At 36.7% G+C, this 72,089-nt stretch overlaps 1 pseudogene; it reads left to right on the forward strand.

Moving 5' to 3' along the window:
- Positions 1-36,517: 36,517 nt before the first annotated feature.
- Positions 36,518-43,138, forward strand: LOC138095009 (growth hormone-regulated TBC protein 1 pseudogene; annotated as a pseudogene).
- Positions 43,139-72,089: the final 28,951 nt, after the last annotated feature.

The raw sequence follows: 72,089 nt of genomic DNA on the forward strand, positions 1-72,089 counted from the left end.
GGTCAGGTGGTCTGGTATTCCCATCTCTCTCAGAATTTTCCCCAATTTATTGTGATCCACACAGTCAAAGGCTTTGGCATAGTCAATAAAGCAGAAATAGATGTTTTTCTGGAACTCGCTTGCTTTTTCCGTGATCCAGTGGATGTTGGCAATTTGATCTCTGGTTCCTCTGCCTTTTCTAAAACCAGCTTGAGCATCTGGAAGTTCACAGTTCACGTATTGCTGAAGCCTGGCTTGGGGAATTTTGAGCATTACTTTACTAGCATGTGAGATGAGTGCAATTGTGCAGTAGTTTGAGCATTCTTTCTCATTGCCTTTCTTTGGTATTGGAATGAAAACTGACCTTTTCCAGTCCTGTGGCCACTGCTGAGTTTTCCACATTTGCTGGCATATTGAGTGCAGCACTTTCACAGCATCATCATTCAGGATTTGATACAGCTCAACTGGAATTCCATCTCCTCCACTAGCTTTGTTCATAGTGATACTTTCTAAGGCCCACTTGATTTCACATTGCAGGCTGTCTGGCTCTAGATGAGTGATCACACCATCGTGATTACCTGGGTGGTAAAGATCTTTTTTGTATAGTTCTTCTGTGTATTCTTGCCACCTCTTCTTAATATCTTTAATGTATGGTTATTTTATCACTATCATGCTCTAAATCATTATTTACCAACATCTGAGACATAGGTAAAACAGTAGATATATTTATAATTTCAAATTTTGAAAATAAAATAACTTAGAGTCACTAGGTTATCTAATAGATTCAGTAATGTTGCTGCATATTTTCAGTTTTACACTGAGTAAAAGGTCTGCAGATAGGGGGGAAGACAGAATTTATTGCTTTTGTGACTCACTATCTAGATTTTCTTTAGTATTGTCATATGAAAATATTGAAATGTTAGATGTTTATCTTTCATTATTTTAGGAATGCTTGGCCGAAATTCCAATAGTGACATTGACTTATCGAAAAGACAAAAGTGTTATTTTAAGATTATTGTATATTGAAGATTTTTAGCTGATTCAGTTTCTTACAGCACTTCAAGAATGAAAGATGTGATAAAATAAGCTATATCAACTCAGGAAAAATGGAAAAAATATGGAAATGAAGATCTAAAGTGTCTTTTAATGACAAGATAAAATAGCAGAGGAAGATAGCTGTATTTATGAAGTAAATGTGAATCAAGGGAAAAGAGGTTAAATGTGTTGATTAGGAAAGAGAAAATAAAGAGGAAAAAATAGAAAAAAATTCAAGATAATTTTTCATGTTTTAAAGTTTTATAGCTACATATTAATTTTACTGACATATTTTCTATAGGCTTCCTTGTCTGAAAGAAAAGAAAGACTACTTAGAAAAGTAATCTTTTTTAAGCACTGTGGTACTTCCCAGTATTTAAAATTTTTTAAATTAAAAAATTTTTAAATTTTTGTTTGCTGCTGCTGCTGCTGCTGCTGCTAAGTCACATCAGTCATGTCTGACTCTGTACGACCCCATAGATGACAGCCCACTAGTTTTCCCCGTCCCTGGGATTCTCCAGGCAAGCAACTGGAGTGGGTTGCCATTTCCTTCTCCAATGAATTAAAGTGAAAAGTGAAAGTGAAGTCACTCAGTTGTGTCCTACTCTGAGCGACCGCATATACTGCAGCCTACCAGGCTCCTCTGTCCATGGGATTTTCCAGGCAAGAGTACTGGAGTGGGGTGCCATTGCCTTCTCCAAATTTTTGTTTAAAATATCATAAATACACTTAAAATCATCAGGATACTTATACAAAATATTATTAATAGTGACTGCTTATCTCTTTATATCCTTTGACAGTAGAATTTTGAGTATTTTCCATTTCTTTGAATGTATATATACACACACACGCACATATATAATTCTTCAAAATGAGCACATTTAATTTTTTATTCATGTTTCAAAGCATAAAATCAAAATTTTAAGCAGGAAACATTTTTTTCGTTCATTCCCTGAGCAAATGAAATTTTTTGAAAGTCAGAAGGGGCAAGTTTTAGTTTCAAGTTCCTGACTGTCCCTTTAAACAACAGAATATAGACTCATCAAGATATGTATTATTTTGAGGCAACTGATATATAATTATTTGCCTCAACTTCATAATTATGGGAAAAAGATCAGAAAATTTGAATAAAGATAGCTTTGTTGCTGCCAAAACAGACTCTCACTGAAGGAGGACATAGATTTTCAGCAGAAAGATGGTGGTGCTCATTTGTTTTCTGTAACTGTCAAAATCTAGTATGACCTTGATATCCTTTAGTCCAGGAACTAAATTTTCATATTCACTACCACCAGCACAGCAAAATAAAAATAAGAAATGAAGAGACTATGTGTGTATATATATATATATACATGCCATATGTATATGTGTGTGTGTATAGAGAGAGAGAAAGAGGATATGGGTAGTCGTCTTGGACTGCTGTAGCAAAATATCATAGATCAGTAACTTAAACAACAGCAATGTATTTTCTTAGAGTTCCAAAGGCTGAAAATTGAGATCAGGGATGCTGGAATGGTAGGATGCGATCTGCTTCCCCAGCTTAGAGATACTGTCATCTTGATATGTACTCAAATGAAAGTGTAAGAGAGCAAGTAAATGCTAGTGTCTCTTTTTATAAGTGCACCAACTCCATCATGAGGGTCCCATCCTCATGACCTCAACTAAGTCAATTACTTCCCAAGGCCCATTTCCCAAATAGCATTACTTGGTGATTGGGGCATCAATATAATGAATTTGGGAAAGACACAAATCCATTTTACATTACCACCAACAGTGTTCAAGTGTTCCAATTTCTCTACATCTTCAACAACACTTGTGATCTTTTGTTTTTTGATAACCATCATAACAGATATGAGATGATATGCATGTTGTGATGCAGCAATCCCACTCTGGGTGTGTATCCAAAATAATTAAAATCAGGATTTTGAAGAGATAACTGCCAGTTTCATTGCTGTATTATCCACAGTAGCCAAGATATGGAAACAACTCAAGTGTTTTCAAGAGATGAAAACAGAAAATGTGTTAAATACATAAAATAGAATACTATTCAGCCTTTTAGAAAAAAGGAAATATTGCCATTTGACACAGCAAGAATAGAGGGCATCATGTGAAATAAAATAAGTAAACACAGAAGGACAGATACTGAATTACTGTATCTATACAAGGCATCAAAATAGTCAAATTCATAGAAGAAGAGAATATAGTATTGGTTGCCATGGATTGAGGAATGGGAGAAATGGGCAGTAGTTGTTCAACAGGTGTAACATTTCAGTTATACTAAATGAATGAATTCTAGAAATCGGCTGTGAAATATACAGCCTTTAGTTAACAATATGGTATCGAGCACTTCAAAATTTGTTAAGAGGTAGATCTCATGTTGAGTGTCCTGACAGCACACCCACAAAATAAACATAAGGAAACTTTGGACAGTGTTGAAGTGAAGTGAAGTCGCTCAGTCGTGTCTGACTCTTTGCGACCCCATGGGCTGTAGCCTACCAGGCTCCTCTGTCCATGGGATTTTCCAGGCAATGGTCCTGGAGTGGACTGCCATTTCCTTCTCCAGGGGATCTTCCCAACCCAGGGATCGAACCCGGGTCTCCTGCATTGTAGACAGACACTTTACCATCTGAGCCACCAGGAAAATCCTTGGACAGTGTTGGATACGATCATTACCTTGATTGTGCTGATCATGTCCAAACTCATTAAACTGTACACAATAAATGTGTGCTGTTCTTTGTATATCAATTATACCACAATACAGCTATTAAAAAAAGCCAAGAAAAATCTTAAACTGTTGATGTATAATGTCTTGTGGATAGGAATAAAAAATGGCTGATGAGTGGATTGCATGATGTATAAAAATGCCATTCCTAGATCCATTCTCTTGGCACCTGGATTCTGCATTCTTCAGAAGGTCATTCTAGCATTCTGAAAGGCCAGATACTAATGGCTATCCCAGGTGGCTGGAATACAGAGTAAAACCAGTAAAATGCATGCTAATCAGCCCATTCTTTTGCCTCTTACTGTAAACTCAGTTATTCTCATGAACAAGATTTTAATGCTGTAGTGTTCCACCTCAAGCTGGTGACAACTTACAATGCAGAACCAACTGCAAAGCAGACTAAATTGTCACCTTCCATAGTTAACACATAGCAAACTCCCTAGGAGACCATGGCAGTAAGTTGAGAGTGAGCGGCAGTGTACCAGGCATAGGTGCTCTGGGAGCACGATCCACTAGCATGAGCAACTTACTTGTACTTTGGGGACAAGCTTGAAGCCATTCTTCAATATGACTTTTCACTTGATGGTACAGGAATGCAGCTCCTGTAGCAGGAATGTATGTGATGGTACAGTCACATACATTTGTGACTTCGTGAATTAGATAATACCCACTGGGCATATGCTCAGTTGTGTACAGTGGTCTTTAGATTTTCCTAGTGCTAAAAGAGGATTTTCTCCAAACCCTAAGGATCCACTCTCTAATTCTCTTTGAGGACTCACAATAGACTGAAGGTACTTCCTCATTTGCTACAGAAAGTTTGAGTATTATTAGTTCTGCCAAGTCATATGTGACAAAGATGCATTCACTAAAACTTGGGCCAGCTCTTAGAGTCTTTCTTAGGACTGGACCCCGAGTTCAAAACCTTGTAGCCTTCAAAAACTAATTTGCAAAATACAGCACACTTAATTTGTCATATACTTCTCAAGTTAAAAGAGGACAAATGAGTCATGTGCCACTTGCCTAGTCCTAGGGAGTATAACAGAAACCATCCTTGTCTTTTGCTTTAGAGTAACTCTAATTTGACTCAGGCCAGGAAACACCAATAATCGTAACTGAGGTATAAAATTGAAATTTGATAGGTTTTATCTCCTTTTAGGGCTTCCTTGGTGGCTCAGAGATAAAGAGTCCACCTGAAATGCAGAAGCTGCAGGAATTGCAGGTTCAAACTCTAGGTCAGGAAAATCCCCTGGAGGAAGGCATGTCAACCCACTCCAGTATTCTTGCCTGGAGAATCCCATGGAGAAAGGAGCCTGGCAGACTATAGTCCCTAGGCTGCAAAGAGTCAGACAGAACTGAAGCAACTTAGCACACACACATATTCCTCTTTAACAAGCATTTTTTTTTTCTTGCCAAATGTTATAGGATATAAACTGCGTCTATCCTGTCAATGTGTAGACATTAATGTGGTGGGCCAGCGTAATATCTTTTGAGATGCTGGGTTAATCTAGATTTCATAAACTAAATTATGAGAGAGAATTATAAAAAGAAAAGAGACAATAGAGTGTTAGTGCTGTCATTACATGTTGAAAGCCAATTGCTGCTCATGTTTTCTACTTATTGATAGAAAGCAAAATCTTTTGGCAGTTTGATAGCTGCATGATAGGTGCCAGGGGCAAAGTTAATTGCTCCTATAAAGAGACTACATCTGGAACAATTGGAGTCATCATCAGATTTTATGTGGTTATCTCCCATTCTTGCAATGTTTCATCTTCAAAAGCCAAACAGACATGTTAAATGGAGTTGTGCTAAGAATCTCTGAAATTCCCCAAGGAATACAGCACTGCTTTTATTGTTCTCTTTTGACAGGGAGGAGTGGGAAGAAGATGAAAGAGTTAGTGCTCAGTCATGTCCCCCGCTTTGTAAAACCATGGACTAGCCTGCCAGGCTCTTCTGTCCATGGAATTTTCCAGGCAAGAATACTGGAATGGGTAGCCATTCACTTCTCCAGAGGAGTTTCCCTGACCCAGAGGTCAAACTCGGGTCTCCTGCATTGCAGGCAGATTCTTTACCATCTGAGCCACCAGAGAAGCCCAGGGAGGGGAAGGTTTCAGGGCAAATCTTTAGTACAGAATCTACTGTGAAAAAGACTCAGTCCAAAGCTCTATTACATAACTATAAGCCCCACCTCTGATAGAGCACAGGGGTATTACAAATCTGCATAGGTTAACATTGTTTTGGAGCCAGTGAACAGTTACACGTGTTTAAGTTGTGCCAATAAATGCCTGGTGTCTCATATTCATTTAGTGGGAGCTAACTGTAAGACTAGTTTAGTCAAACAACTGAACAAGGTGCTTGAAGTACTACTCCTGTCACTCAGACTGGCACATTACAATTAGAATAGTATGCAAGTTTAGCCATATTAAGTTGCCCTAATCTAACATTTTATTTCTTTTCTGTCACATTTAGAATGCAGCTCCAACTAAATTTGTCAGATTTTTGCCAATAATAAATGGTGAAAGAATGTAATATGTGGCATATAGTATATTTATCTTGATCTTACTTCTGGTTATTCCCTGGGCTTCCCTGGTGGCTGAGACAATAAAGAATCTGCCTGAAATATAGACCTGGGTTTGATCCCTGGTTTGGGAAGATCCCCTGGAGAAGGGAATGGCTACCCACTCCAGTATTCATCCCTGGAGAATTCCATGGACAGAGGAGCCTGGCAGGCTCCAGTCCAGTCCATCGGGTTGCAAAGGGTCAGACATGACTGAGTGACTAACAGTGTCACTTCAGTTTCTGGGACATAATGCTCTCAGAATCAGTTTATCTGGCTAGAGGCTATGAGGTAGTAAGAGTAGTTAGTGAGAAAAACTGGTGTGTCATTGCAAAGCAAAAAGCTCAGGTGAATGACTAAGGCTCCCTACCACAGCATGCACACCCATTAGCAGGAGAAGAACAAGGGCTAGGGATTCACACAACTTGTATCCAGATAACTTCACATAAAGGATTCCATTCCAGTTCTCCAGCTCCACTATTTCCCAGTCAGTGTTCCAGTCTTCACATAAGAGACCAACAATTTATTTATAAAGTCCATAACTGGATAAAATCATGTATCTGACCTGTGTTTTTATTACCCTAACACTACTAAGTACAGAAAAAAAAAATATATATATATATCTTAAATTATGAATAGAAAGCTCAGAGCTTGCAGGTGTCTTTCTTAAAGATTTGTAGGGTCAGAGGCAACTAGCCCACCTCCCAGTTCTTATCATCCTCATCTTCACCATAACACTCTATTGAGCAGGGACTCTTCACTGAAGCCATGTCTCCCTTACTACTTTTTCTGTCACTGCTTTCCATAGACTGTACATCGGTCATCCTCCAGTTATAACCACCAGACCAACTCATATCCAAGCAGGCCAAATAAAACGAATCAAAACAAACAACGACAACAAAAATATTCTCATCCTTGAATATCTGTTTTTGCACCCTCTGCTGTTATCAGCCAAGTCAAGTACAGGAAACAGAAGCCATTTTTAAACAGGTCGTTTTAAACAGTTTCTGTCACAAATCATAAACACTGAAGAACAGGTTCTTAGATAACAATAAGGAATAACTCCCATTCTCTTACTACCTACCACTGAGAACTGGAGCCATGACATCAAGCATACACACCTGAAAAATGAAGGTCAAGGGATGCAAACCAGTATCAAGAAGCTACCACTTAGTGATGCTGCAGGTATCTCTTAACACAACAGAAGCTGATGAAGAGAACTAAGTGGTGGCTACAGGAAACCTTCAAATGTGTACAACCTTGTTTTGCCATCACAAAAGATAAACATATCCAGGATATTGGCCTCCACTTCATTTTTATCTTCCAAATTTAAGCACATTTTTGGGTTTTTCTTAAATCCAGACCCAAAGATACAAGAGACCACAAGAAATAAAACTGTAGCTTTCCAACTTCTCTAAGAAGGAAGTGAGAAATGGAAATTGAGAAAGACAATCCACAATATCTAGAAAATCAAGAATACAAGCATCGTAATAATAGAATCTTTAAAATTAAACTGCATTTAAACAGTAATTTAATATTGGAGTTTTAAAAAATAATTGAGTAAGCTTTCTACAATAATGACTTAGAGATTTAGTTTTACATGTATTTATTTTGTACTGGAGGACACTGTAGTATAATTAATAAAGTCAGCAGATTTTAGAAGTAGATTTCACAGTTAGGCTTCTATCATACGATTCTGTGTCATTTCCTCTGCATCATTCATTTACATTTTATTCTTCATGACTGTCTTTCAGCTCAGAGAATTATACATAGATAGGTAGGCTATTTTCTGTGAAATCTCAAAATGAAAAAAATATTAATTGCAATTAATAGAGTAAAATCTGCTTTCATAATGGTAATATGTTTTGATTCTTCATCTCAAATGACACTTGTGTTATCAAGTTCAACTGTTAATTCATGGGTACGCTTTTGTTGCCTCATCCAGTATGTATTATACTTCACCTTAGGAACGTTATTCTCTTTTGCTCTATTATTCATGTTTTCAATCAGAACACAGAATACTTACTGAAGAGTAAGGTGAGATGGAATTGGGTTATACACCCACATCCACACCTTACCCTTCAGGAGCATCTCAGTCAAGTGTTTCAACTATTTTCTTTTAAGTCCTGCTTCTGGATCTGCTAAAAATGATGGCAGAGCTGTTGTCAGCAGTATATGAGAGGGATAAGGCTTGCAATTTGCTCAGTACATTGTCTGTCTTGATATGAATGCTTAATCTCGAAGATGTTTACAATTAGTGACTGTTAATTGAAATACTGCTTTTCAAATTCCATAGTTTCATTTTCATTAAGTGGATACCCACTTATCTCCTTAAAAATCACCTGAGCAGGAAATATTTTAAGTTATTTGTGACTTTAAATATTTAGCAAAGATGTCTGGCCTATTAATACATAATATATACTATGAATTATGTGAGATAATGAGCAAATAATATCAGAGAGGATTTCTCTGATCATAATTTCTAAGGAAGACCTCTCCCTTCAAATCATAAAACTGTTCAATTAATTTCAAAGTGGTTATAAACATCTCAAAATATACTTTTATTCATTTGTATTTCTCTTTCTATAAAATATAAATTTCCTGAGATAAAAGTCCAAGTCTAGTGTTTTATTGTATTATAACATAACATAATACAATGTAATATGATAGTTCATACTAGATATATCTGGTCATAGTATAGGGTCTTATACCAGTCTTGACTTCCTGGGATGAATCCCAGTTGGTCATGGTATATAATCATCGTTGTTGTTATTGCTGTTGTAGTTGCTAAGTCTTGTGCAACTCTTTTTGCAATCGCATGTACTGTAGTCTGCCAGGTTTCTCTGTCCATGGGATTTCCCAAGCAGGAAGACTTGAGTTGGTTGTTATTTCTTCTCCAGGGGATCTTCCCCACCCAAGGATCAAATGCATATCTTCTGCATTGGGAGGTGGATTCTTTATCACTGAGCTACCAGGGAAGCCCGCAATAATTTTTACATGTTGCTAAATCTGGCTTTTCAAGAACTTGCATCTTTTGTTCATGATAGGTATTAGTCTTTAATTTTCTTAACACGGCTTTATCTAGTTTTGTTATCAGGGTAATATTCAGTTCAGTTCAGTTCAGTCGCTCAGTTGTGTCTGACTCTGTGACCCCATGAATCACAGCACGCCAGGCCTCCCTGTCCATCACCATCTCCCGGAGTTCACTCAGATTCACGTCCATCGAATCGGTGATGCCATCCAGCCATCTCATCCTCTGTCGTCCCCTTCTCCTACTGTCCCCAATCTCTCCCAGCATCAGAGTCTTTTCCAAGGAGTCAACTCTTCACATGAGGTGGCCAGAGTACTGGAGTTTCAGCTTTAGCATAATTCCTTCCAAAGAAATCCCAGGGCTGATCTCCTTCAGAATAGACTGGTTGGATCTCCTTGCATCCAAGGGAGTCTCAAGAGTATTCTCCAACATCACAGTTCAAAAGGATCAATTCTTTGGTGCTCAGCCTTCTTCACAGTTCAACTCTCACATCCATACATGACCACTGGAAAAAACATAGCCTTGACTAGATGGACCTTTGCTGGCAAAGTAATGTCTCTGCTTTCCAACATGCTATCTAGGTTGGTCATAACTTTTCTTCCAAGGAATAAGCATCTTTTAATTTCATGGCTGCAATCACCATCTGCAGTGATTTTGGAGCACAGAAAAATAAAGTCTGACACTGTTTTTACTGTTTCCCCATCTATTTCCCATGAGGTGATCAAGAGGCTTTTTAGTTCCTCTTCACTGTCTGCCATAAGTGTGGTGTCATCTGCATATCTGAGGTGATTAATATTTCTCCCAGCAATCTTGATTCCAGCTTGTGCTTCATCCAGCCCCGAGTTTCTCATGATGTACTCTGCATATAAGTTAAATAAGCAGGGTTACAATAAGCCTTGACATACTCCTTTTCCTATTTTGAACCAGTCTGTTGTTCCACGTCCAGTTCTAACTATTACTTCCTGACCTGCATATAGGTTCTCAAGAGGCAGGTCAGGTGCTCTGGTATTCCCATCTCTCTCAGAATTTTCCACAGTTTATTGTGATCCACACAGTCAAAGGCTTTAGCATAGTCAATAAAGCAGAAATAGATGTTTTTCTGGAACTCTCTGGCTTTTTTGATGATCCAGCAGATGTTGCCTCATAAAATCAGTTATATTGTGTTCCTCTTTTATTTTCTGAAAGATTTTGTGAAAAATAGGTGGTCTTCTATTTCTCTTCAATTCAGTTTTGGTATTTTACTTTTTTTCCAGAAGCTTTTGCTTGTCATCTAAATTGACTATTTTATTGACATGAAGTTTTTAATGTAATATTTCCTTTTTTTAAAATATTTTCACAAGTTTTAGTGAGTCTTCTCCCATTTTTATCCTCAATTTTGTAAATCTGTATTTTATCTTTCATTTTCTTGATCATTTTAGGTAATGTTTGTCAATTTTGTTGATATTTTCAAATAAACAACTTTTGCTTTCACTGATTTCACTCTTATATTTCTGTTATGTATTTTATTGATCACAAGGAGCTTAAAATGCTGAGAAACTAAAAATGTGAATGTACTAAAAACATAATTTAACCACTACAATGTGCAAATACACCAGTTCTTATAAGGCAAAAATTTAAGAGCACATAAACTTAAATACTTTAACATAGGGAAAGAATAAAATACTAAATCACTCTGTGTGTACCTGTATGAATGTGTATATTTTTTATTTTATAATTTAGTAATTATATACTATAATATTTATTTTAAATTATACCATGAGATAAAGAGAGGTAAAAAATGATTATACTCCTTTTATAAAGGTAGGTATGTGTCCTATTAAGTTAGGTTCTTTTTACATGAAAAGCATTGTAGTATAGTCATTACCACCATGGCTGCTAAAACTTGTTATCTATGGTACTTTGTTCAATGTGCTAGAATATTTGCAAAAATGACCATGATAATGCCCTCTCCTTAAATGCACACTTCTTTAGGAAGATCCTCTAGAGAAGGAAATGGCAACCCACTCCAGTTCTCTTGCCTGGAAAATCCCATGGACAGAGGAGCATGGTAGGCTACAGTCCATGGGGTCGAAAAGAGTTGGACACCACTGAGTGAAAATCCCATGGATGGAGGAGCCTGGTAGGCTGCAGTCCATGGGGTCACTAAGTCGTACATGATGGAGCGACTTCACTTTCACTTTTCACTTTCATGCATTGGAGAAGGAAATGGCAACCCACTCCAGTGTTCTTCCCTGGAGAATCCCGGGGACCGGGGAGCCTGGTGGGCTGCCATCTATGGGCTGCCGCACAGGGTCGGACACGACTGAAGCGACTTAGCAGCAGCAGCAGCAGCAGAGTGACTTCACTTTCACTTTTATAATGTAGGTTTACCACATCTATAATGAAGTATAATCTATTTTCCCATTCCTTATATCTGGATTTGTGTTTTGATTTGCTTTGAACAACAGGATATAGAATATGTTTTATTGCTCAAATTGTAGAACCTAAGTTTTAGGAAGAATTGTGGTTCATATTCCCATTGTGTTGAACAATTCCTATGAGAGAATCCATGTAAAACAAACAAGCAAACAAACAAAAAACTAGGTCTAGCCCCCTAGGGGTGGGTGTCTTGCAGAGGAGAACAAAGGACTGCAGCTGATAGCCAGAATCAACTGACAATTATATACAAAACCATTTGAGACCATGCTGCCCAGCAGAGCCACCAGGTGTTCAAAGTTGCAAGAGTGATCCCAGGTGAAACTGATCAAAGAACTGCCTAGTTGAGCCCAGACTAATGTACTGACCCACAGAATCATAGGCAAATAAACAGCTGTCCTTCTAAATTTTGGGTGGTCTGTTATGCAGCAACAGATAACTGAAAAGAGCAGATTTCTTAAATTCTCTGAGGTTTCCTTATCTGTACTACTGGAGATATAACAGTATCTACCTCATAACTTTTCTTGGGTCAATAATTGAAAAATGCTTCTGTTGGTACCTGGCCCATAGCAAGTGTTCTTTATGTTATTGTCAAATACATACATGTGGCAGAAAACATATTGGAAAAATGTAGGCTCTTCATAGCAAAGACTGAATGCATCTGAAACAAGAGATCACTGGACACAGAAATTAAAAGCTTCCATGGCCCAGTTTCCCATCTCTGCTTCTTGGATTTGTATTCTCTCAACATCTGCTTCCACATAGGTAGAAATACAGTTGCCAGCATGATTTGCATGAACAGAAATCTTAGCTATATAAAGGAAGTGTTTCTTCAGTATGCTCTTCACCTGACATTTTAAGGTACTACAGAAAAGCATTTCAGATATCAGCTTTCAAGAACGACTAACAGTATGTGTGTAATGCATTAATCTTACTACTTAAAATGCAACATTAAATGTTATGTAATTAATATAGTGATATCACTATTATATACAAAGTTTTGTATTGAGTACAGTCAAAGATAGTTTAGTTCAATGTATGATCATGAAATTCATAGTATTGGAATCAGAGAATTTAAAAGTTAATTATATAGATGTAAAATATCACTGTATAATATTATAGGAAGAAAATGATAATGAAATAATATATTTGGATTGGTGACTTATAGAAAATTGGTTAAATTATTGAAATCTAAAGAATATCTATCATCCATTGATATAGTGGGAAAACATACACATATAAAAGGGGAAATTGCAGAGAATATTTTATTTTGTTACTACAAAATTTAGATAAGCCAAGAACACAGTTTTAGTTCAAAGGTGTAGAACAAAGATTTGTGCATGACTATACAGGCATCGGAGAAGGTGATGGCACCCCACTCCAGTACTCTTGCCTGGAAAATCCCATGGATGGAGGAGCCTGCTGGGCTGCAGTCCATGGGTCGCTAAGAGTTGGACACGACTGAGCGACTTCCCTTTCAATTTTCACTTTCATGCATTGGAAAAGGAAATGGCGACCCACTCCAGTGTTCTTGCCTGGAGAATCCCAGGGACGGAGGAACCTGGTGGGCTGTCTTCCATGGGGTCTCGCAGAGTCGGACACGATGACGCAACTTAGCAGCAGCAGCAGCATATAGGCATAGAAATAATTTTCTATTTTCCTATTTTTAATGTTTTAACTCTTTCTGCTATTACATTATATTGATAAAACTATGTAAGAAAATCTTAAACAGTTCATAAATGAATATGCTCAAATGGCCAAAAAGCATATAAAAAATACTCAACATCATTTGTTAGCAAGAAAGAAAAATTAAAACCACAATAGTGTAACAGTACACATACACTAGAATAGTAATTCAAAACAACTGAGTGCAACTGAGACTCATAAATTGCCAACAGAAGCATAAACTATTTTATGAAAATATAGCTTGACATTTTCTTAAAACTATGACTTATGAATTTCACTTCTAGTTATTATCTAAGAGAAATAAACAAGAATGCTAAACACCTTAAATACGAATTGTCATAGTAGCTTTATTTGTAAGAGGGAAAGCCTGGAAATAACCAACACTAGGTATCCATCAACAGAAGAATGGATAAACTGTAGGATATTAGTAAAATTGAGTACTACTCAGCAACAAAAAGGAACAAACTGTTGATATATGCAACAATAAAAATGCATCCAAAAAATCACTGAAAACCATTTTGGTGAGAAATAGAAGTGGAATACAAAAGAGAACAGACTACCCAGTCCCACTATTAGGAAGCTCTAGAGCAGGCAATAAATCTATGATGATATAAATAATATCTGGAAGCAGAAGGTATAGCAGACCGACTGGAAGGGACAGAAGGGAACAATCTTGAAAAAGTATATGTTACAAGGCTATATGCATTTTTCACACCTTACTGATCTGTAGAGTTTTCTGTGCATTTTATCATATTTATATCACATTAAAATAAATTACCGGAAAAAAAACCAAGACAACAGCATAGTAACCTATGAAAATAAACACATAGTCTTTAAACTGAAATTAATCCTTCGAGACCTCATTGGACATTTTCACAGTGACAAAACTAGCATGATTGTAAACATGAATAGTGATGCATTGCTTCCTCATTGCTATTAGGTGACATGACTCTTGGGTGGGAAGATAAGAGAGTAGACATTTTCCATGCGTCTGTTTCTATTTCTACAAATAAATCAACTCAGACACTATTTCATTAGAATTATGCTTTTCTAGTCTCAGAATGTTCAGGCAATTAAGTATTGAAAGTATAAATAATGATTTATCTGAACCATAATAATGACCAAATTATCTAGACAAAGTGCGAGGTGATTTTTCTGTTTACAAGTTTGTTTGTAATGTTGTAAGATTGTATACTCATCAGTTTTCTCACTTAATATGTCTCTCACTTGGCATAATTGGTAAATCATTTATCGTACCTTTCTTGTCATTTGTCTTATCAGTATGCTTCATTGGTTTTCAACTTTATATCATAGTTGTATTAACCCATTAAGTGTTAAACTTCTAAATATCTCCTAGCACTGATCAATTGGTATAGATAGTGAAAGTGTTAGTCACTTGGTCGTGTCCGTCTCTTAGCGACCACATGGATTGTAGCTTGCCAGGGACCTCTGTCCATAGGCTTACCCAGGCAAGAATGCTTGAGTGGGTGTCCATTCCCTTCTCCAGGGGATCTTCCCAACCCAGGGATCGAATCCAGGTCTCCTGCATTGCAGGCGGATTCTTTACTGTCTGAGTTACCAGGGTTAAAAATAGTGAGATATTCAGTAATTATTAAATTTATTAGTTTAAACATAATTGGCTGGTTTGTAAACATATAACTGTGTGACAATCTGATAACTGAGAGATGTGATTAGCATATTTTACATAGAGTGTTTGAAACGTTGAGATAAGTTAGTTGTGTTTTGCTTATGATGCTTGGGAGCCAATAACAGCCTGCATTATACGGCAGATAAACTTACAGATGAGGTGAAAGTGTACTGTATTTTAAGCAGTCCTTTAAACCCACTACTAGACCACAAACTGAAATGGCATCAGTGAGCAATTCCGTGAAGTAAAATGATCTGAAGTCCATGATAGCAAATGTAACAGAGTCCTGTTATTAATAAAATCTTAACCAAGGCATGGGGAGATGAGGTAAACTCCAGAAAATTTGTTCTTGTAGGTGTTTGATCTACCGTTTTGCAAAGAACATGATTCAAAGTGAGCATATTTAAAGTTCTAAGAGAGTCTATAAGATATTATTTTTGTCTTTTAAAACATACAGTTATATAAGTTTTCTTTGTCATTGTTATTTTTACTTCTGTCTATAAGTAGAGTGCTTGTAGGGAGTGCCATCCATACACAGTAAGGGGAAAAAAAAAAAAAAACCTCTTACTTTTGTCTACTTGCTCAAGTTATGCTTATGGGCAGTTGCTGTTTATTTAACGTGTTTCCAGTATGTACCTAGAATTTTGATGACGGATGAATTAAATACAAAACAAAAGAAAGCAAGAAACTATATTTATATACAAACACCAAACTATATTTATATACACTCAAACACACATACGCACACACAAACTAACGCAAATGCACATCGATATGCATATCTGCAGATATGTAATCAGTTTGTCTGCTGACGAGGGACTTAGTTTTCCTCTGCATAAAAAAAATATATTCACTTACTTAATGATTACTGAGGAGCAGTGGAGAAAATTAATTATAAACTGCCAAGATGTCTTCTTAGAGGGCAAGAACAAAGACTTTATAACCTTTGTCCTGAAATGTATATTTCTTTAAACATGTGAGTATGAGCCATCCTGCTCAGTAATGAGTACCCTGATAGAAAAATCATGGACTGTAGCCCATCAGACTCCTCTGTCCATGGCGATTCTTGTGGCAAGAATACTGGAGTGGGTTGACATGTGCTCCTCCATGGGATCTTCCTGACCTAGGGATCGTACTTGGGTCTCCTTCATTGGTAGTCAGGTTACTTACCACTAGTGCCACCTTGGGAAGCCCAATTTAAAAAAAAAATCACAATATAAAAATTAATGAAATCCATGGACTTGATCCTGCAGAAACAGACTAAGAGTTGTGACTATGAATCAACATCTATAATATGGCCAACACTGGCATCTAGCATGGTTCAAGCTGCCTGTGTGAGTTTAAACCTAATTAGAACTAGGTTGAAATGTCAGGCCAAAGTTTATATGAAACATTCTCACCTATTCATACCACTTTATGACAGGTAAGGTGACTTTTTTTTTCCTTTCTGTTATACTTTGACAGAGAGGTGGTGATCATTTACAGTAGTTGCTTGTGACTAAGAGAAGAGACTGCTGCAGCCTCATTGTCTGGATGAAAAAAAGTGTGTAAGGTGAGAGGTAGCAATGGACACCCATGAAGCATTTCTTGAGACCTCTGCTTAGCTGTCTCCAAGACAGGTGACACAGCAGAACTGGTGGTTGTGAAATACTCCAGGCTCAAAACTTAGGAACAATCTTGACTGATTTGTTGAATAGGAGTCAGAATAGTTATCTCCTTGAATTGTCATGTGAAGAGTTGACTCACTGGAAAAGACTCTGATGCTGGGAGGGGTTGGGGACAGGAGGAGGAGGGGATGACAGAGGATGAGGTGGCTGGATGGCATCACCGACTCAATGGACGTTAATGAGTGGACTCCGGGAGTTGCTGATGGACAAGGAGGCCTGGCGTGCTGTGATTCATGGGGTCGCGCAGAGTCGGACACGACTGAGCGACTGAGCTGAACTGAACTGAACTGAATTGTCATAGGAAGCAGAAAGCCAGGCAGGAGGGAGAATAGGATAAGTGAGACTGAAAACCATCTGCTAACATAGTTTGGAGCTCAAACTGAAGGAGTAGAATACAGTCACTACTGATAAAATTAATAAAAAGTTCCTACAGTGTATATTCAATTCAAGAAACCTATCTTCTCCAAAAGATAGCTAGGAAGACTCTACTTTTTTCTGTAGTTCAAAAAATCTGTTTATTACACAGCCCTGTAAACTTCGATACACTTGACAACAATAACCTAATAAAAGGAAACTGCCTTTCTGGGACAAAATAACCACTGGAGTAAAGACTGGTAATAATACTCACCACCAAGTGCAGTTGAAATTCACAGGCATTTTTGTCCTCTACAACTAAGAATAATATAGAAGGAGTTAAAAAATGATTTTAAAGTTAACCTCAAAGTCACTGGAAATGAATAAGCTGTTACACTTAATTAGGCAAAAATCCCTGCCATAAAATGCCTATCTTCTTTTAGGTACATGATATGTGTGCTAATTAATAATCAAAGTACAGCCTGAAGGAAGTTTGGTACAGTAATTTGTTCAAGTAAAAGTAGAATTTGAGATGTGCTGTCAGTTCTAATTGAGTTATTGCAAAATACCCAGGATGAAGATTTTTCGAAAATAGCAGTTCAAATTTAAAAGAAATCTTTTAACAAGAAAGTAAAACTGACTTGAGAATTGCTCGATAAAATATATACTAGAATTTTGTTTTTCTAGCGTACTGTGATCAATGAGAAAATTTTATTTTTATTTTATTATTATTTTTCAGGAAAGTCATCATGAATGAATGACAGAAAATAGGCTTGTGTAGGCTGAAGAGCCACAGCAGCAGTAAGTTGGAGTCCTTTCAGCACAGAGCATTGTCTGAGATGCTGTCAATGGTTACCTTTGTATAGATGATTTAGCTGAATAATGTTACTTTGTGCTCAGGATTGTCCTGAGTGATGTAATGAGGAATTTCAGAAGAGAATATATGTTATCCATTCAAGAAAATTATATTCTTCATAAGAAAAATCATCTTCACATATAAACTATTTGCTAATAATGGAAAAAGCACAGTATGTGTCCATACTGATGGTTAGAATGTTTAGAGTAAGTTAGTTTTTGGTGGTCTCATAGTCAATTAGGGAATATATTAATGAGGCCTGAAAAGATGGAAATTATTCAAATACCAGAAGAATGGGGGTATATATGAATTAGTGGATGAAAACATTGACTGTAAAGAAGAAAATGATGGTATGGCAGAAATGAACACAATATTGTAATTATCCTTCAATTAAAAATAAATTAAGAAGAAAAAATGAAGAAAATGAGTAAAGTATATGAGGTAGCTCTCTTCACTTGATGAGCCCTTTTAATTGGGGAAAATGAGAAATAATTTTGAAAGGATAGTTTGAAATTCTTTAAAACCCAATCTCATCAACTTCTAATGGGGGAGCTTCTGAAAAAGTGATGTGCATAAAATAGCAATAATTTTATTTCCAAACTTCCTTGATATTACTTTAATAAAGCTAAATTATAAATAAACATAGTCTCCAATATGGACATTAGTGAACCTCATCTCCTGGCATTCATACTGCTCTATAATTCTCTTCCAGATCAAATAGGGTCAACCTGTGTAATTGAAGAAGGAAATGGCAACCCACTCCAGTGTTCTTGCCTGGAGAATCCCAGCGATGGCAGAGCCTGGTGGGCTGCCGTCTATGGGGTTGCACAGTCAGACAGGACTGAAGCGACTTAGCAGCAGCACCAACCTGTGTAATCAACAGAATATTGCAAGAGTCATGGTATGTGATTCTGAGACCAAGTAATCAAAGCCCTTATGCCACCTTGTGCTTTAAGGAATCATTCACTATAAGGATATTATGAAGACACTCAACAGCCCTGTGCAGAGGTTCATGTGACGTGGAACTCTTACCGTGTGCTACTAAGCTATATCTGAAAACTATCTTGAAAGTAGGTTCTCTAGCTTTGTGAAGCCCTCAATTGACTGCAGTCCCAGCTGACATCTAGATTGTCATCACCTAAGGTGATAGAATCACCCAGCTAAGTTAACCCCCAAATACTTGACCCTCAGAAATGGTGAGATTATAATTGTTGTTTAAGATGCTTAATTTTGGGATACTTTGTTATGCAGCAATAGGTAACAAATGAAAAAAAAAAAGTCATCTGAAATTTCAATGGCAAATGAATGCAAAAGGAAACAAGGAAGTGCCAACCCTCTATATCTAGTCTACTAAATATTCTAAATACTCTGATAGTTGTTGAATTTTGTTCTCATTACAATTTTTAGTCTAAGAGCTAATGAATTTAGGCAATTACACACATTTCCCTTGTGTAGATTCAGTAAAGAGATTAAACAAAGAGTTATTAAGAAAAGCTATCTAATGTCAAAATTAGAGACCCAGTGATCCAATACAAATATAGTCAGCATATTCCCAGAGCACCTGAGCCACTCCTTTATGCTATCTTGGCTATCTTGGCTAAGTTAAGCTAACTGGATGGTTTAAACAACCCTAATATTCCAATAGCTTAATTGTCACATTTGAAGAAATAGGAAATGAACATTCCTTATTCTGAGACAGAATAATGTGATGCTTGAGCAGGTGGTAAAATTCTGAGGGGATGAAAATATGCTTAACTCGGAAACTATTTTACTTATTAAAATTTCTCTTCACTGACATTTATTGTCATTTCCTCAGAATAACTGCATTGCTGACAAGTTTTAAATAGCATGGAATCTATTAGAGGTTTTGAAATTCTGAAGAGAAAATTAAAACATTGCAAGTTTTACAGAGAGTTTTCATGTTTTACTTCAAAGTCTTACTCATTTAATCAACCTGATTCTTACTTGTGAAGGAGGAGAGCTGCTTTCAATTTTACATTAATTTTTATTATGTGCTTTCACAGAGAAAGATGATAAGAGAAGTAAAGTAATCTCCTTCCAAATATGAAGGGAAAGGCCATTCTTCTTGGCTTTCTGAGAAAAACTCAAATTTATCCAGGAAAGATTATGAGTGCTATCAGCCACACTTTTTCTACTTCACAGCTTCTCACATTCCATATCAAAATAGGCTTAGTTATTATTTTTAAGTGGGTTCAGTTATATTCATTTGTTTTTATCTTTCCTATAAGAGAAACTAGAGTCATCTAATATTTTAGAATCCACAGTATGCTTTCAAGTGTAAGAATTAAAATTAGTGGCTAGAAATTATTCCTATTCCATCCTTGCTAACCAGCAGTTTCCCCCAAGAACTTCTAAGTTAAGTGCTTGGTTGCATAAAACCATATAAATTTAATGTTCAGTGCTCAAGTAGAAATTAACAGGTTTAGAGCTTATAAGTAGTTAGAGTCATGAGAAAGAAAAGATCTCTATACATTTAATTTTTTTTTTTTTTGGTGTATGTGTAGGATCTTTGTTCCCCAACCAAGAATCAAACCCATACCCCATATATTGAAAGCAGAGTCTTAACCATGGACAGCCAGGGAAGTCTCTGTTTAAATGAGATGTCCTTATGAGTCAATGAACTAGTATATACATATTCCATTTAGAATTTGGTATATACTTCAGTTTTTAAGCTTATCTTTGTATATGTGGGTAAATGCGCATAAAATAAGGCAGACTTTGTGATACAAGTGTCTGAATAGCTTTAATGGAGAATTTAGGAATATAAACAAAATTAAATTAAGTGTATTCAGATTTTCTCTGAATACGTTGGATTATGTATGCTTCAATGGACTAGGCTAAGAGAAAAAAGGTAGATCTCATATTCATGTACTAAAGAATAATAGAAAAATTGTTATTGAATCAAGTAATTTCCCTGCTGACATAAAACAAGCAGAGAAGACCTTTGAAAAGAACATGTAAAATTTACTGGAAAACAACAAGTTAATCAGAGGTGAAAATATTATGTAAATCAAATAACTATTATAAATCTTAAAGTACTACAAACTCTTTGCATTCTTGATCAATATATCTTTACTTTTAGTAAAGCATTCACGTAATTATAGTGTAATATAATTCTATCCTTACAGCAATTAGAAAATGTGTTTAAGTTTCTTATAGTTGGTTTTGTGTATTGTATATATGTGTTTGTATTCTTCAATAAGAAATCAAGAAACCGGCATCAATAGAAATGAAATATAGGCTTATCTGAGCTCTCTAAAATGAACATAAGTGTCAGCTCTCTGGCTATGGTTTCACAGAGAGATGAAATGCATGAGGGAGCAATTAAATCATATATTTGAAAGACAAAGGCTAGTTAATTGCTTTATTGGTTACATGTATAAGAAATGATAGGATAAAATGCTGCATCTCTTATTTAAATTGATCAGTTTACAGAATATGTAGAAGATAATATTTTTATATTTTAATGCTTTCATGTAGAGGATGAGAGTACTAAATTTTCTACAGTGGAAACAAAATCAGTCATTATTGAAAGGAAGTCTCATTCCACATAATTAATTTTAATCACAAGGGGAGACAGAGAGGATACAGAATGCTGTCATTAAATAAATGACAATACTGTAGTAGGTTCCAAACTCAAAGATGTCTTCAATATTCTGAACCATCATTCAATTACATGATACACTAGCAATATTAAAAAGTAACAATCATTCTTGCATTTATTTTGTCTCAGAACCAAGTTCTATTTGAGAAAAAGAAAGTTGATAACTAGAATTTGGGCTGAGAGTTCAGAATAATTGCTATTTATTACAATGCAGTTGACATAAAGTGGCAAATTATTAGACACTTTGTATCTACTTTACTTTTAGAAACTAAAAAGGTTACCACCTACAATGCTGTTCAAATTTTTGTATTTGATATCTACTCATTATAAAGCAAATACATGTTTTAAGGTTATTTCAGTTCTAAAGAGGTGAAAGACAAGCTGCTGATGAATTAGATAAAGTACAATTTCTTTTCATAAGCAATTTTTACTTAGAAATACTCTTTAATTTCTAGCTCATTTTGCAGGAAGGAAATAAGGCAAAGAAAACCAATAAAAATTGTAACTCACAGATTCACAATATGTTTATATTTTGGTTAGAAGAATGAAGCAGATTCTATGATGATACAAATGTTCTTACAATTATAATTCAATAATGGCAAGTTTATTTGAAGAAAATTATTTTTAGGTTATGTTGTTTCATGAATAATTCAAGAATACTCACTGCTTCATCAAACCTAATTTGAGAGTTACATCAGGAAAAGAATTATGTAAATGATATAAGGAAGGCACAGATTGTTCAGTGATAGAGAATCCACATACTAACGCAGGAGGTGCAGGAGATGCAGGTTCGATCCTTGGGTTGGGAATATCCCCTGGAGTAGGAAATGGCAACCCACTCCAGTATTCTTCCCTGGAGAATTCCATGGACAGAGGAGCCTAGAGGGCTACAGTTCACGGGGTCACCAAGAACTGGACACGACTGAGCAACTGAACACAAACAAATGATATAACCCCTGATTTATAATTATACACTGAGATATTTAGCAAAAAAAAAAATGACACAATTGTAGAATATTTAATTTAGAAGGCATCATAATACAAAATATCTGCTCTAATTCATGACCCAATAAAGGGGTGTTGTAGTTTATTCACCAAGAGTGTCCATCCAACTTTTAGACTCCATGGACTGAAGCCCACCAGACTCCCCTGTCCAGGGTATTTCCCAAGCAAGAATACTGGTGTGGGTTGCCATTTCCTTCTCCAAGGGATCTTCCCGACCCAGGGATGGAGCCTGCATCTCCTGCATTGCAGACAGGCTCTTTATTGCTGAGCCACCAAGGTAACCCCAATACAAGGCACAAAAGTGTTAGACACAACTTAGCAAATAAACAACAACAACAAAAAATAGGGATACTCTCTATCTTACAATTGGGAGAGAGCCCTCTATCTACTGTAGAAAATCTCTGGTAATCAAGAACAAATTTTGACACAACTCCAGTGTCCAGAATTTAGGCTCATGGTTTACATTGAACCAAAGTCTGCCTCTACCTAACTCCCAAATTTAGATTGAAAAATTTATTTTTCTAGAAAAACATTGAATTGACTATCTCCTTTGTATATCATTTAATTGTTGAGTGTACTCATCTTCATTTAATACACCTGCCTCATGACAATACTGTAGCAGGTTCCAAACTCAAAGATGTCTTCAATATTCTGAACCATCATTCAATTACATGATACACTAGCAATATTAAAAAGTAACATAATTATTCTTGCATTTATTTTGTCTCAGAAACAAATTTTTCAATGACCTGATTTCTGAACTACCTAGCTTTGTTTTCATGTTTATTCTAATTTATAAATGTTTTTAAAATGAGACATTCAAAAATGTTTATTTCATCTAAATTTTGCAATGTATTACTACCTGCTTTGTAGGCAGACTTTATACCTAGTATTGTAATCCAAAATTGTCTTGAATTTGGTTTTTCACATGATCCTTTGGTAGTTATTAATATATTTATTCAGTTCAGTTCAGTTCAGTTGCTCAGTCGTGTCTGACTCTTTGCGACCCCATGAATTGCAGCACGCCAGGCCTCCCTGTCCATCACCAACTCCCGGAGTTCACTCAGACTCACGTCCTTCGAGTTAGTGATGTCATCCAGCCATCTCATCCTCTGTCGTCCCCTTCTCCTCCTGCCCCCAATCCCTCCCAGCATCAGAGTCTTTTCCAATGAGTCAACTCTTCTCATGAGGTGGCCAAAGTACTGGAGTTTCAGCTTTAGCATCATTCCTTCCAAAGAAATCCCAGGGCTGATCTCCTTCAGAATGGACTGGTTGGATCTCCTTGCAGTCCAAGGGACTCTCAAGAGTCTTCTCCAACACCACAGTTCAAAAGCATTATTAAGCCATTCAATAATTCAGACCAGCAAATTTGCTACCATTAACTGCTACCATAACACCATTAAAGTGTTGCTATAATGTGATATACTACTTGAAGTTATTATTAAATTGTAACAACATTTTCTGTATGTAAGAATTTCTTTTATTGTCTGTATGTGAGGAGGATACATATTAAGAAATATAGATCTAAATCTGATGATGTCATCTAAGTATATGAATAAGATTCCTCTTCAACAACAACAAAAAACTTGGCATATATTCACAAAAGCTTCCTGGGGGTTTCATTAATTCAGGAAGAGTTGTGAAATTCAGTACAGAGTCCAAAACAGCAGAGGGCCATTTTGAGAAGTCAGGTTCACAAACTTGTGTCTGGCTTGCCCACCCATGGTCCTGGCTACAGAAATGGAAACACATCCATGTCCTTGGGGACTGCTGCAGCCTCATTTGGCTTTGGGTCTGAACCAGTACTACATAACAAAGATCCTGGAGGAGTCATGCCCACCATGTGTTGGGTGACAGAATTGGCCCTGGGTATGGATACTGAAGTGGTACATCAGCTGGTTCTAGACCCCTCAGCTGCACTCCAGGAGGCACTGAATTCAGAAGACTTACCCATGCGATATAATATATACTCACCTGGAGCCTGGAAATAAGCCTGACAACAGCATACCCCACTGCAAACTTAGCGACAGCCTTGTAACTGGCATCAACTCACCAAGACTGCAATTCTACAGGTAATCTCACCACTCTGGGGGAACTGAGAGGAGAAGGCTGTTACCTGCTAAATTTACTGGGTAAGGACTAGAAGAGATGTTTGCTACTTCAAAGGCACAGACACCATTAGGCTACACAGATCATGAAAAATCAGGTAAATATGATGCCATGAAGGGAAACTAATGAAGTTTCAGTAACTTACCCCTAAAGAAAAATAATCATCTTAAAGAAACTGAATGAAATGCAGAAAAATGGAGATAGACAACAAAACAGAAACAGGAAACAATGCATGAACAAAATGAGGAATTTCATTAAAAAAATAAAATAAACCATAAGAAGCCAAACAAAAATTCTGGAGCAAAGGAATTCAATGGCAAAATTGAAAAATTCAATAGATAACTTCAACAATAGACTTGATCATGTAAAAAAAAAAAAAAAAAGACCAACTTGCAGACAGATCATCTGAAGTTAGCCATTTGTGTGTGTTAGTCGCTCAGTTGTGTCTGACTCTATATGACCTCATATAGCCTAAGCTAGCCTACCAAGCTCCTCTGTTCATGGAATTCTCCAGGCACGGATACTGGAGTGGGCTGCCATTCTCTTAGCTATTTAGGAGTACAACAAATCAAAAAAAAAAAAAAAGTAAAGAAAGAAAGAAAGAAGTGAAGAAAGCCTAAATGAATCATGGAACACCATCAAGAGAATGGCTAAATGTAATTTGATACTTCTGTCACATTCTGCATTCCATCCTGAAATCCCTAAACTTCTAATTTTTTTTTTTAATTATGTATTTTAGGGTTGTATCTTTGTGCTATCTAGTTGTATGGGGTCTAGTCAAGGATATGGTTTTTCCAGTAGTCATGTATGGATGTGAAAGTTGGACTGTGAAGAAAGCTGAGCACTGAAGAATTGATGCTTTTGAACTGTGGTGTTGGAGAAGACTCTTGGGAGTCCCTTGGGAAGAGACCCAACTAGTCCATTCTAAAGGAGATCAGTCCTGGGTATTCTTTGGAAGGAATGATGCTGAAGCTGAAGCTCCAATACTTTGGCCACCTCATGCGAAGAGTTGACTCTTCTAAAATATTTTGATTATCAACCCCATATGCAAAATACATTTACCTCAACCAAACATCTCAAAATTCTCAAAATATTATGACATCAACTCTAAGTCCAAAATCTTATATTAATCTTAAATCTCATGTGTTAAATTGTCTTATATATAAGTGAGAATTTGAGTATTATGCATCCTGGGGCAAAAGTCCTTTTCATCTGTGGAGCTGGGAAGCTAATAAAATAGTTACCTGTGACTTGGTAATTCTTCATATTCCAAAAGGGAGAAAGTGGATATATTATTCCTCTGGGGGAGGCATAAAACAAAGATAAAAGCAAAAGAGTTGAGGGAAAGGACAAAGGAGTAAAGAGGGAGTTAAAAAGTGTAATAACAAAAACAGGACTGTCAACCAGATGAAACTGGGACAAGATTGAGTTTATTTAGTAAATAATTGTATGTTAGACATTACTTTGCCAACAAAGGTCCATCTAGTCAAGGCTACGGTTTTTCCAGTAGTCATGTATGGATGTGAGAGTTGGACTGTGAAGAAAGCTGAGCGCCGAAGAATTGACGCTTTTGAACTGTGTTGTTGGAGAAGACTCTTGAGAGTCCCTTGGACTGCAAGATCCAACCAGTCCATTCTGAAGGAGATCAGCCCTGGGATTTCTTTGGAGGGAATGATGCTGAAGCTGAAACTCCAGTACTTTGGCCACCTCATGTGAAGTGTTGACTCATTGGAAAAGACTCTGATGCTGGGAGGGATTGGGGGCAGGAGAAGGGGACGACAGAGGATGAGATGGCTGGATGACATCACCGACTCGAAGGACATGAGTCTGAGTGAACTCTGGGAGTTGGTGATAGACAGGGAGGCCTGGTGTGCTGCGATTCATGGGTTCGCAAAGAGTCTGACATGACTGAGCGAAGAACTGAACTGAACTGAACTGAATGCTTTGTATTTACCACTACACTGCCGTACAGAACAGTTCTGCTGTTCTAAAACCCCCTTGTGCTTCTACTTAATTCCCCTTCAACACCACTCCCACTAAAACCCTTTGCAAATATTAATATTTTTATCATTGCTATAGATTGATCTTTTACAGAATGCTATATAATTGGAATCATACAGTATGTAGCTTTGTAAGACTGGCTTCATTACCCTACTATATACATATTTAAGATTCATCAATTTCTTTTGTGACTTCCTAGCATTTTTTTTATCATTGCTAAATACTCCACTGAGTGGATATACCACAGTTCATATATACACTCACCTATTGAAGAGCTGATTCCAGCTTTGGTGACTATGAATAAAGCTAGTGAATGCCTTTTCATACATGTTTTATATGGTTAAAAGTTTTATAGCTAATTGTGTAGATATCTAGGAGTGTGATTGCAGATCATATGGTAAGATGATTAAATATTCTGAGTATGGCTGTAACAATTTGTACAAGCTTAGAATCTTAAAATGTCATCAACTTATTTATCTCACAGTATTGTAGGCTAGAAGTCTAAAGTCAAGATGTCAGCAGAACTGAATTCCTTCTGAAGTCTCTGAGAATCTTTTCAGTTCCATTCTCATTTTTGGTGGCTGCTGGTGCATCTTGACATGCTTTTGAATACATCACTCCAATCTCTGCCTATGCCTACACGTAACTTTTCCCTTTAGGTATATCTGTGTCTTCTCATTTTGTGTCTCTCATAAGGGCACTAAAAACCAGATGTAATTGTTATTTAGTTGCTAGGTTGCATCCAACTCTTTGCGACCCCATGGACTACAGCACTCCAGGCTCCCCTGTCATTCACTGTCTCCTGGAGTTTTCTCAAACTCGTGTCCCTCTAGCCAGTGATGCTATCCAACCATCTCATCCTCTGCTGCCTCCTCCTCCTCCTTTCACCTTCAGTCTTTCCCAGCATCAGGGTCTTTTCCAATGAGTGAACTCTTTGCATCAGATAACCAAAGTATTGGAGTTTCAACTTCAGGATCAGTAATTCCAATGAATATTCAGGGTTGATTTCCTTCAGGATTGACTGGTTTTATCTCTGTGCAGTGCAAGGGACTCTTAAGGGTCTTCCCCAACACTACAATTTGAAAGCACCAATTCTTTAGTGCTCAGCTTTTTTTATGGTCCAATTCTCACACCCTTACATGAATACTGGAAAAACTGTAGCTTTGACTATATGGACCTTTGTTGGTAAAATGAAATCTTTACTTTTAAATATGCTGTCTAGGTTTATCATAGCTTTCCTTTTAAGGAACAAGTGTGTTTCTTAATTTCATGGCTGCAGTCACCATGCACAGTGATTTTGGAGCCTAAGAAGATTAAATTTGTCACTGTTTCCTTTTTCCCCTTCTGTTTGCCAGGAAGTGATGGGACCAAATGCCATGATGTTAGTGTTTTGAATGTTGTTTTAATTCAGCTGTTTGACTCTCCTCTTTCACTCTCATCAAGAGACTGCTTAGTTAGTGTGTACATGAGTGTTAAGTCACTTCAGCTGTGTCTGACTCTTTACAACCCTATAAACCATAGCCTGCCAGGCTTCTCTGTTCATGGGTGTCCTCCAGACAAGAATACTGGAGTGTGTTACCATGCCCTCCTCCAGGGGATCTTCCGGACCCAGGAATTGAACCCACATCTCTTCTATCTCCTGCACTGGCAGGCAGGCTCTTTACCACTAGCCTTACCTGGGAAGCCCTCTTTAGTTAGGGTCCACACTAAATCCAGAATGATATCATCTTGAGATCCATAATTTAATACCTATGCAAATAACTAATTTCCAAACAAGGTCATATTATCAGGTACAAGGGGATAGTACTTAGAGATATTTCTTATATCAATGCACCATATGTTATAGAAGTTACTCTAAAATATTTAAATTATCTACTCCATATGCAAAATACATTCACTCCAACCAAACATCCCAAAATTCTTAAAATATTATGACATCAACTCAAAGTCTAAAATCTTATATTAATCCTAAATCTCATGTGTTAAATTGTCTTATATACAAGTGAGAATTTGAGTATAATGCATCCTGGGGGAAAAATGCTTTTCATCTGTGGAGCTGAGAAGCTAATAAAATGGTTTCCTGTGACTTGGTAATTCTTCATATTCCAAAAGGGAGAAAGTGGATATATTATTCCTCTGGGGGAGGCCTAAAACAAAGATGAAAGCAAAAGAGTTGAGGGAAAGGACAAAGGAGTAAGGAGGGAGTTAAAAAGTGTAATAACAAAAACAGAACAGTCAACCAGATGAAACTGGGGCATGACTGAGTTTATTTAGTAAATAATTGTATCTTACTATAAAATAAATCTAAAAACAATCTAGTCATAAGCCAGAGTCAATCAACTTAAATATACCTGTGTTCCCTACAATAATAAGATATCTAGAATTATGTGACTCAGATGCTAAAAGAATCTGCCTGCAGTGCAGGAGACCAAGGTTTGATCCCTGAGTCAGGAAGATCCTCTGGAGAAGGAAATGGCAATCCACTCCAGTATTCTTGCCTGGAGAATTCCACAGACAGAGGAGCCTGGCGGGCTACAGTCCACACAGTTGGGGTGCGCAGAGTCAGACACTACTGAGCAACTAACTTTCACATACAGATGAAAATTTAACTTCACCGTATGTAGGAGCACAGGCAGATTTGGAGGCACACAACTTTTTTTTAAATTTAAATTTAATTGGAGGCTAATTACAATATTGTATTGGTTTTGCCATACATCAACATGAATCCACCACAGGTGTACACATGTTCCCAATCCTGAACCCCCCTCTCACCTCCCTCCCCGTACCATCCCTCTGGGTTGTCCCAGTGCACCAGCCCCAAGCATCCTGTATCCTGCATCGAACCTGGACTGGCGATTCATTTCATTTATGATATTATACATATTTCAATGCCATTCTCCCAAATCATCCCATCCTCTCCCTCTCCCACAGAGCTTGTATATTACCTTCAACGTCTACTGACTTAAAGATTTCAGTTTTAATTAACAAATGTCATGGAATATTTTTATGCTAAATCCACCCACAAAGAAATGTTGAACAGGTGTCTGAATGCTCACACAGTGTTGTGTCTTTTCAGGTGAACATCTTTTTATTCATGATTAGAGAATTAAACAGTCTCATTAATGTGGATTAAGAGTAGGATTGAAGTAGAAGCTGGCTTGTTAATATGGAGGAAATTTTCAGAAAAAAATTAGGGCTGTCATTTGGTTTTTGTACGTTGGAAGAGTGGCGGGGGGACAGATGTCCATTTAATAACATTCTACCAATCAATTAAGAACAGTTGTCTTCCATAATTAGTAGACTACAAGCATGCACATGCAATATTCAAACAAATTATCCTAAAACTGTGAGCTAAATTGTGTGATCTTAAGAATATTATAAAAAAGAAGCATTTGTTTTCTGTATTCCTTTCTATCTTGGAATCCTTTTTTCTATTTATCATTGTTTTCCCCCTTAACAATCTGTATCAGAATCATTAGAAAATAAGCATCCTTTTCTTTAACAAAAGATGAAGGATCACTGACAATATAGTTAATCAGTATTTTGTTTTTTTGTATAACTTTACCAATAAAATGTACTTTGATTTTACATAATATAACATATATATGATATCTTGGCATTGCTAATATTTCTTATACATAGGTACCTGAAAATATACATTTAAGAATGTAAAATCAGGAACAGATACATGGAAATATGTAGTTTTTGCATGTTATTGTTTCAAACTTTCTCAAAGTACATAAAATTAAAGTTTGAAGTTGATGTGGTCTTCCAAGACTCCTTGCTCCCACTGCAAGAGGCCCAAGTTCAATTCCTGATCAGGGAACTTGATCCCACATGCTACAACTAAAACCCAGCATAGCCAAATAAGTATATTTGGGCTTCCCAGGCAGCTCAGCTGGTAAAGAATCCACCTGCAATGCAGGAAACAGTGGTTCAATTTCTGGTTTGGGAAGTTCCCCTGGAGAAAGGATAGGCTACCCACTCCAGTATTCTTGGGCTTCTCTGGTGTCTCAGACAGTAAAGAATTGCCTGCAATACGGACGACCTGGGTTCAGTCCCTGGGTTGGGATGATCCCCTGGAGGAGAGCATGGCAGCCTACTCCAGTATTCTTGCCTGGAGAATCTCCATGGACAGAGGAGCTTGGAGGGCTATAGTCCCTGGGCTTGCAAAGAGTTAGACACATCTGAGCAAACATTCCTCCCCATGATTTTCTCTTATGGGTAAACAAAATATCCTGGTTTTAAAAAATCGAAACAAATCAGTAACAATACAAAGAAACTGCTAATAATATTTCTGCATATGTTTTTTACAAATAAAACATTGACATAGCTAGATTAAAATTTCCTTGATTTATTTAGATTGAGTAAAAAGGAAAGCAAGTCATCATGCTATATTTAGATAGTCTGATGATTTATTTTCCCTAATAAGTTCCTTCTCCTCTTCCTGCTCCTCGTACATGGAGAAAAGAGTGGTTTTCCATAACGTTGTGATAGCAGAGGGGAGAGGCATCCACATACTGATGTTTTGTCCACTGGTTCCTTATAGGAGCCACTGTGGAGAGGCTACTTTGAGCTGTTCCCTGGATAGGAAAAGATAAGCCTAGTCCTTTCCTGGATGAGAGACTGCTGAAGCCCTTAACTGTTTCAACTTGTGATCTGGTCATTCTTTTGTCTTGTTTAAGGCCTAGTTGGCCTCCATATACACCTCTGAATCAATTTAGGTCCCCTTTACCTCAAGCCCCTAAACCTCTTTCACATTCTCTCCACAGGTCCTGGCCCAGGATTTCTACGCCACATCCTCTGCTGTGCCATCAACTCAGAAACTGCTAGACTTGGTGGCAGCAATTTAAGGACATTTAGATCTGACCAACAGGCTTTCAATTAGGCTGACCTCTGTGATCATCAAGGAAATGTAAGAAATCCTGTGTGCGATGCACTTCATGCAGGATTAGTGAAGTCTGGGACTACTAAGTAATCCCTGTCTCTGCTTATTCATTCTAGACCACCCTGCGTCAGTGCAAGGCCTCTTCACTTGAAAGGTTTCCTCCCAGAATCCCAAAAGGAAAGCAGCGTGGCATTTCTCTTCACCAAACATCAAATATAGCAAACTATCAACATAACAAACACTTCCTCAAATTCATCAGCATAGGGAGTGTTCAATATTAATCGGTGCTTTCCTCTCTTACTTCACACTCTTATTTTCTTGTTTGTTTTCCTTCTACCACTCACTGGTCAGCAAAATTCTTAATATATCATGAATTTCTGAATTTCTTCCTACGCTATGAAATTGTTTGTAATCTGGTTGTCCAAGTCTCACTCTTGGTTTGTTAAAAATGCTAAAGGATAAATTTACTTTTCTCTTTAAAAAAAATTACCTGGTTTTCCAGACTATTACATTGCTATAAAATTAAGAATCCAGATTTTCTTTCTTTCTTTATCTACTCCTGCAGTAAGAATTCTAATTTCTAACAATCTCTCCCCGGGAGCCCCTTGGAAGATCACATTCCGTTATCTAGATAGTAACTTTTGGCCAAATAGAATATTACGGACAAAAAAGCAGCAAAAAGACAAAAATACATTCAGATATTTCATATGTCTTATCTCTTTTAGACATATGTCCACACGGATAGAATGTACTTGCCAAGGGGATTACTAACATTAAGAAAGATGATATAGATCCCAGCCAGCTTTCCAGGAAATAAGAATGAAATGGAAGATTTCTATCACACATCCCAAACGGCTAGCTTGCCATTCAGTGAGTTTCAGGAAAAAAATTTAAAAAAAAGTAGTTTCTCCTTTATTTCTGTCATTTATTTTTAGATCTAATACATAAAACAGAAATAAAACAAAAGAAATTAAGGATCTAAACCCCACTCTGTCACCAATATTCTTCTAAAGCCATTCATCTTTCATATGATGAGAGTTACCATTACCTTTTCTGAGCATCCTCAACCATTGTATTTTCAATGTCCTTCCAAGTATTTATTCATACTGTATACATTACTCTGCGTACACTGAAAATTTCCAAATGTTTTACAAAATCATTAACAGCAAACAAAATAAATAATTCAACCTAGCTTTGTATAAGTATGTGACAAATAATTCAACCCAACTTTGTATGTGATACAAAACAACTATATTTCTACTTATTGTTTCATAGTGAGTTTATATGGCATAAATTGAATTATTTTTCTAATACTATTTAACTATTTGACTTTGAATCATGAAAAGTAATGGCAACCCACTCCAGTGTTCTTGCCTAGAGAATCCTGTGGACGGAGGAGCTTGGTGGGCTACAGTCCACGGGTCGCAGAGTCGGACACGACTGAGCGACTTCACTTTCACTTTTATGAAAAGTAAACTTTTGGGTCCCAGTTTATTTATATTATTATAACAATAATTATACCGCCTTTTCTTTTATGTGGTTAAAAATTCTATGAACGATGCATGCGAAGGACATTTTACTGTAACTGTGGAAGTCTGCTGAATGTAACTGAATTTGATTTTTTTTCACTGTTAGTAACTGTGACTCAGAAAGAATACAATATAGGACATCCGAATCAAATTTAATTTTGTTATCTTAGACTTATCATTCCTTACTATCTATATGTTTTGGGATATAGATTTAACATAGGTACTAGGATAATCTCTCATTTACTTTCACTGGCAAATATTATCATCACTTATACATGCAAATAATCCTTGGCCAAGTATGAACTGAGGAGAGAATTCTATGTCTAGAAACCTCTCTGCAATTTGACAATAAATCATTGTTTCTGGTAACAATACTGATTGGCTTTCTTGACCATATTTAATCTATTTTTTTTGTTTAGACATTATCACTTTAAAGGAATAAAAAAGTGAGCAATTTAAAAGAAGATACAAAGAAAAAAGTTTTAATCTTGTGACTATGGAAAAGCTGAAGGAGGAAATGCTATTAATCTCTAATAATTCCACATAAACTATTTTCAGTTCAGTTTAGTTCAGTCGCTCAGTCTTGTCCAACTCTTTGCGATCCCATGAATCACAGCACGCCAGGCCTCCCTGTCCCTCACCAACTCCCAGAGTTCACTCAAATTCATGTCTATTGAGTTGATGATACCATCCAGTCATCTCACCCTCTGCTGTACCTTCGCCTCCTGCCCCCAATCCCTCCCAGCATCAGAGTCTTTTCCAAAGAGTCAACTCTTTGCATGAGGTGGCCAAAGTACTGGAGTTTCAGCTTCAGCATCAGTCCTTCCAAAGAACACCCAGGACTGATCTCCTTTAGAAGGGATTGGCTGGACCTCCTTGCAGTCCATGGGACTCTCAAGAGTCTTCTCCAATACCACAGTTCAAAAGCATCAATTCTTCGGCGCTCAGCTTTCTTCACAGACCAACTCTCACATCCATACATGACCACTGGAAAAACCATAGCCTTGACTAGATGGACCTTTGTTGGCAAAGTAGTCTCTGCTTTTTAATATGTTATCTAGGTTGGTCATGAGAAGGCAATGGCACCCCACTCCAGTGCTCTTGCCTGGAAAATCCTATGGATGGAGGAGCATGGTGGGCTGCAGTCCATGGGGTTGCTGAGAGTTGGACACGACTCAGTGACTTCACTTTCACTTTTCACTTTCATGCATTGGAGAAGGAAATGGCAACCCACTCCAGTGTTCTTGCCTGGAGAATCCCAGGGATGGCGGAGCCTGGTGGGCTGCTGTCTATGGGTTCGCACAGAGTCGGACACGACTGAAATGACTTAGCAGCAGCAGCAGCAGATTGGTCATAACTTTCCTTCCAAGGAGTAAGCATCTTTTAATTTCATGGCTGCAGTCACCATCTGCAGTGATTTTGGAGGCCCCCAATATAAAGTCTGCACTGTTTCCACTGTTTTCCCATCTATTTCCCATGAAGTGATGGGACCAGATGCCATGATCTTCATTTTCTGAATGTTGAGCTTTAAGCCAACTTTTTCACTCTCCTCTTTCACTTTCATCAAGAGGCTTTTTAGTTCCTCTTCACTTTCTGCCATAAGGGTGGTGTCATCTGCATATCTGAGGTGATTGATATTTCTCCCGGAAATCTTGATTCTAGCTTGTGTTTCTTTCAGCATAGCGTTTCTCATGATGCACTCTGCATATAAGTTAAATAAGCAAGATGACAATATACAGCCTTGACATACTCCTTTTCCTATTTGGAACCAGTCTGTTTTTCCATGTCCAGTTCTAACTGTTGCTTCTGGACCTGTATATGTTTCACAAGAGGCAGGTCAGGTGGTCTCGTATTGCCATCTCTTCCAGAATTTTCCACAGTTTATTGTGATCTGGGGAGTGCCATTACTCAATAATTTGTGAGGAATAAGATACTAATTTTTTTAAACTATAGGGGTACACAGAGGCTACTGGTTTTAACTCCAACATGTAAAGACCTAGATGTTATCACGTTCATCCTAACAATTAGAAAACTTTGGAAACACTAAAAAATCAATGACTTAGATCCATTCAAGAACTGAGATTGTAAATCACTACCCAAATTCTAGAGATATAGGTGAATGCAGAGAATCAGAGCTGAAATATGTTTAGCAAAATTAATACAAAAGTGTAATATACTACAAACAAGTAAGATCTATCCCATTAATGCAATTTATTCAACATTTAAAGTGTAATATATGTGGCCCAGTATATTAACAAGCTAAAGAATGAAACTCATAAGAACATATTATTAAGAGGTAGGAAAGATATTTGACTAAATACAATCCCTATTCTGATAAACACTCTCTGCAAAATAGGAATTGCAGTTAGTTTCCTTAATTTGATAAAGGACACCTATCAAAATTTATTTTTACAGTTTGACAAAATGGAAAATTTTTGCTAAATTCAGAAAAAAATGCAGGGATGTTATCTCTCATCACTACTAATCAACATCACCCTGGAAGTACTAGGAACTATACAAATTAGAAAAAGAGAAGTAATTGTTCTGGTCTATTTTGTTTTGCAAATGACATGAGTACCTATGTATAAAACCCCCAATGAATCTACCCTCAAAAATACTTTCTGGTATTCTAATAAGTCAGTATAGCAAGTCACAGCATACAAAACCAATATATAAAAATAATTACTAAACAATTGGATTTCTAAAAATACTATATAAAATTTCCCATTAAATTCCTAGTTGTAAATATTTTAAAAGTACATATAAAATATATATTCAGATATCGACAACATGCATATTAAAATAATGAGTTCTAAACAAATTGAGAACTATCCCTTAGTCATGCATTGGAGGACTCCCTATTATAAGAAGTCAGTCTTCTAGAATTTTATTATAGATCTAATCCTATACCAACTGAAATCCTAGTGATCTACTGTATAGACCTCTATAAAGTGTTCTAAAATATGGGGATTCTCCAGGTAAGAATACTGGAGTTGATTGCCATGCCCTTCTCCAGGGGATTTCCCCAACCCAGGTCTCTTGCATTGCAGGCAGATTCTTTACCAACTGAGCCACCAGGGAAGTCTGTCTAAAATATACAAAAGGACAAAAGACCTAGAATAACTTAATATAATATTGAAAAATAACAAAGTTGAAGGACTCACAATATCAGATTTTAGATTTACTGTAAAGTTACAGTACACAGGTTGCATTAGCAAAATAATAGACACCTAGATCAATGGAGGGCTTCTCAGGTGGCATTAGTAATAAAGAACCCACCTGCCAATGCAGGAGACCTGAGATGCAGGTTAGATCCCTGGGTCGGGAAGATCCCCTGGAGAAGGACATGGCAACCCACTCCAGTATTCTTGCCTGAAGAATCCCATGGACAGGGGAGCTTGTGAGCTACAGTCCACATGGCTGTGAAGAGTCAGACACAGCTGAAGCGACAGCAGGCACACATGCCCAGATCGGTAGAACAGAATAGAAAGCAAAGAAGTAAGACTGTAATGAAACAGAAATTACTCTCTGTATTTGTTGAAATTAGTTCATACTTATATAAATGATTGATGGAATATTTTGTGCAAAGTAATTCTAAATTCATGTAGTTATTTCACCTTCATGGTGGTGATTATTAACTCCCCAGTGTTTAAGTAAGGTTGTGGAGAGTGACTTCCTTCCATAGAGTAGAGTGTGGAAAGAGGGGAAAAAAGTAACTTTACTGTGTTGAAACTTACAGTATTACTCAGTCGAGTGACCAAGGCTAACATCAACAATGACTGCATGTTGATAATAGGTACTCTTGATATATAGTGATGAAGTTGAGGCTTTTTTTTACCTCTGTGATATCCATCTCAAAAACTCCAGTATAACCATGAAAAAACAGGGAAAATGTGAGAGAGACACCCTACAAAATATCTGGTCAGTATTTCTCAGGATTTCTAGGATCACCAAAAAACAAAGAAAATATGAGAAACTCTTACAGCCAATAGGAGTCCATGGATCGAAAACAACAAAATGTAACATAGTATCCTGGATGCGATCCTAGAACAGACAAAAAGAACATTAGGCAAAAAAACTAAGGAAATCTACTTAAAATACTGGACTTCAGTTAACAATAATATATTAATATTGGTTCACCTAGTGTGTCAAATATATGTACTATAATAAAATAAAATACTAATGGGGAAACTGAGTATGGGTATATGGGAACTTTCTGTCTTCATAAAAGTTTCATAAAACTGAATTATTCTAAAATAAAATACTTATTTATCAATTAAATAACAAAACAAAACCAAAAAATACAAACAAATACTCCACACTTTAGCTTCTCCTTTCATGCAGAGATACTGGACACACATGGCTCTCTCTCCTGAAACATTATTGAGACTAAAATGTAAAAACAGATTAGAATTGACCTATAACAGCAAATTTCTTCAAATCATAAGTTAGATGGAGCATATTTAGTGGCTGAAACACATAAAAAGTTACTGTTTAATGTTAACTCTGAGGATGTGCAAGAGAAATTGCAGTGTAATCCTCACACTGATACCCTAACGTGGTCTTGGTTCTGATTCATCAAGTACAAAATTCTGCAAGCGTGCACCTCCAATCCCTTTCTGCCATTTATTCATTATGCAGAATTGAGGCAATGAGAATTGAGTAAGACTAGCAACTCATTTTTCTTTAATGCAATTGATGAAAGAATCTGGAGAAAACTAGGGATCTAGTGTAGATTTTGTTTCCTAGAGAAAAATCTTCTTCATTCTGGCACATAGAAAGTTCATTTCCTGACAGAACTCTCTCACCTAAAGCACCATAAATTGAGGTCTAGGAATCAATATACCACATTCTATCATACGCTGAGCTCTTGATCAAATCCTGACCTATAGTAGTGATTAATGACTATTATAAATCCCTGCCTTAATCTTCTGACTTTCAAGGGGAAAATGACAGCAGTGCAATCCGTGGCCTTCTTGTGGTTGAATGTGGCCCCTGTCACTAAATCTAGACAATCAGTGCCACTTCCAGACTGGAGCATTTAACTGTTGTCAGAAGAGTCATTAGAGTTCATTTTCTGCCATAATGATCAATAAAAATCCAAATAGTAAGTGCTGTGGCAGCTCAAGTTCCAAAGTGAGGACAATTTAAAACACAGTATAGACACAAACCCCTTATGGAAATTCAACATGGGCAAGGAATAAACCTTTGTGTCAAGCCACTAAATGCTTGTCACTACAGCATAATTTAACTTACTTTTCCTGATGCACCACCCATGGAAAAATATGTCAAGAAACGATCCTACTAATCAGACTGCCAGGAAACCCAGCCAATTATCTATTTCTTCTCTCTTAAATGTAAATATCAGTGATAATAATTAATCATACACATGAAAAAATATCATAAGGAAGATAATTTCAGAAATAAAGAACATAGGTGAATTAATAAGCATTGTAATAAAAGAAGAAAAAATGATAACCCTGTATGCGAGACAGCAAAAGAGACACAGATGTATAGAACAGACTTTTGGACTCTTTGGGAGAGGTAGAGGGTGGGATGATTTGGGAGAATGGCATTGAATCATGTATCTATCATGTAAGAAACAAATCGCCAGTCTAGGTTCGATACAGGATACAGGATGCTTGGGGCTGTGCACTGGGATGACCCAGAGAGATGATATGGGGAGAGAGGTGGGAAGGGGGTTCAGGATTGGGAACTCATGTACACCCGTGGTGGATTCATGTCAATGTATGGCAAAACCAATACAGTATTGTAAAGTAAAATAAAAAATAGATAAATAAATAAATTTTAAAAAAATTAAAAAAAATATATATATATGCTATATGGAGTATAAAGGATATAAAGCCTTTTGAGATTAAAGCCACAATCAAAAAATATTAGAAAATAACCACTAACAAAATATATTTGAAACCTTGAAAATATGTTCAGATAATTGTACAGCTTTTATAGCAAACACAGCAAAGAAATTAACAATATGGAAAGGTGAAGAGACAAAGAGGCTCAGTCTACATTTGATCATTATAATAATATGGAGAAATCTCAAGAGTCTACTTTTTACATTAAAATTGCATTTCACATCTAAGTGTTTCATTCTCTTCAACTTTAATAATTCACAGGTTGCCCAACCCTGTTTTTTGTCAATGGAAGTTTTTTTTTCCAGTTTTCTTTTCTTGCTTGTCTTTCCCTTCCTCCCTTCTTCCTTTCTTCCTGTGCTTCCCTCCCCTCCTCTCCTACTTTTCCTTGCCCATTATGATAATATGGAAAAATCTCAAAAAGTGTCTACTTTTATATTAAAATTGCATTTCATATCTGTTTCACTCTTTTCAACTTTAATAATTTATGTGTTGCCCAGCATTATTTTTTGTCAGGGGAGTTTTTCCTATTCTTTTCCTTCCTTCCTTTCATCTTTTCTTCCCTCCTTTCCTTCTTTCCTCCTTCCTCTCTCTTCCCCTTTTCCTTTCTGCTCTCTCTCTCTTTCTTTCTTCTTTCATAGTACCTAATCCACTGAGTTTTGAAAACATGTTCTTTATGTTACAAAGCATGGGCAAACATGACCTCCATGAATTCAGACACAAAAACCCCTAAATATTTTTTTCTTTCTTTAACTAGTTTGGAAATAATGCCAAATTAAAAAAAAAAATAGTAACAGGTAAATGTAAAGGAAGAAAATGCAAGACAAATATCTTATTCCCTTTAAATTATCAAATTACAATGAAATAAAACTTGACTAGTCATATTATCAAATATAGTTGATGTGGAAAATTCAAAACAAAGGCTATTTTATAGGCAGGAATATATGTACCTAAGCAGTAAGCCCCAAACAATAACATCTTTATTACCTTTATCTAAATTTAATCCTTGATGTTTAAATTTGTAGTTAAAATTTTTAAATGTATTTTCCACATGTGAGTTATCTCAGAATGGTATGCTTTATATAAATTCCACTTCTAGAGATCAGGAAAATGGTGACATAGTTGTAACAGTAGCTATAATATAGATGCTGTAACGTATGTATTATAATATTGAAAGACATTTACCTGCCATTTGTAGCCATGCTATCTTTCCATTCTCCTGTCTCTTTAATACTAGTCTTGGCAGGTACTAGATGGCTCATTGAGATTTCCTGTGGTTTATGACCCAAGTTGACAACTGTGACTTCTTCTTTGTGGCATTCTGATGGTTATGTCATATAAGAATCACCTTATATCATTTGAGAAGCTGCTGACACAGAGCTCTGGTTTGATGGATGACCTGAGCTTCTGCTATTCCCGTCAGAGGTAAGCAGCAAGTTTTACAGGAAATTATTGGAAGGAGATACAGTGAGGGGGAGAAAGAGAAAGTAATGCACATTGAAAACTGACAAAATGATATGCTTACAGTTCCGAGCTGGTATAGCTGGGAACGGCAGGGAGGGGAAAAATGTCTCATCAATATTTAAATAGTTGATCATATAACCAACTTGACAGGCCATTTGTAAGGGCAAATTATAGAGCAGAACTGTAAGCTATGGAGGCCATTGTGCCCTCACTTGCACTTTTCATATTTCAGGTTTACATAAAACATAAAAGAAATACAATCATGCAATTGTTTTATATTTTTACACCAGTGATTCTCAAACTGTGTTCCCCAGAAGCAGCATTAGTGTGAGAACTTGTTAGCAAGTGCAACGACTAAGACCCCACTCCAGTCATACTGAATCAGAAACTCTAGGGTGGGTTTAGCAATATATGTTTTAGCAATCCCCCAGGTGATTCCAACGCAGGTTCAAATTTAAGACCACTGCCTTCTCAAATCAGTATTTGCTGTCTTAATTCCCAAACATGTAATATCCTATGCACACATCGTTGATTTTCTAGAAAGATTTATACAAATAATTTATAACAAGAGAAAATAACACTGGCAAGACTAAGTTAATTAAACTCTATTGCATATAAATACAAAAAATATACACGTGATATGCAATGCTGCTAATAACTTTTAGCAATATAGTAATTACTTTAAAAACATGGTTATAAAGCCACAGATTGGAAAATACCCACCATGTTTAGAGTAGAGTAACTCTCCATTATCAACATGATAATCCCATTCCTCCCTGTAAAATGGCTTACATGTTTATCCAGCTTGCAGTTTAGCATTCCTGGTAATAGAAAGTTCACTACATTGGAAGGCAGCTCAGCTGTTAGTCAATGTACCTGTGTGTGAGGGGTGGGGTGGGGGGATGTAGCTACGTTAAAAAACATAAACAGAGCCTTAAAAACCATCTGAGAACCATGGAAGGAATGGAAAGAAAAAAAAAAATCTAGAGATGCAGAACCAGTCTTAGGTGAGCAAAAAGTCACCAGGAAGATTTTCCCCTTAGTATATCTGCTGATTCTGGGTGGAGAATTCTGGGCCTTTGATAGAGAAAAGAAAGATCAACTGAGATTTCAGTGGTTCTTTTGAAAAACCTGGAAAATGCAAATGCCTGAAATGCATTGTCAGGTTTTTTTTTTTTTTTTCCCTTCACAGAATAATGCTAAATTTTGAGTAATAAACAGAATGGGGAACAAGGCTAAAAGCTTCTACAAAGCCACAGAAATGTTTCCGCAGTTTTTCAGTGTCCCGTGAACAACTCTAAGAAGTCGTGGAGAGGAGCAAAACAGGAAGGGAGCTTTCCTCAAAAATACTGGCTCTCCCGTATTACAGAGTTTTCTTCAGGAAAACAGAAAACAAGGTAGGCACATCAAGCGGAAAGAGTTCGTACCATAAATGATAGGCCTTAAAAAAAACTGTTGAAAGAGCTGGAGGAGTAAAAGAGACACACCTGCCAATATTCAGGCATTCAGAAGGCACGGAATTGCTAAAGTTCTGTAAGGAAGCGAGGCGCGGTGAGTCCTGGGTGGTGGATTTGGCCCGCCGCCCCCGCCGCCCTCGCCGCCCCTGCCGCCCCCGCCAGCAGTGCCCGGGGTCCTCCAGGCGCGCGCACGAGGGGCGCCCAGGTGGCGTGGGAACGCATCCAGGGATCAATCTGTTCTTGTGTTGGAAAGGCCTGAGGACTTCCATTATGCAGCTTTTGAAGAATTACCCCCCCCACCCCGCCCTTTCGGTGATACCAGAAGGGCCATAACATGGTCCAAACTGCTAAAGGGAAGCGGTGGTTTCCAGATGAGGACAGTGAAGCCCCACATCCGGAAGGGCGTCCCGCTGGAGCACTGGGCCTGCGCCTGGGTGGCGGTGAGCGAAGCCTTGGCCCAGATGGAGCGGAATCCTGGCCACTACCACTGTGTTCTCGGAGGAGAGAGGAATGACAGCCTGGAGGAGACCCTCAGAACACGCATGAACGGTGCCTTCCCAGACAGCGTGAAGTTCCAGCAGGACGCGGGCCTCTGCTTGCAGAGGACCCTGTATCATGTGCTGCTAACCGGCCCGCACCACAGCTGCGGGGTGGGTTGTTGCCAGGGAGTGAACTTCATAGCGGGATATCTGATTCTGTGGCTGTTGGACGTCCCAGTTGACGGAATACTTCCAGAGTACTGCGGCCCCTCGATGCTGAGCTCAGGACAGGCCAGGAAGTCCTCCCGGAGCTGGCGAAGACGAAGCTGCTGGCGGTGGTGGCCAGGAAGGGACAGGCACAGTGTGCTATGTACTCCGGTCGTGTTGCGCAGGTTTGTCTGCCTGTTTGTAAACCTCCAGCCCACGTTGCTTCGCATCTGGGATAGTCTGTTCAAGGAGGGCTCCAAGGTCACCTTCCAGGAGGCCCTAACCCTCAACAAGCAACATCAGGTGTTGATCTTGAAAGTTAACAGCGTCTCCGACATTTCAAGATCACCAGAGGGAGCTTCGTGATGCAGTGCCACACCGTCATGCAGACAGTATTCCCAGAGCCTGGGAGCCTGTCCAGGGCCAGCATGACTGGACACTGCCGGCCTGGCTGCAGACATGGGGCTGACTCAGCTGTCTGGGCAAAGGAGCTTCCACCCGCTTTCTGCTGCCAGGAACAACACGGCTACACTCCAGCCAGGAATGGAGCAATTTAATTATCATTCTGTAAAGTTATGACCAAACTAGATAGCATATTAAAAAGCAGAGACATTACTTTGCCAACAAAGGTCCGTCTAGTCAAGGCTATGGTTTTTCCAGTGGTCATGTATGGATGTGAGAGTTGGACTGTGAAGAAAGCTGAGCACCGAAGAATTGATGCTTTTGAACTGTGGTGTTGGAGAAGACTCTTGAGAGTCCCTTGGACTGCAAGGAGATCCAACTAGTCCATTCTAAAGGAGATCAGCCCTGGGTATTCTTTGGAAGGACTGATGCTGAAGCTGAAACTCCAGTACTTTGGCCACCTCATGCAAAGAGTTGACTCATTGGAAAAGACCCTGATGCTGGGAGGGATTAGGGGCAGGAGCAGAAGGGGACGACAGAGGATGAGATGGTTGGATGGTATCACCAACTCAATGGACATGAGTTTGAGTTGGTGATGGACAGGGAGGCCTGGCGTGCTGCAATTCATGGGGTCACAAAGAGTCAGACACGACTGAGCGACTGAACTGAACTGAAAGTACCTCTTCTCTTCATTGTGAGCTGCAAGTCACCTTTCTAGATTTTTTTTTAATTTTTAAAATCTGAGACATTAATAATGTATGAAATGTGAGATGTAAGGACAAAAAGTCTGTAATTCACAGGAAGTTGAAACCCTCTGTAGTCGAAAGCCCATTTGCCTGGCTATCACTGCGGGAGCTATACTGATCTCTTCTTTACCCACCACATTCTACGTGTGCTTCTTGCTGGTAAGTCCTAAAATGTAAATATACCTTTTACACAAAATGGTAGAGATAGAGGACAGGGAAAAAAGGGTTAATGAACACAAATATGTATATAACAAAGAATATTTGCTACAGTCCTCATTTATGTAATTGTTCATAAGGTATTTATACCTCCTGCTATTTATAACTTTTTGTATCCATTCCATATCTGCTTTCTCCTCAACCAGATTTCTGGATGTATTTCTAACTTGGTATATATGTAATATGTTAATCCTTTTAGTAATATTTAAATATGATTTCTTTAATTCAGGACAGTTATGGTCTACAACCCTTTTTTCTATGGTGAATTTCAAAATAAACATTTATAAAATATATAAATATAAATATGAATGTATGTTTTACCCTATCTCAATAAAAGATAGAATAAAAGATTATCCTACAGTAAGTAGTATCTTACAGTAAGTAGTATTCACAAAATTTCAATTTTAGTGTAAATGAAACTTCACACTTAAATATTATCTTCACAATTGAATATATTGGTCTAGTGAATAAAATAATAGTAGGGAACTAAGAAAAGTTAAAATTCAAGTCAAGTATGATAGCATCAGTGCTATATTTCCATTTAACTGTTAATTGACATTGTTACACACTTAAAAATGCTTAGTATTAAAAATGCACTCTGACTATGGGACAGTTTTTACAATTATACATTTTATTGCAGTGGATGCAAAGTTATGTTCTTAATGCCTATGAAGAGAATATCTCTAAAATAAAGTGTGCCTTTATTGAAACTCTTTTCTTTCTATTTTTTTCTTTCAAAATATTGTTGCTTGAAGGAAAAAAAAAAGGCCTTCTGTCTGTGGATCAAAGCTCTGTTCTCAGTGGAATCTCATTGACTCTGCTTGCTAAAGAAGAGGTAAGGAGGCTATGGTGGGTGGTAGGTAGAAATAAAGAGGAGACAGTAATGCCCAACAGTTTAGCAGTTTCGACTACGTTGCATGTAATATGATGGATCTCTGATGAATCTCCACAGTCTTCTAAATTTCTTCCTAATCATAGTATGCATTTCAGTATTGTATTTCTTTGGAAAGACAGTGTTGAAACTAAATTTTCTGTCAAGTTTGCATCAGGTTTTAACAAAGGCTGTGGACTGTTTATCTGAGTCACAACTCTCTTTAGGTAAGTTAAAAATTAAAACTTTTCAAAATAATAAGTAAAAATAGACATAAAAAATAGCTTTTTGATGTCTAAGAGGTAGAAAGAGAAGATACAGCGTTAGCACAGGTATAAGATGATCAATCTAATAAGACATCAATGTTTTCATCAGATTCAAAGCATGTTACATTGTCTTTGATGTTATAAAATCACCTGAGTGTTGTGGAAATTTACTTGCTCTGGAAATCAAAAATTTGGGGTTCAAATCCTGAACATATACTAGCTCTGTGACCTTGAACAAGTTGAACATACTTCTGAATTTCTTCACAAAATTGTTATAATTGTACGAGTCATGTATTCCTCTCATGCTTGTTTGTCATGCTTGTTTGACAAACAAAACCATATCAGACATTATTTGGCAAAACTACAAAGCACCTTTTGATGTGGGATCTTAGAGAAAGTGATTTTGTGCAGCATATGTGAGATAAACAGGAAATTGTACACAAACAGTGTACATCAGAATCAGTCTTGGACTTTAACTCCATTAGCTTGTGCTTTTCTATACAATGAAAAGTGACTGTCACTGAAAACTAGTGAAAAAAATCATTGAATTTGATAAAGATGGTTGTGGAATTGACATCTTTTTCTTTTGTTTAACAGTAATTTTCTAGCTTAGCCTGTGTTTTCTTATTTGTGAAGTGTGGAGGGGGCAGCATTAAACTTTATGTTGAATAGCGTTAAAATGTATAGAATACTAGTAGAGCTTCTAATCCATTGGATGAGCTCAATAGATTTTATTTTTGTTTTTCTAGTTAATAAACTTTGTAAAGGTCATACTAAGGAAATTGAGAATGAAAATAAGATGGTAAAAATGATATATAGTGTTAAAATTAAGTGCAATGGAAATGCTGATATGCTGAAACAGGTGGTGTAGTGGTAAGGAATCCACCTGCCAATGCAGAAGGAGCAAGAGATGCAGGTATGATCCCTGGGATGCAGGTATGTTCCCTGGGTTGGGAAGATTCCCTGAATAAGGAAATGGCAACCCACTCTGGTATTCTTGCCTGGAAAACTCCATGGGCAGAGGAGCCTGGTGGGCTACAAACCATGAGGTCATAGAGTTGGATCCCACTGAGTGACTGAACAGACAAATGCAATTTATTTAACAAAGATCTGTTTTCCTATGTACATATTTTGATCTCTTTCTTAAGGACGCATTAGCAAAAACCTTAGTGGCCATAACTGTTGCATGTTGCATCCATACTAATAGTAATAAAATTATTTCTCGTTCAACAGAACTTATCATTATCATTCAACAGAATTTATATTTTTATCAAAAACAATCGTACTTCTTTTTCTCATTTGGGTTGGTATTTCCCTGAGGTAGTCTTGTTTGGAGAACTGTACTTTCTGAAAGATCAATCAGCATCTTCTCTGTGAAACTGTAGAACATATACTCTCCAACTGTCTAAGTTTAACAAGCCTTGACCAGTTCTCAGTTGATTCCTTTGCTGTACTAATAACCTCAGGATCCAGCAACATCCTGGGCTCTCTGCCACACCGTCTGTTCACTATCAACAAATGTTGCCAATCATTTTGATCAAAGTGTCACAAAGGTCAATGTCTTGCAGCTTTTGCTAAAAAAAGAAATGCCTAAGAAGAATATTCTCACTTTCCTCTTATTATCTTTTAAGACTTGCTTTTTAAAATGTGTTCCTATTAAATACTGAACAGAAACAAAATATATATAAACTATATGATAGATGCAAAGTGTTTAACATAGAACTAGCTAAATAGTAAATGCTGAAAAAGTTAACTATTATTAGAAACAAAATATATATAAACTATATGATAGATGCGAAGTGTTTAACATAGAACTAGCTAAATAGTAAATGCTGAAAAATTTAACTATTATTAGAAATAATATGCACCTAAAAATATATTTTCAGACTTAAAAGAATTTTTAGAAATTTAAGAATTTTAGAAATATAAAGAGATACAGATATATTTGAACTTCCTCTAGCCCATTTAATTTCGTTTATTGTCCAAGGAAACTGCAGTCCTGAAGTTAGTATCATTTATGCATATGCAGACTTTTATATTGATACTAGTTTATATACTAGTTTATTCTTTATGTCTGTACATACTTTATTAAACCTAAACCAAAACAATTATAGTTCATAAAAAAAGAATAATCTGAAGCATAGATTCAGAATTTGATCATAGTACCCATTACATAGTGGCATCAATTTATGCTCTTTTGAGAAGAGTATTTTTGCCAAGATTTGGCATTGCCAGCCTTTTTACTTTTTTATCAGGCTATTGGAAATAAAATGGTGAATTTTAATGTGTTTTAAGAATTATTTACAATGTCAAGCATCCTTTTTGAGGTTTATGGGCCACATGTGATTTCTTTCCTGCAAAATGCTTCTTCATGACTTTTGATAATTATTTTCTTGGCTTGTTTGTGCTTTCACCAATTGAAATGGTGGAGATGCTTATATGTTTTGCATATAAATATAATTTATTTTCTTACAAATATCCACTAATGGCTTGCCCAGTTATTCTTATTTTGGTACTATGAAAGTAACATGATACTTTTTGTATTAATACTCTCAAAATTGTCAACTTTTAATTCCTTTTAATACAGATTTGTTAACAATATTTTCCAACTCAAAGATAATTAAATAGAAATTTCTACAAGTTTTTCTAACTAAAATTTGATTTTCCATAGTTTAGCATTTACAATGTATTTTTTTTCATAGAATGAAGAGTAAATGCATTTTCCATAGATATAAAATTTGCCTCAGCACCATTTACCAGATCGTTTATGTTGTTGTTGTTCAGTTGCTAAGTCATGTCCGACTCCTTGTGACCCCATGGATTGCAGCACACCAGGCTTCCCTGTTCTTCACTATCTCTCAGAGTTTGCTCAAACTCATGTGCATTGGTACAGTGACGCTATCTAACCATCTCATCTCTGTCACCCCCTTCTTCTCCTGCCATCTATCTTTTGCAGAATCAGGGTCTTTTTCAATGAATCGGCTCTTCACAATAGGTGGCCAAAGTATTGGAGCTTCAGCTTCACTATTAGTCCCTCCAATGGATATTAGGGTTGATTTTCTTTAGGACTGACTGAAATGAACTGCATGCAGTCCAAAGGACTCTCAAGAGCCTTCTCCAGCATCACAGTTCAAAAGCATCAGTTCTTTGGCACTCCAGCTACCACATCCATACGTGACTACTGGAAAAACCAGAGCTTTGACTATAAGGACCTTTGGTGGCAAAATGATGTCTCTGCTTTTTAATATACTGTCTAGGTTTATCATAGCTTTCCTTCCAAGGAGCAAGCATTTTTCAATTTCATGGCTGCAGTTACCATTTGCAGCGATTTTGGAACCCAAGAAAATAAAGTTTGTAGCTGTTTCAACTTTTTTCCCTTCTATTTGCATCGAAGTGATGTGACCAGATGCCATGATCTTAGTTTTTCAAATTTTGAGTTTTAAGACTACTTTTCCTCTCTTTCCTTAAGAAGCTCTGTAGTTCCTCTTCACCTTCTGCCATTAGAATGGTAACATCTGCATATCCGAGGTTGTTGATACTTCTAATGGCTATCTTGATTCCAGCTTTTGATTTATCTAGCCCAGTATTTCATATCCACCCTTGTATATAAGTAAAATACGCAGAATAACAATATACAGCCTTATTGTACTCCTTTCCCAATTTTGAACCAATCCATTGTTCCATGTCCAGTTCCAATTGTTGCTTCTTGATCTTCATATAGGTTACTCAAGTGACAGTCAAGGTGGTCTGGTATTCCCATCTCTTTAAGAAATTTCTGCAGTTTGTTGTGATTCACATAGTCAAAGGCTTCAGAGTAGTCAATATAGCAGAAGTTGATGTTTTTCTGAAATTCCCTTGCTTTTTCTATGATAAAGCAGGTGTTTAGTTTGGTCTCTGGTTCCTTTGCCTTTTCTAAGTCCGGCTTGTACATCTGGAAGTTCTTGGTTCAACTACTGCTGAAGCCTAGCTTGAAGGATTTTGAGTATTACCTTGTTAGCATGTGAAATTAACGCAGTTGTATGGTAGTTTGAACATTCTTTGGTATTGCCTTTTTGGGGGATTAATATGAAAACTGACCTTTTCCAGTCCTGTGGCCAATGCTAAATTTTCCAAATTTTCAGACATGTTAAGTGCAGTGCTTTAACAGCACCCCAAAATCTGGTGAACAGTTTTAAGCAGTTAATAGACTTTGCTAGGATGGATACTAAAGACAGAAAAAAATTCATTTGCATATATTTTCAAATTAACTGTAAAATGTTTGAGTAAATATTAAATTGTCTTAGTTTCAGCCCCTCTGATTTAAAAATTTAGCAAATAGAAATAGAAGAGGCTCAGATAAATTTGAAATTCATGTAGGCAATGAATACTTTCCTACTCTAAGCGTTTCTTAAATAGTGCATGGAACATACACTTGAATAAATCTACTTTTTATCTTAAATTCAATTTACAACAAGTTCTGTGTTTTATCTAGCAACACCATTCTTACTGAAACAAAAATATAAAATTAATATTTTGATGATTCTAATTGAAAAAGGAAAGTTAATCATATAAATTAATTGTGGGAAATTCTCAAAGATGAAAATTTTAAAGTAAATTTGAATAGTTAAATTTTCAAATGTATTTTTCGGGAATTTGCATCATTTACTACTTGATTTTGCACTGGTCTTTTGAGATACTCCATATGTGAAGTTTAGCAAAATTTCATTATTTTTAATGGCTGAGTAGTTTTCCATTACAAATAGATAAAATTTTCTCTTCTGGGGCTCTAAAATCACTGTAGATGGTGACTGCAGCCATGAAATCAGGAGATGTTTGCTTCTTGGCAGGAAAGCTATGACAAAATTAGGCAGTGTGCTGAAAAGCAGAGACATTATTCTGCTGACAGTGGTCCATATTGTCAAGGCTGTGGCTTTCCCAGTGGTCATATGTGGTTCTGAGAGCTGGACCATAACGAAGGCAGAGCACCAAAGAATTGATGCCTTCGAACTCTGGTGCTGGAGAACACTCCTGAGAGTTACTTGGACAGTAAGGAGATCAAACTGTTTAATTTAAGGGAAATCAACCCTGAATACTTGTTGGAAGGACTGATGCTGAAGTTGAAACTCCAGCATTTTGGTCATCTGATGCGAACAGCTGATTCATTGGAAAAGTCCCTGATGCTGGGAAAGATTGAGGGCAGAAGGAGAAGAGGGCAACAGAGGATGAGATGTCTAGATGGCATCACTGATGCAATGGACATGAATTTGGGCAAACTTCAGGATGTGGTGAAGGAGAGAGAGGCCTGGTGTACTGCAGTCCATGGGGTTGCAAAGAGTCAGACATGACTGGGCGACTGAACAACTATGGAGTATGTACACCACATCTTTATCTATCCATATGTAGATGGACACCTAGGTTGCTTCCATGTCTTGGCTATAGTAAATAATGCCACTTCAGTGTTCAACATTGAAGTCCATGTGTCTTTTTGATTAGCGTTTTCATCTATTCTGGATATATAACCAGGGGTGGGATTGATGGATCATATAATAACCCTGTTTTTAATTTCCAAGGAACCTTCAATATGTTCTCCACAGTTGCTGCACCACTCTATAATCCCACTAACAATGTAGGAGCTTCCCTTTTTTCCATATCCTCTCTAACATTTATTATTTGTAGACCTTTTGACAATGATCATTCTGACTGGTGTGAAGTGCTACTTCATTGTAGGTTTGATTTGCATTTCTTAATAATTAGCAGTGTTGAACATCTTTTCATGTGCCTGTTGACAATCCACATGTCTTCTTTAAAGAAGTGTCTATTTATATCTTCTGCCCATTTTTTGCTTTTAATTAGGTGTTTTTTTTGTTTTTTTTTGTAATTGAGTTATATGAGCTGTTTGCAGTATTTTGGAAATTAAGCCACACTCTGTCACATCATTTGCAAGTATTTTCTCCCAGTCTGTAAGTTATCTTTATTGTTGTTTATGGTTTCCTTTGCCTTATTTTTATATTTATTTATTTTGCCTTGGGAGTCCAACATAAGACAGCATTGTTACAATTTATGTCAGAAATATTTAAGTCTTTAAACCATTTTGAATTTATTTTTCTGTTTGGTGTAAGGGTATATGAGGGTGTGTTTGAATTTCATTGAGTTACTAATACATGCAGCTGTTCAACTTTGCCAACACCACTGCTGAAGAGACTGTCTTTTCTCCATTGTATATTCTTGTCTCCTCTGTTGAAGATTTGTTGGCCATAGGTGTGTGGATTTGTTTCTGAGCTTGCTATTCTGTTCCATTGATCCATGTCTGTTTTTGTGCCAATAGTGTACTGTTTGGTTACTATAGCTCTGTATTGTCTGAATTCTGGGAGAGTCATACCTCTAGCTTTGTTCTTTTCCCTCAAGATTGTTTTGGCAATTCTGCTTTTTTGTGGTTCCATACAAATTTTATGATTATTTGTTCTAGTTCTTAGTTTTCTTTTTTGGTAAAGGCGTTGTTTGGTTTTGGTATCAGAGTGATGGTGGCTTTATAGAATGACTTTGAGAGTGTTTTCTTTCATGTTTTGGAAGAGTTTGAGAAGGTTCCATATAATTTCTCCTTTGTATGTTTGATAGGATTCCCCAGTGAAGCCTGAATTTTGTCTCCAGGGAGTTTTGAATAGATCCTTTTATCATTACAAATGATAATAAATCAAGTCATTTTATCATTATAATAAATGAAATAACATATACATATAGTAGATTATATATAATATATAAAAATGAAATGAAATAAAAATTCTTTTATCATTATAAATGATTATAAATGGCTCAGATGGTAAAGAATCTGCCTGCAATGTAGGAGACCCAAGTTTGACCCCTGGGTCAGGAAGGTCCCTGGAGAAGGGAATGGCAACCCCCTCCAGTATTCTTGCCTGCAGAATTCCATGGACAGAGGAACCTGGTGGGCTAGAGTCCATGAGGTCTCAAAGAGTCAGACATGACTGAATAGCTAACACTTTTATAATTATGCAGTGTCCATGTTTATCTTTTTTATGTCTTTGTTTTACAGCCTATTTTGTCTGATATGAATATTGCCTCCCCCCATTTCTTGGCATTTCCATTTGCATGAAATATCCTTTTCCATCCCTTTACTTTCAATCTATGTGTGTCCTTCACCCTAAAGTGGGTCTTTGTAGGTATCATGTTGAAGGGTCTTGTTTTATTATGCAGTCTGCAACTTTGTATCTTTTGATGAGCACATGTAGTCTATTGATATTTAAGGTAATGATTGATACCTGTGTATTTATTGCAATATTAAACCTAGTTTCCCAGTTCATTTTGTATTTCTTCTTTCTTCCTCTTGTTTTCTTTTTCCTTTTTCAGCTTGATGGTTTTCTTTTATATTATACTTGAGTTCTCTTCTTTGGTTTTTGTGAATCTATTTGTATGTTTTTTGATTTGCAGTTACCCTAGTGTTCAAGTATGTTAGCACATTACTATATCTTCTTACTTTAGACTGGTAGTCATATTAGCTGAAACACATTCAAAAAATAATTTTCTTACTCCCCTCCCCATTTTATGCTTCTGATGTCCTATTTTATATTTTCATTTCATTTATAATTACTTTCACAATTTTTTTAATTTTTTATTTTAATTCTTTGTACTAGCTTATTTTTTGCTTCATGGATCACAACTTTGTCATGATGAAGGGGCTTATGTAACTCAGTGAAGCTATGATCTATACTGTGCAGGGGCACCCAAGATGGATGGGTCATAGTGAAGAGTTCTGGCAAAACATGGTCCACTGGAGTAGGAAATGGCAACATACTCCAGTATGCTTTCCTGGAGAGCACCATGGACAGTGTGAAAAAGCAGAAAGATATGACACCTGAAGATAAGTCCCCCAGAATGGAAGGTGCCCTATATACTACTGGGAAAAACAGAGGGCAATTACAAATATCACCAAAAAGAATAAAGTGGCTGGGCCAAAGTGAAAATGATGCTCAACTGTGAATGTGTCTGGTGGCAAAAGTAAAGTCTGATGCTATAAAGAACAATACTACAATGGAACATGGAATATTAGGTCCATGAAGTGAAGTGAAGTCGCTCAGTCATGTCCAACTCTTTGCGACCCCATGGGCTGTAGCCTACCAGGCTCCTTTGTCCATGGGATTTTCTAGGCAATAGTCCTGGAGGGGATTGCCATTTCCTTCTCCAGGGGATCTTCCCAACCCAGGGATCGAACCCGGGTCTCCCACATTGTAGACAGACGCTTTACCATCTGAGCCACCTGAAATGGAACATGGAATATTAGGTCCATGAATTTAGTTAAATTGGACATGGTTGAGTAGATGGCAAGAGTGAACATTGACATCTCAGGAATCATTGAACTAAAATGGATATAAATGGGAGAATTTAATTCAGATGACCATTATACCTACTACTTTGGGGAATAATCCCTTAGAAGAAATAGAATAGCCCTTATAGTCAATAAAAGAGTCCAAAATGTAGTACTTGTAGTCTCAAAAACAACAGAATGATTTTGGTTCATTTCCATGGCAAATCATTCAACATCACAGTAATCCAAGTCTATACTCCAAATATTGGTGCTGAAGAAGCTGAATTTGATGGGTTTTATGGAGATATACAACACCTTATAGAATTAATACTGAAAAAAAGTCCTTTTCATTACAGGACATTGGAATACAAAAACAGGAAGTTAAGAGATACCTGGAATAACAGGGAAGCTTGGCCTTGAAGTTCAAAATGAAGCAGAGCAAAGGCTAACAGAAGTTTTTCATGAGAACATGCTGATCATAGCATACACCGTTTTGTGATAATCCAAAAATAATAGCTCTAAAAATGGACATCAACAGAGAGTCCAACACCAAAATCAGATTGATGATGTTCTTTTCAGACAAAAACAGAGAAGCTTTATACAGTCAGCAAAAACAAGACCTGGAACTGACTGTGGCTCAGATCATGAGCTCCTTATAGGAACATTCAAGCTTAAATTGAAGAGAGTAGGGAAAACCATTAGGCCATATGGGTGTGATCTAAATCAAATCCCTTATGATTATTCAGTGGAGATAATGGATAGATTCAAGAGATTAAATCTGGTAGAGAGCCTGAAGAATTATGGATATAGGTTCTTAACATTGTACAGGACGCAGTGACCAAAACCACCACAATGGTGTCACTCACTTAGAGCCAGACATACTGAAGTGTGAAGTCAAGTGGGTCTTAGGAAGCATTACTGTGAACAAAACTAGTGGAGCAATGAAATTCCAGCTGAGCTATTTTAAATCCTAAAAGATGGTGCTGTTTAAGTGTTGCACTCAATATGTCAGCAAATTTGGAAAACTCAGCTGTGGCCACAGGACTGAAAAGGTCAATTTCACTCCAATCACAAAAAGGGCAATGCCAAAGAATATTCCAGCCACTGTAGAATTGTACTCATTTCACATGCTAACAAGGTTATACTCAAAATCCTTCAAGCTAGGCTTCAGCAGTTTGTGAGCTGAGAACATACAGACACACAAGCTGGGGTTAGAAAAGGCAGTGGAACCAGAGATCAAATTGTCAAAATTGGTTGGATCATGGAGAAAGCAAGGAAGTCCCAGAAAAACATCTGCTTCATTGACTACTCTGAAGCCTTTGACTGTATAGATCACAACAAAAAAAGAAAGAAAAGAAAAAGCTGTGGAAAATTATTAAAGAGACAGGAAGACAGGAATACCAGACTACCTTAATTGCCTTCTGAGAAACCTGTATATGGGTCAAGAAATGACAGTTAGACTGGACATGGAAGCGTGGACTTATGCAAAATCGGGAAAGGAGTACTACAAGGCCATGTTTAGTCACCCTGTTTATTTAACTTATATGCAGAGTGCTTCATGAGAAATACCAGAATGGATGAATCACAATCAGGAATCAAAATTGCTGGGAGAAATATCAGCAACCTCAGATATGGAGATGATATCACTTTTATGGCAGAAAGCAAAGAGGAACTAAAGAGCCTCTTGATAAGGTGAAAGAGAAAAGTGAAAAAGTTGACATAAAACTCAGCATTGAACAAACTAAGATCATGGCATCCAATCCAATCACTTCATGACAAATAGAAGGGGAAAAAGTGGAAACAGCAACAGACTTTTATTTTCTTTGGCTACAAAATCCCTATGGATGGTCACTGCAACCATGAAATTAAAAGCCACTTCTTCCTTGAAAGGAAAGCTATGACAAACCTAGACAGCACATCAAAAAGCAGAGGCATCATTTTATCAACAAAGGTCCTTGGAGTCAAGGCTATGATTTTCCCATGCATAGATGTGAGAGTTGGACCATAAAGAAGACTGAGCACCAATGAATTGCTGCTTTCAAATTGTGGTGCTGGAGAACACTCATGAGAGTCCATTGGACAGCAAGGAATCAAACCAGTCCATCCTAAAGGAAATCAACTCTGAATATTTGTTGGAAGGACTGATACTGAAGCTGAAGCTCCAGTACTTGGCCAACTGATGCAAAGAGCCAACTCACCAGAAAAGACCCGGATGCTGGGAAGGATTGAAGCAAAAGGAGAAGAGGGCAGCAAAGAATTAGATCATTAGATAGCATTACCAACTCAATGGACATGAATTTGAGCAAACTTCAGGTGATAGCAGAGGACAGAAGAATCTAGCATGCTAAGTCCACAAAGTCTCAGAGCTCTGCATGAATTAGAACTGAACAACAGCACTGGCTTATTTAAGTGATCCAAAATCTTTTTATATATTTGGGGTTTTTTTCTATTGTGATTTTTCCTTTCTTCCAGATCCTGGTGTTACTGGGAAAGAATGTTTGCTTTGACCAGTGCAGTGTGTTCTCTTGGAAAAACTCTTTTAGCCTTTGACCTGCTTCATTTTGTTCTCCAAGGCCAAACCTGCCTGTTACTACAGGTATCTCTTGCCTTCCTACTTTTGTATTCCAGTCCCCTGTGATAAAAAAGGACATCTTTTTATTGGTGAATAGGAACTAAAGAGCCTCTTGATAAAGGTGAAAGTGGAGAGAAAAAAAAGAAAAAAAAACTGGCTTAAAACTCAACATTCAAAAAACTAAGATCAAAGTATCCAATCCCATAACTTGATGGCAAATAGATGGGGGAAAAATGGAAACAGTGATAGACTTAATTTTCTTGGGCTCCAAAATCCCTGTGGATTGTGATTGCAGTCATGAAATTAAAAGATGTTTGGATACTTATGACTGATTCATGTTAATGTTTGGCAGAAATCAACACAATACTGTTATGCATTTCCTTCTATTAAAAATGAATAAATTTTAAAAAAGTTCTCCTTGGAAGAAAAGCTATAACCTAGATAGTATCTTAAAAAGCAGAGACATCACTTTGCTGCCAAAGTTTCATCTACTCAGTGTTATGGTTTTTGTCAGTAGTTTCATATGGGTGTAATATCCAACCAGTCCATTCTGAAGGAGATCAACCCTGGGATTTCTTTGGAGGGAATGATGCTGAAGCTGAAACTCCAGTACTCTGGCCACCTCATGTGAAGGGTTGACTCATTGGAAAAGACTCTGATGCTGGGAGCAATTGGGGCAGGAGGAGAAGGGGACGACAGAGGATGAGATGGCTGGATGGCATCACTGACTCAATTGACATGAGTCTGGGTGAACTCCGGGAGTTGGTGATGGACAGGGAGGCCTGGCGTGCTGTGATTCATGGGGTCGCAAAGAGTGGGACACGACTGAGTGACTGAACTGAACTGAACTGAAGAGTTGGACAATGAAGAAGGCTGAGCACCTAAGAATTAGCACTTTTTAACTGTGTTGCTGGAGAAGGCTCGTGAGAGTCTCTTGGACAGCAAGGAGATCAAACCAGTCAATCCTCAAGGAATCGACCCTGAATATTCATTGGGAGGAGAGCTGCTGCTAAAGCTCCAATACTTTGACCATCTGATGAGGAGAGCCAACTCATTGGAAAAGACCCTGATGCTGGAAAAAGATTGATGGCAAGAAGAGAAGGGAGTGACAGATGATGAGACGGTTGGATGGCATCACCAATTCAGTAGACATGAGTTTGAGCAAACTCTCAGAGATAGTGAAGGACAGGGAAGCCTAGTGTGCTGTAGTCCATAGGGTTGTAAAGCATCAGACATAACTTAGTGACTGTACAACAACATTGATCCTTGCTTCTTTTCTGTTTAAAAATACTTTTTAATATACTTCTTTAGAATATATTTAATATTGCTATATTCTTTTAGTTTTTGCTTGTCTAAGAAATTTTTTCTCTCTTGTATCTTATGATAATCTTACTAGCTAGACGATCCTACTTGCAGGTTTTTCCCTTTTAGGATTTTGAATATATCTTTTGAATTCTTCCTGAATTGCAGTGTTCTGCACAGAAATCGGCCAATAGGCTTTTGTTGTTCCTTTGTAATTAACTCTTGTTTTCTCTGCTGCATTTTAGAATTTTCTCTTTCACTTTTGCCATTTTAATTATAATATATGTTGGTGTAGGTCTGTTTGGGTTCATTTGTTTGGTACCTTCATTATTTCCTGTACCTAGATATCTGTTTCTTTCTTTAGGTTTCAGAAGTTTTCAGCCGTAATTTCTTTAAATACCTTTTTGATCCTCCTTACTCTTTCTTCTCCTTCTAAGATCTATATGCATAGATCAGCATCCTTATTATCTCATAGGTCTCACATGTTGTTTTCATGTGTCTGCTAAACTCTATAGTATCAATTCCATAAATAGTTTTTGTTTTTTGTTTATTTATTTATTTTTTTAATTTTAAAATCTTTAATTCTTACATGTGTTCCCAAACATGAACCCCCCTCCCACCTCCCTCCCCATAACATCTCTGTGGGTCATCCCCATGCACCAGCCCCAAGCATGCTGTATCCTGCGTCAGACATAGACAGGCGATTCAATTCTTACATGATAGTATACATGATAGAATGCCATTCTCCCAAATCATCCCACCCTCTCCCTCTCCCTCTGAGTCCAAAAGTCCGTTATACACAGCTGTGTCTTTTTTCCTGTCTTGCATACAGGGTCGTCATTGCCATCTTTCTAAATTCCATATATATGTGTTAGTATACTGTATTTGTGTTTTTCTTTCTGACTTACTTCACTCTGTATAATCGGCTCCAGTTTCATCCATCTCATCAGAACTGATTCAAATGAATTCTTTTTAACGGCTGAGTAATACTCCATTGTGTATATGTACCACAGCTTTCTTATCCATTCAAATAGTTTTTGAATGAAAGTTACTGGCGTATCAGAACATATTTGGATTTGAATACTAGCTAGGTATTGACAGAGACACTTTTACACACTTAATGGATTGATGTCGACATTACAAGGATGTTACGAGTAAATGGAGATAAAATGTCTAGCATCGTGTGAGTACAATTAATATTTTTCATGTGTTTAAATAAAATTGAAAATAAAAACTGAAGAAGAATCTTAGCTGTTTTCTAAAATGCCTTTTGACTTGTGCATGATGTAAAAAAGTTCTGGTTAGCCTGATTCAAGACTACATGTCTTTATATTTTGTAGAGTGATTTGACTTAGTAAACATTTTTCAAATAGCAAATATAAAACATATTTTATACATTACCTTTTACTTAGCTTTATGCATTATAATGACTGATTTATTAATTTGAATTTTCTTCAAATATTATGTTACCTTTTGTGTAATTTAGAAATATGTTGATATAGAATTCATCTCATAAAGTAAGGCAAATATAATTATAATACCAATATAGTGATAAAATAAAGGATATACCATCATTTCCAATAGATTTTTAAAGGAAAGTAGATTTGCTTACATAATATATGTTGATGGCTATCTTCAGAGTATGAAACTCTCCATGGTATTGAAATATTCCATTTCCTTTCTGGCATTTGCTATAAATGTGCATGACAACTGCTTTTATGAAGGTGAACAATGGAATAACATTTTAATCCTCACTCTGAAAGAAGGATTGGTCACAGAGAAAAGTGACTTCAATTATTTTCTAAAAAATAAAAGGTGAAGGAAATTGTACTGCTTATAGTATGGTCATTTCTTACACAGTGACATTTCATCCAACATACATCATTCTAACAAAATAAAATAAAATTAATTGATAAGCTCTTATGTCCCATTTATCCTTAGAGTCCTCTCAATTTCAAAAGGAAGAATTTTACTTTTTTTTTTTTTTTTCGGTAGAAGCATTATCCCATATGCTCCAGCACTTAGTCATTACAGACGACAATAGGGTATGAAGAATGACAACAAGATGCCATATTTTCAGTGTATTTTTCTACTTCAAATGAAGTTATTTCATGATTTTTGCCAGTACAATAGAGTACAGGGGGAAAGAAAAATGATAAATTCAAAAATAGCAAAAGTGTTTCTAAACCTAAAATATACTATCTCTTTTGATTTTCTCAAACCCTGTGAAGTAGAAAACACAAACAGCAGTAAATGAGACCATCACATTACACAGAAAGTGACATTCACATATCATTACCTTTTTTTAGAACTGTTGTAGCACACAATTATTTTTTCTTCCTCTTCCCTTCTATCTGAGGTTAAGCTAATATTAAAATGGAGTATTTATAGATGATCACATCTCTAAAAGGCTTTTACTTCATAATGGCTTTTACTTTCAGGTAAAATTGATGTTAGATGTTGTAAAGTAATAGAAAATATATTCATTGGTCTCTGCACCTGATTCCTGTAACAGAGCTCTTTAAACTCTTGTAATTTCCTAAGTGAAGCACTAGGAGCATCTTTTGTTCTAATATTTGACTTTTGACCCCAAGTTACTTACACTGAGTTTCTTTATCTTTTAGAATTTCCTGGATTATAGCTGTGTCTTTTGTTTTCATGAGGTGACTCTGAGTGGGTTCCTGAATGAGGGCTGGTCACCAGAAAAGGCAAATCCTGTTTGCATGCATCTATTTGCAGCCCCATGGGCTGTAGCTTGCCAGGCTCCTCTGTCCATTGGATTCTCTAAGAATGCTGGAGTGGGTTGCCATGCCCTCCTCCAGGGCATCTTACGGACCCAGGGATCGAACCCGTGTCTCCTGCATATCCTGCATTGCAGGCAGATTCTTTACTGTTGAGCCACCAGCGAAGCCTAAACTGTGATTAGAGTCTTAGAATTTTCAGCTCCACCTCCAGTTCTCTAGAGAGGGGAGAGAAACTAGCAAAAGGTTAATGATCAATCATGCCTATGTGATGAAGCCTCTGTAAAAATCCCCAAATTATAGGGTTTGGAGAGCTTCCAGATTGGTGAACACATTTACCTACCAGGATGGTGATGCACTTCAAATCCATGGGGAACAGAAACTCCTATACTCTTACCCTCCCAAGCCTCCCCCTGTGTATTTCTTCATCTGTTCTTCTGTATCATTTATCCTATCCATTTTTACTATATAAAATTATATAATAAATTGGTAAATATAAGTGTTTCCTTGAATCTGTGAGCTGTTCTAGCAAATAATCAAATTCAAGTGGGAGAAAATCATGGGAACTTCAGGTTTGTAGCCAAAGTGGATAGAAGTTGTGGGTAATCTAGGGACCTACTACTTGTGGTTGGCATCTGAAATAGGGAGCCATCTCATAGGCCTGAACCCTCAGCTTGTGGGACCTGATGTTATCTCCAGGTAGATAATGTCAGAATTCAGTTAAATTGTAGGACACCCAGCCAGTGTCACAGATAATGGCTTGATGGGGAAAACAATCTCACACAGTTGGTGTCAGAAGTGTTGTGAGTGTGGTATTAGTGTGAGAGTAAAAGAGATACACACTGGATAAGTTGGGTTTTCTTATAGACATAGTTGATTAAAGGACACAATATTTCTATGCAATGAGCAAATATTGACTGAAAAATCAAAATCTATATTAAAGTTGAAAAAAAGATGTCTACCTCCTGTGTGTCTCTAAACTTAAATGTCTTAAAAAAATAAACCTTTCATAGCACTACTCAAAGTATGCTCTTCAATTGTTAGGGACCCATATTCATTTATTTTCATCTATTTTATGTCAGTTTAGATGATATTCACAAAATTGTAGAAATAAACTCGTCCTTACTTTTAGCATATTTCTAAAGAATAAATTACACACTTTATATCTCTCAACCAAAACTGTAATCTCTTTGACATCGTAATCGGTCACAATTACTATTTGTAGTCGCTAGAGCACATGCCTCAAATTGATACATAATTGTTGATAAGAGGAAAATGCAAATATTAAAAAATGGATGATATGTAGATAGATATAAAGATAGAATGAAAGGAAAATAATTGTTAATACCAGTTTTTAAGTCAGAAATTTCATGAGAAGAAAGCATATAGGATTCTCCTTGAAGTGAGGTATAAATAATTTCAGTGAAAAATGAGCTGGTCAAAAATCTCTAGTGTGGTTCCCATAACAGAAATCACTGTTAAGAGAGAAGACTCAGGGCATGGAGCAGAGTTTATTCATTGTTTTTTTTCTAGTATTTATCATAATATAGTCATATAAAATACATTCCTTTTCTGATTATTTAATAGAAAAATGCCACTATAATAATTATAAATTTTCTTAATTCCACAATTTTAAAGAAAATGTTCATCTAGCTTTAAAATTACCATAAAATTATATAGTGTATGTGTAGATATCTTGAGACATACAGAAAATTTTTTAAAAAATTGAGATATACCAAATGGGCTTCCATGTGGCTCAGCTGGTAAAGAATCTGCCTGCAATGTGGGAGACCTGGGTTCGATCCCTGAGTTGCGAAGATCCATGGAGAAGGAAAAGGCTACCCACTCCAGTATTCTGGTCTGGGGAATTCGATGGACTCTCTAGTCCATGGGGTTGCAAAGAGTTGGACACAACTGAGCAACTGTCACAAGTGTTATTTAAGTTGGTGCAAAGGTAATTGTGGTTTTGCATTCTACTCTTGACTTTTGCTATTTGATGTTGGTATATACATTCATGTATAAGGTATATACATTCATGTATAAGGTATATACATTATTATATTTATTTTAGGTTAAATATATTTATTTAGTTGTTAGACATTTATTTTAGATGTTAGACAAAAAGCAAATTCAAGCAGTTTTCTTATTCGAGTTCAAAATGGGTTTTAAAGCAGCAGACACAACTTGCAACATCAACAACTCATTTGGTCCAGGAATAGCTAATGAATATATAGTGCAGTGGTGGTTCAAGAAGTATTGCAAAGAAGACTAGAGCCTTGAAGATGAGCTCAGTAACCATTTATTGGAAGTTGACAACAACCAACTGAGGTGATAATCGAAGCTGATTCTCTTACAACTACACAAGAAGTTGCCAAAGAAGTCAATGTCCAGCATTCTGGTCTTTTGGTATTTGAAGCAAATTGGGAAGGTGAAAAAGCTCATAAGTGGGTGCCTAATGAGCTGACTGCAAATCAGAAAAATTATTGTTTTGAAGTATCATCTTCCTCTTATTCTGCACAACAATGAACCATTTCTCAATCAGATTGTGATATATGATGAAAAATAGCTGGCAGTGACCAGCTCAGTGGCTGGACCAAGAAGAAGCTTCAAAGCACTTCTCAAAGCCAAACTTGCACCAAAAAAACAAAAGGTCATGGTCACTGTTCGGTGGTCTGCTGCCCATCTGATCCACTACAGCTGTCTGAATCCCAGCAAAACCATTATATTTGAGAAGTATACTCAGCAAGTCAATGAGATGCACTGAAAACTGCAACACCTGCAGCTTGACATTTGTCAAAAGAATGGACCCAAATCTTTTCCATGACAATGCCTGACCACACATCCCACAACCAGTGCTTCAGAAGTTAACCGAGTTTGGTTATGAAGGTTTGCCTTATCTGCCATATTTACCTGACCTCTTGGCCAACTGACTACCACAATTTCAAGCATTTCTAGAATTTTTTGCTGGGAAAAATGGTTCTAAAACCAGCAGGAGGCAGAAAATGCTTTCCAAGAGTTCATGGAGTCCTGAAGCATGGATGTTTATGCTATAGGAATAAACCAAGTTTATATGAATTTAGATTTAATTTTCAAGTGGTTAAGAATAGAGACTGTGTACTGAACACATTTCATTATATTATTTTTCTTCCCTCAAACAATGATAGAACTATAATGGGATACGTTGTTCTGTTAATCTAAAATTAATATGATCTAAAATTAATATGACCTGAAACATTTATTTTATAGGAAATGCACTCATTAAAATAATGCATTACTTTCCAGCTGTCAGAGACCCTGATTTGGGTCCTATATGTTTGCAGTGATGTGGAAGTTATAGAATTCTATGGAAATTAGCAGGGCAGAATCCCATGGGTATAATAGATTGTGGAGAGAAAATAATTTAAAGGGTTGGTTTTTAAGAATGATGACATTTAGAACCCTTGAGAATACATACTCTGAATATTATGTATCAACATTTATTAAAATGTAATTTGAAAAGCTTACATTCATAAGTGAAATTGTACTGACAAATAAGTCATGACTTTCACTAGTAAATAGATCACTTTATCTCTGATGAAAAGTTATGATGAAAGAACATTGAATAAATTCTTCACATTAATGGTCATGTTATTTTCATTGGAATCTTACACTATCTTATATCATTCTTCAATCCATGTCCAGGCCTCATTGTTACACTTTCCAATTAACTTTATTCTCAATTTGACTGTTGTAGACACCATTTTTAAAACTGCAGAAAGCAAGCACCTGTTTCAAAGAAAGAACTCAAATGACTTATTAAATCTAGCATGTGACCAGGCTCAGTATTTTCACATGCCAGTAACACTCTTAGAGGTATCCCAGGTTGAATAAAGTAGAAGAGAACAAGTTGAATACAGTAGAATATTGTTTACAGTGCTGGAAAACTGTCTTTGTATTCTGAATATAATCAGGAATATCAGTTCTGATGCTTGAGAATTCAACCCTATTTCAAAAGGACCACAATTAATTTAAAAAATAAAGTAATAATATCATGTATATGCAAAAAGCAAACCTCGATGACTCCTAAGCAATTATCTACCTTGCATATTCAAAATTACTCTTTACAAAGCTGCTTTTTACAGTGCTTTTTCCATTTGAATTATTTGACAAGATAATCCATATTCATGCTGAAAACTGTGTGAAAAGTACAGAAAAACATGAACAAGTAATTAATTTAGAGGAACTAACTTTCATCAAATAATTGATTTATAAATTTGTGATTATTGCTTGGTAATTTTTTATCCATTCCTAGTGTTTTTAGATATGTACTATACAGAATAAATTATAACTTTTGTAACTTTTATAACTTGTAAAATACTCTCTTTATATTAAATTGTGATTGTAGGACTTCCAATTTTAGCTCCAACCTGTATAATACTTGGAAATTATCATGCCATTATTATAGAAAAATAACTGAGCAGTGTGAAAAGCAGTGACTTTTGTTAGATTCATCAGAGATTGGAAGTCAGTGGAAAAATTATAATCAGTACTTTGGGAAGGCAGGCAAATATAGTTATTAGCGGTCTTTATCAATTTACCCGGAACAGAAGCCTCTGAAGTCTTAAACTGGGAGGGACACATACAGTCATTTCAACAAACCAGCTGAAACTGACTGTGAACTAGCTTGAGAAAGAGAAACTCCTGGGGCCATATAGTCCAAGTTTTTGTAGGTGTTAACCTCCAGGAATCCTACCAGTTTCTCGTGTTGATGATCCAATGAAAATGCCCTCATGTTTTGGGCAGAGGAAAAGGAAAATAAAATATTCCTGGAGTATTCTCCACAACAAAGACTACCACTGCAGGGGAAACTATTTTACTAGAGAGTTTTAACAGGGGAAGTAGCAATTATATAGCTTCAGCCACATCCCCCATACCCCTCAGCCTTCCTTTCCTATTTTATGTAAGAATAAGGGGAAAAAAACTGAAAGATACTTGCGAAAGTCACAGTCTGGGGACCCAGGCCTACCAAAAGACAGAAGTGATCAGAAGATTATAGAACAGTTTCCCTCTGCACACCCTACCATCATTCATTTCAACAGGGCACAACTGAAAGATCTGCAAGACACAATCTTTATTTAAGAAGGAATTCTTAGGAAAATTTAAACAGAACAACAGAGGATGGGACAGGAACACTAGAGGAAACTGAAGTCTCTGACATCTATAGCTTCAGCAAATAATGAGCAGAGTAACTACCAAAAATATCTGTCATTTGGCATATCTATTCAAACTGTGGAGAAGGCAATGGCACCCCACTCCAGTACTCTTGCCTGGAAAATCCCATGGACGGAGGAGCCTGGAAGGCTGCAGTCCATGGGGCTGCGAGGAGTCAGACATGACTGAGCGACTTCACTTTCACTTTTCATTTTCATACTTTGAAGAAGGAAATGGCAACCCACTCCAGTGTTCTTGCTTGGAGAATCCCAGGTACAGGGGACCCTGGTGGGCTGCCGTCTATGGGGTCTCATAGAGTTGGACACGACTGAAGCGACTAAGCTGCAGCAGCAGCAGCAGCATTCAAACTGTAGATCAAAAAACATCTCAAAAAAATCCTGAATTGAAAAGACATCTCATCTAGGAGGAACGAGAATGAGATTTATATCTGATTCTTTATCACAAAACATACAAACAGAAAGGTGAGTAAAATATGTAAAGCATTAAAAGAAAAAAATAATAATAAAAGGAAACCTAGAATTCCCTATCCAGTGAAATTATATTTTAGAAGTTAAGGGGAAATAAAAATGTTTTCAGGCCAAAAAGCCTCGGGAGATTGTTGCCAGCGGGCCTGGCTTGCAAGAAATATTAAAAGTTTTTCACGGTAAATTAAAATAATATGGATCAAAAATTTATATCTATGTAAAGAGTGTCAGAGATGAAAGTGAAAGAAAATATTTAATTTTTCTTATTTTTAATTTTCTTATTTTAACAGATACCTGTTTATCTAAAATAATAATACTATAATATTTGAGTGTTTTTTACATGAAGAAAACTAGAGTGAATGACAGCAATGTTATAATGGGAGGGAGGATGGAATTATAAATTCTCTTTGAAAAACTACTTACCCTGTCACTAAAGCTATATATTTTTATTTGAAAGTAGACTTAGGCTATTTATTAGTGTATATTACGAACTCCAGGATAACCAGTAATTTAAAGTAGGTATAAGTAAATGATACACTAACGGACTAGAGAAAATTGACTAATATAAAATGCTCACTTGAAACCTCTAAAGTTAGAAAAAAATGAGGAATATTAAGAAATGGAAAAATCAAAGAACAAGTATAACAAATAGAAAAGAGTTACAAACATGGTAAATATTGGTTAGACTATATAATTAATTGCTTTAAATGTAAATGGTGCAAATGTAACAAACAAAAACCAGAGACTGTTGGAGTAGTTAAAATAACAATCCCAAATATATACTTTCTGCAAGAAGCCCTCTTTAAATATAAGGGCACAGATAGTAAAGACATGAAGAAAGATATAATATGCTAATACTAACGAAAAGAAAGTTTGAGTGGCTATATTAATTATAGAAATGATTTTCAAGGAAAATCATCTAGGATAAAGTGTTGCACTCCATAATAATAAAGGAATCAATGCTCCTGGCAGACATGACAATTTACAGCATGTGTCCACCTAAAAACAGAGCATCTAAATATGTAAGACAAACAGTGATAGTACTACATAAAGAAATAGATAAATACATCATAATGGCTGTAACTTTAACACCCATTTTTAACCAATCAATAGAGCCATCAAATTCAAAATCATCAAGGCTATAACTTAACTGAAAAGAACAGGATCTAATTGATATTTATAGACTGCTTCATCCCACAGCACTAGAACACACATTCTTCTCAAGCTCACATGGAATATTCACTAAGATAGATCACATTATGGACCAATAAAATACACCTAAGCAAATTTTAGTGAAGAGAAATTACATAAATTATATTCTCACACTACAATGGAATAGCAAATAAAGTAAAATTCTGTTATAGAATGTTGTTTGCAATAACATAAAATATCAAAATATTTGGAGAGTGAAAAACACACTTCCAAATAACATCAGGGTCAAAAAAGGAATCTCAAAAGAGTTTAAAAAATATTTTAAAGAAAATATAGAATTTCTGAAATGCTGTGAAGTCATTTCCTAGAGGGAATTTATAACAGTGAATGTGTGTATTATAAAAGAAGACAGATCTAAAATCAATAATCTACTCTCCTATCTTAGCCAGTTAGAAGAAGAAAAATAAGGGAAATGTAAGCCTAAAACAAACAGAAAAAAAGAATCAGAAATAAAGAGCAGAAATATATAATCAGAAATTAGAGCAGAAATAAATAAAAACTGGAAATGAAAAACTAGAAATCAATGAAGCACAAAGCTTGTTCTTTTGATAAGATCAGTAACATTTATTTTAAAAATCAAGTCAGGATAACCAAGAGAAAATGTGAAAAGACAAAAAAATACTAATCTCAATATGGGAGTGACCATCACTAATAACCCCATAATATTTAAAAGTAACAGTAAAGGAATATTATGAACAACTATGCTCACAAATTTACCAAAGTAGTTTGAGAGCTAAAATTGGAGAAAAGGAAAGATATAAGCATCTGAAAGCAGAGTTCCAAAGGATAGCAAGAAGAGATAAGAATGCCTTCTTCAGTGATCAGTGCAAAGAAATAGAGGAAAAGAACAGAATGGGAAAGACTAGAGATCTCTTCAAGAAAATTAGAGATAGCAAGGGAACATTTCGTGCAAAGATGGGCTCAATAAAGGACAGAAATGGTATAGACCTAACAGAAGCAGAAGATATTAAGAAGAGGTGGCAAGAATACACAGAAGAGCTGTACAAAAAAGATCTTCATGACCCAGATAATCATGATGATGTGATCACTAATCTAGAGCCAGACATCTTGGAATGTGAAGTCAAGTGGGCCTTAGAAAGCATCACTATGAACAAAGGTAGTGGAGGTGATGGAATTCCAGTTGAGCTGTTTCAAATCCTGAAAGATGATGCTGTGAAAGTGCTGCACTCAATATGCCAGCAAATTTTTAAAACTCAGCAGTGGCCACAGGACTGGAAAAGGTCCGATTTCATTCCAATCCCAAAGAAAGGCAATGCCAAAGAATGCTCAAACTACCACACAATTGCACTTATCTCACATGCTAGTAAAGTAATACTCAGAATTCTCCAAGCCAGGCTTCAGCAATACATGAACCGTGAACTCCCTGATGTTCAAGCTGGTTTCAGAAAAGGCAGAGGAACCAGAGTTCAAATTGCCAACATCTGCTGGATCATGGAAAAAGGAAGAGAGTTCCAGAAAAACATCTATTTCTGCTTTATTGCCTATGCCAAAGCCTTTGACTGTGTGGATCACAATAAACTGTGGAAAATTCTGCAAGAGATGGGAATACCAGACCACCTGACCTGCCTCTTGAGAAATCTGTATGCAGGTCAGGAAGCAACAGTTAGAACTGGACGTGGAACAACAGACTGGTTCCAAATAGTAAAAGGAGTAAGTCAAGGCTGTATATTGTCCCCCTGCTTATTTAACTTCTATGCTGAGTACATCATGAGAAACGCTGGACTGGAAGAAACACATGCTGGAATCAAGATTGCCGGGAGAAATATCAATCACCTCAGATATGCAGATGACACCACCCTTATGGCAGAAAGTGAAGAGGAGTTAAAAAGCCTCTTGATGAAAGTAAAAGAGGAGAGCAAAAAAGTTGCCTTAAACCTCAACATTCAGAAAACGAAGATCATGGCATCCGGTCCCATCACTTCATGGGAAATAGATGGGGAAACAGTAGAAACAGTGTCAGACTTTATTTTGGGGTGCTCAAAATCACTGCAGATGGTGATGTAGCCATGAAATTAAAAGACACTTACTCCTTGGAAGAAAAGTTATGACCAACCTAGATAATATATTCAAAAGCAGAGACCTTACTTTGCCGACTAAGGTCTGTGTAGTCATGGCTATGGTTTTTCCAGTGGTCATGTATGGATGTGAGAGTTGGACTATGAAGAAGGCTGAGCACCGAAGAATTGATGCTTTTGAACTGTGGTGTTGGAGAAGACTCTTGAGAGTCCCTTGGACTGCAAGGAGATCCAACTAGTCCATTCTAAAGGAGATCAGCCCTGGGGTTTCTTTGGAAGGACTGATGCTAAAGCTGAAGCTCCAGTACTTTGGCCACCTCACATGAAGGGTTGACTCATTGGAAAAGACTCTGATGCTGGGAGGGATTGGGGGCAGGAGGAGAAGGGGACGACTGAGGATGAGATGGCTGGATGGCATCACAGACTCGATGGACGTGAGTCTGAGTGAACTCCAGGAGATCATGATGGACAGGGAGGCCTGGCGTGCTGCGATTCATGGGGTCGCAAAGAGTCCGACACGACTGAGCGACTGAACTGAACTGAAAAGAAATTGTGACTTTGTGCTAGGCACATTTTCTTAGGACAGCAAGAATACTGTATATGTTTAGAAAGTAATGTTAGGCATATGAAAAGTCTTTGAATGCTCTACAAGATACACCATTAAGAAATTGAAACAAAAACAAAAAACAAAAACTTATAAGCTGAAAGAAAGTATTTGCAAACCATGCATCTGAACAGGGACTTAATATTTACTAAGAACTCTTATAATCCATTAAAACTAGCAAAAAGAGAATTGCATTTAGTCATATAAGATGCATACTAGACCTTATAAAATGAATTAATTGTCCTTATTGTAAGAAAAGATGTTCAACATCAGTTATTAGGTATACAACATAAAAGACCGACTGCATCATTCTGTCAGAGATGTGGAGGAACTGAAATGTTCAGACATTGATGATGGGAATGTAAAATCATGCATCTGCTTTAGAATAGAGTTTGGTAGTTCCTTGGAAATCATGCATATACACGCCAACAGCAACTGGAATTACCAATGATTGTTCAGTAGCGTCTGAGTTTTAGAAATAAGAATATTCTCCATTTTCTCTCACTAGAATTTGTTAAATATCTAATGATTTGCTAAGCCAAATACCTCTGAAACCTATTCTTAGGGAGCAGTCATTAAATGATTAATTAAATGTTATTCTTAATACCTAACCAAACTAAACTGTATGTATAAATGTACAATTGTACTATGTATTTGACAACATACTAGTGAAATCACCAATGTCATTTTCAAATATTATGCAAATATGCCAGTGTGTATTTCTTACAGTAAAGTAATAGAACATGGCGATATCAAGACCAGAAGATTCCAAATCGTCTGATTTATTTAAGTATGTAAAGGACAAGTAGTTGAACAACTCCATATTTCTGAAGGGAAAATCATTTTACACAATGTCAAACTTTGATCACAGTACACAATGTCACATTACACATTACACAATATTTACACAATGTCAAACTAAGAACAAGTGAGTGTTGAGCAAAATACTCAAACACTACAGTGTTGGAGCGAAAAAATGAATCAGGTAAATTCCTGCATGCCTCTGGAGAGAGGATAAGCAACCCAGATGTCTCCTTTCAAGAGAGGTGTATTGGGGTGAGAAGGTCACAGTGATCAAGCCCCATCAGGTGATTGACCATTAAATTCAATAGCCTCTGCAGTTTTCTTATCGACTTCTCAAATCTCCTTTAAGGAAATGTCTCAAGGGAGAGAGACAAATAAACCATAGAAAAAGTGGCTGTAAATAAAACCAGCTCCAGAATAAACATCTGGTTACCAAAGAATTTGAAAATAAAAACAGCTACAAAATATAACCAGATTAGTGTTGTGGTGGATTCATGTTGATGTATGGCAAAACCAATACAATATTGTAAAGTAATTAACCTCCAATTAAAATAAATAAATTTATATTAAAAAATAAATAAAACATTACAAATGCAGTTTTAAATGGGCCAGTTCTGTTAGGAAAACAAACAATCACTTCATGTTGGAAATCATAATTAACATATAAAGTTTGGAACAGTTAAATTGTATCTTAAAATCCAGTCCTTTGTTTAGGGTGTAAAGTGCATTGTGTTCTTAGAAATATGGACCCCTCTAATGAAGTGTTATAAAGGTAAGAGAAACATTCCTGATCAATTTTGCTTATTCATATGATCCTTCCCTATGGAAAATGAGACTGAAATAATCAGAATTTCTGCATAAATCCGTCTCTGTCTTTGTGTTTCTCTGTCTCTAATATTTATATTCAGTTCAGTCGCTCAGTCGTGTCTGACTCTTTGCGACCCCATGAATCGCAGCATGCCAGGCCTCCCTGTCCATCACCAACTCCCGGAGTTCACTCAGACTCGCGTCCATTGAGTCCGTGATGCCATCCAGCCATCTCACCCTCGGTCGTCCCCTTCTCCTCCTGCCCCCAATCCCTCCCAGCATCAGAGTCTTTTCCAATGAGTCAACTCTTCACATGAGGTGGCCAAAGTACTGGAGTTTCAGCTTTAGCATCATTCCTTCAAGGAAACCCCAGGGCTGATCTCCTTCAGAATGGACTGGTTGGATCTCCCTGCAGTCCCAGGGACTCTCAAGAGTCTCCAACACCAAATATTTATATTAGAAAGACATAATTTAATACCAATGAAAATGTATGTATGAATGAGGAAATTTTTCAGTCAAAATTTGACTCCAAATTCATAATTTTCAGTGTTATTAAAATAACCTCTAGTGATGAGAAAATAATCTAAATGTAGATTGCTGGCTTTTTCTTTTTGCAACATCTTCTATCTCCAAATTTTATTTGGAAATACATAAGCACACTATTCATGGTGTGGATGTCACCTTGTTCACATTTTCAGTGTCATGGAACACTTGTAAGTTCAGCAACATGTTAAAGTTCCACAAAGCCAAATAACTACTGACTCTAATGCATATACATTGTAAAGATTGTAGAAGACTAAAAAAGAGCCCTCAAATGAGACCAAAAAATGTTTATTGGTTTTGATCACTTAATAATTTGAGTTGTATAATATAATGTTTAAAATATAAACATTGGCACATTTAATAATGCATTATTATAATTAAAGTGTATAAATTAGATATTTATGAGTTATTT

Source organism: Capricornis sumatraensis, chromosome 19 (assembly GCF_032405125.1).
Source record: "Capricornis sumatraensis isolate serow.1 chromosome 19, serow.2, whole genome shotgun sequence".
NCBI lineage: Eukaryota > Metazoa > Chordata > Mammalia > Artiodactyla > Bovidae > Capricornis > Capricornis sumatraensis.